Source organism: the organism of the source record quoted next, unplaced genomic scaffold (genome assembly GCF_019419815.1).
Source record: "Pyrus x bretschneideri cultivar Hongxiangsu unplaced genomic scaffold, Pyrus_bretschneideri_v1 Contig11, whole genome shotgun sequence".
NCBI lineage: Eukaryota > Viridiplantae > Streptophyta > Magnoliopsida > Rosales > Rosaceae > Pyrus > Pyrus x bretschneideri.
This window is the reverse complement of record NW_025999402.1, coordinates 3,332,806-3,403,756: the sequence shown is the minus strand read 5'-3', so window position 1 is coordinate 3,403,756 and position 70,951 is coordinate 3,332,806. Positions and strand designations below refer to the sequence as shown.

Below are 70,951 nucleotides of genomic sequence, written 5' to 3'. Positions count from 1 at the left end.
GATCCTAGTAGCCACCCGAGCCCATTAAACTTTATAGGGCCTTGCCTGACGCACGACACCCATGCCCACCATGTTTGGATCATGGTTTTTCGAACCCAATGGTAATTTTTGGCATTCTAATTTTTTTTGCTTCTACGATCGACCCCGAATGGTCTCAATCTATTGAATTAATTAAAGTGACTAGGAGTCCACTATACTGACAATTAATCCGAAATTATTGGCATGAAGCTCACTTTTTGGCATTAACGATTCAATAAATTATTTTGTCTCTTTGAATCGTTGACCATCTTTTGTAGTCCCATAGCACTCACACTTAGGTTCCTAAAGCAATCCACAAATCCACTACACTTTATTGTATATGGTATTATGTGTTCTTGCAGGTACCCCTATATGTATGAACTAAAACGTTCATAACTAAATCGAATTTGTAGTTTCGAATTTAGTGCCTTTGAAACCTGAAGTTTTCATTCAAAATTTACCACATGAAACCTGTAGCTTTCATGCATAAATTAAACCAATACATGTCTATAGAACCTCAAATATTCTACAATCTATGTATATGGCTTTCCATATGACTAACCACGTTTTGTTGTACTCTCTGTTTAGGGTCATGTCGAACTTGAACAAGTTCGATTTCACCGCTCTGGAAGTCTCCGGAAGAAATTACCTGAAGTGGGTTCAAGACGTGAAGCTTCATCTTACTGAAAAAGTCTTAGAGCTACCATTGAGGAACCAATTGACGATGCACCTGTCGACAAAGCTCAGAAAGCTACTGCTATGATCTTCATTCGAAGACACATCCATGATGCACTGTAGACTGAGTACCTCATAAAGGAGGATCCACGTACCCTCTGGCTCACCTTGGCAGATCGCTTTGATCATTAGAAAGACATTTTCTTGCCTGAAGTAAGTCACGATTGGCAGCATTTACGCTTCCAAGACTTTACGTCCGTGAATGAATACAAATATGAAGTTTGTAGAATCTGATCACTGCTTAAGTTCTGTAACAAGGACTTAACCAAATAGGATCTCTTGGAGAAGACTTATTCGACCTTCAATACCCTCAATATTGTCCTGTAGCAACAATATAGGGCACATAAGTTCACCAAATTTTTAGATTTGATATATCTTCTACTTCTTACTGAAAAGCAGAACCAGCTTTTGATGAATAATCATCAAGCTCGACCTACCAGCTTGAACACTGTGCCTAAAGCGCATGCGACAACTTTTAGCAGCCATAACCGACAGAGATCCTGTCGTGGCCATGGGAAAAGGCGAAGCCTCACCACGGGCCCAAGGTCCACCACACAGAGGCCCATCCAAGGGAGGAAATTTGGCCCAGAAACCCCAACCCCTTGCCCCGAAGGCCCCAAACTTCAAGAACAAAGAAAAATATACCGTTCAATCGGATTCCATTGAATTGGACATGTGTTACCGTTGTGGAACAAGAGATCATTGGTCACGTGTATGTCGAGCTACCCTCAAAGCCATTGCCAAGTATCATTCCCGTCGTGAGTCCAACTTTGTGCATGTAGAAATCCCCGAAGTGGCTACTACAACTCTGGGGGTTTCAAATTTTCAGGAGGTATCCGTTCCTATGGAAGAATAAATTTTAGACATGTTTTTAAGGTGTTTAACCCCTAGTGGCCGAACCCCCACCTAAATTTTCTAGGCTTGTGTTTTAATTTTGAACAATTTTAATATGGATATTATTTCTTTAATTGATTAATTGAATGAATGGAATTATATTTATGCATGTGACCGATTCAATTAATCTATTTCTAGGTATGACTAATGGGGAAGTTAGTTGTCTGGCTGATAGTGCAACTACACACACACCATATTGCATAAGAAATAGTATTTTACTAACTTCGTACCTAAGAATGCACCTCTGACAACCCTCTCAGACCCATCCAACCTGATATAAAGATACAGAAAGACCCGTATAATGTTGTCCAATGGTACTGAATTAACCATTAAGAGGCACCATATTCTCCACGTTCTGGAAAAACGTTGCTGATTTTAAAGATATTCGAGATAATCAATATCATGTTGAAACCACTGAAAATAATGGTTCTAAATTTCTTTGTATCACTTTTTACTAATATGGTCGGAAGCGTCTTCACGAGAAGCTAGAACATCTCCCGAGTAGGTTGTACATAACAACCATTTGAGCCGTAGAGACACACTATGTGGCCGGCCCTAGTGCTGGGTTCCAGAACACTTTGTTGCTTTGGCATGATCGAATGGGACACCTCGGACGAGATATGATGCGCTGTATCCTCAAAGCATCTCATAGGCATCACTTTAAATCTTATTCCAGCCATTCGCTTTGCAAAGCATGTTCATTGGGGAAATTAAACATTCAACCCTTAATTACAAAGATTATTCACGACCCTCTTAAATTTCATCAGAGGATTCAATGGGATATTTATGGACCTATCCAACCAACATACGGACCATTTAGATACTTTATGGTGTTGGTTGATGCATTGACATGATGATCACATGTCTGCTTATTGTCCACATGCAATACTGCATTTGCGAAACTTCGAGCACAAATTATTAAGCTTAGGGCTCACCACCCTGATTATCCGATCAAGTCAATTCGACTAGATAATGCTGGAGAGTTTACGTCACAGACCTTTGATGATTATTGCATGTCTATTGGGATTGAAATTGAACATCACGTACCCCATGTTTATACCCAAAACGACTTGGCAGAAATTTTCATAAAGCACCTTTAAACGATATCTCGGACTTTGGTTATGAGAACTAATTTGCTGGTACTTGCCTGGGGCCATGCAATATTACACGTAGCTATGTTAGTCCGCCTAAGGCCCACCGCTACCCAACCTCATTCACAGTTACAGTTGGTTACTGGATACGAGCTTGACGTCTCGCATTTACGTGTGTTTAGGTGCGCAGTCTATGTGCCAATAGCGCCGCCACTATGTACCAAATTGGGTCCTCAGAGAAAAATGGGAATTTATGTCAGTTATGGTTCGGCATCCATTATTTGCTACTTAGAGCCCTTGACAGGATATCTCTTTACCACATGTTTTGCAGATTATCACTTTGATAAGACAATCTTCCCGTTGTAAGGGGGAGATAAGATCATTAACGTTCCTGTAGAATGTCCTGAATTCTCGTGGATTACTCCCACTATGTCTCATTTAGATCCTCACACACCTCAGTTTGAAACTGAAGTGCGACGCATTATAGATCTTCAGAGCATTTCTCAAAGCATGCCGAATGCTTTTACTGATCTAGCAAAGGTGACGAGATCACATATACCCGCTGCAAACGCACTTGTAAGGATAGATATATCGATCGTATGTCGTAAGATTTATGTGATCGACATATATTACAATAATTGGAAAACCGGAATGTGACTTCTTAATGAACATATAAGGGCATAATTCATTGTTCACATATCCATGACTAGTCAAATACTTACTCAAACGGTTATACCACATTCTTCTGGATTGCTTCAAAATGGAGAGTTAACGCCTCAGCCGATTTGAGAGTGTGTTTCGAGGTTTGGAAATATTTGATCCGATCAATGTAAAACCTTCAGGAACTTTCATATAAATTTTCGTATCAAGATCCTTATAAAGATACACAGTTACTACGTTCATCAGCTGCATACTCAGTTTTTTGGAAACTACCAAATTGATAAGGTAGCGAAAAGTAATCACATCGATAATGGGTAAATAAGTTTAGTCATAGTCAATCATGGGGTGTTGTGAGAAGCATTACGCAACAAGATGAGCTTTGTAATTCACAATTTGGTTCTTCTCATTATGCTTCCGAACGAAAACCCACTTGTCGCCAACAAGTTTCACATGTGAAGGAGTAGGAGTTACAGGTCCAAACACCTTACGTTTCGCAAGAGAATCGAGTTCAACTTGGATTGTTTATTTCAAGTTTGACCAATCGGTTCTACATCGACATTCATCAACGGAACGGGGTTCAATGTTATCACTCAGCATAATCTCAGTAGCTACTGCATATGCTAATGCATTGTCGATGATCATCTCATTTCTACACCAAACATCATCTAAGCTAGTATAATAGATCAAAATCTCACGATTTTCGGGAGGTGGATGAGTCTCTTTAAGGACGTTTCCGTAATCTAGAATTTCCTCATGAGTTGGATATAATGAGTAAGTGACAGTCGGATTCACAGTAGGCTCTTCAGGTGCTTGTGCCGTGGGTTTTCTCTTCTAGGGGTGTAAATCCTTGGAACCAAGTGGTTTACCACACTTGTGTGTAGAGGCAGATGATTTGCTAGCCATTAATGTACGTGGATCGGCCAAAGTGGTGTTCTGAGCCTCCAGAAGGGAATTCTGTCGTACATTTGGTACATCCATCTTTACAAGCACATTCGCAGCTAGAATATGTGATCTTGTCACTCGTGCTAGATTGATGAAAACATCTAGAATGCTCTGAGCTATGCTCTAGAAAACTAATATGCACTGCACTTTAGTTTCAGACTCAGCAGTGCAGGGATCTAAATGAGACAAAGTGGGAGTCGTCCACAATAATTTGCATCGTTTATGATGAATGTTGACATTATTATCTCCCCCTTACGACAGGAAAACTGTCTCATAAAAGTGACAATCCGCGAAACGAGCAGTAAACAAATCGTCTGTCAAAGGTTCTAAGTAATGAATAATCGAAGAAGAATCATATTCGAAATAGATTCTCATCCTTCGTTGAGGCCATATTATGTACGTAAGGGCGGCGAAATCGACACATAGACCACATAACCAAAAAAGCGCAGATGCAATATGTCGGGTTCATATTCGATAATCAACTAAATGGTGTTATATGGTTGGGTTGCAATAGGCCTCAAGCAAACCAACATGGTTCCGTGCAATATTGCATGGCCCTAAGCAGCGATTGGGAACTTGGTAGGCATGACCAATGATCGAGCAATCATTTGTAAGCGCTTAATGAATGCCCCTGCCAGGCCGTTCTGGGTGTGAATATGGGGTACTGGATGTTCAACTTCAACCCCAACTGACATGCAATAGTCATAAAAAGTTTTAGATGTGAATTCTCCAGCATTATCCAATCGAATATATTTGATCGAATAATAAGGGTGGTAAGCCGTGAGCTTGATAACCTGAGCCAATAGTTTGGAGAATGCAGCGTTCCTTGTGGACAACAAAGCACACGTGTGACTAACGTGTGGAAGTGTCAACCAAAACCATAAAATATCTAAATGGTCCGCATGGGGTGAATCAGTCCACAAATGTCGCCCTGACTCCTTTATAGAAAAATATGAGGATTTGAACAAATCTTGTCATAAGAAGACTTAATAATAACCTTTCCCATAAAACAGGTTTGACATGCGATTCCTTGAATCGAGCTTAAACTTTGGGTTAGTGGATGCCAGGTCAGTCTAGAGATTTATGAGGCCCGGGGCGACGCCAAAAGATGTGCCTTCACTTTATATAAAAAAAATTATTTGTTTTCACACGTAAAACATCGATAAAATTATACTTAGAAAATCACTTCAAACTTAATAATTTAGAAACACAAAAAAACTAATTTATTTTGTATCGTGAGAAGGAAACAAAAAAACTTCAGGTTTACAAGTAGATAGATATGAGTTTTGTTTTCCATCTAAACTTTTAAAGTGTTTTTGTATAAATCGTGAGGTGTTTTTTTTTCTTATTTACTAACCTTGTCAATATGGGATTAAAAAAATAATGATATTTTTGAGTCCTTAATTGATATGTATTAGTAATAAATGGGTACTAAATTAAACTTTTTGATGACACGTTATATGATTTGCAATTTGGTCAACGCATTACTCTTTGTTGAAGATTAGACTTGAATTGGAACAAATGTTTAAAAATAATAATCTACATAGCCACTAGCTACTAATTAAAAATAAATTAACAACCAAACAAAAATTCGTAAAAATTGAAAGGAATAAACATGCACTTAGCATTTCGAACTCACGACTTCTCATTAATTTTAAACAACAAAAACCATTGATTCTAATTAAACTTCTTGATCATTTAACCAAAATTTATATATTTATACTCTTATGAAAAGAAATTTGTAAAAAATTGAAAGGTAAATAAGCACACATTGTGTTTTGAACCCAAGATTTCCTCATTAATTTCAAACAACAAAACCACCAATTCTAATTAAATTTCTTTATCATTGAACCAATTTTTTTAAATTTATACTGTAATACCCTAAAAAATTTAAATATATGAATTTGATATTCATAATTATGAATATGTGGAGAAAATCGAAAATAAATCGATTTATTGTTATGAATTTCGAATGGGGAAAATGTAAAATTTTGCTTCCGGATTTTATTATTATTATTTATGTCGTAAATGCCTCTAGTTGATTAACATAATTATACGAGGATGTATTTTTATCCTCATATATTTTATTGTATTTCTTGGCATATTTGGATAGAGCTAGATGTAACATCTCACATCGACCAACGAAGAAGGGGTGATGTGCCTTATATGTATATGTCCACCTTCATATAGCACGAGGCATTTTGGGAACTCATTGGCTTCAGATTCCATCGGAACTCTGAAGTTAAGCGAGTTCGGATGAGAGCATTCCCATGATGGGTGATCCACTCGGAAGTTCTCATGTGAGTTCCCAGAAACAAAACCGTGAGGGTGTGGTCGGGGCCCAAAGCGGACAATATCGTGCTATGACGGAGCTGATCTTGGATGTGACACTTGATCTATTGAATGTGTAGGCGTAAACCGTTTGTGAAACGGAGTTATAAAGAAAGTTATAAACGAACGAAGGTAGGGGTAAAATAGTCATTTTGCTAGGAATCTGTAAGGCTCCAGATTTGTGAGAGCCTTATTTTGGTAAAAAGAGGCCACGTGAGTGGCTAAAGAGAAAGGAAAAAAAATAAAAAAGGGAAAAGGAGGAAGGAGGGGGAAAAAGAAGGTGGTGGCGGGAAAGAAAAGAGGAAACAGAGGGAACATGAGGAAAAATAAATAAATAGGGTTTGGCCGAATCGGGAGAATGGAGAAGAAGAAGGGACCAATGAGAGGAGAGAGCCGGGAGGGGAAGGGAAAGAAGAAAGAAGCATGGAATCACCCGCCCATCCCCCTTGTCACCCGACCTGATTGGAAACCATGGAACCCGATGGATCTCCATCCAAATTTCAGCGAACTATGCCGAGACACCACTTGAAAAATACTCCTTAATCTTCCCTCTACCAATTCCACCCTTAAATTCATACAATTTGGCCTTGGATTCGTAGGAATTGCACCGATGATACCATTCTATCACATCCTAGTTCGGCTCCGCTGTAGCACAATATTGTCTGCTTTGGGTTTACCATTCCCTCGCGGTTTTATTTCTGGGAACTTATTGGCTTCGGATTCCATCGAAACTCTGAAGTTAAGCAAGTTTGGGCGAGAGCATTCCTAGGATGGTTAACCCACTAGGAAGTTCTCGTGAGTTCCAAGAAACAAAACCGTGAGGGAATGGTAAGCTCAAAGGGGACGATATCGTGCTACGGCAGAGTCGGACTGGGATGTGATAGAATGGTATCAGAGCCACTTTGCCGTTCGGTACGGATGTGTCGACAAGGACGCCGGGTTCCCCTTAAGTGGGGTGGATTGTGACATCCCACATCGACCAACGGAGAGGGGGCGATGTGCCTTATATGTACATGCTCCTCTCCCTATAGCACGATGCCTTTTGGGAACTCATTGGCTTCGGATTCCATTGGAACTCTGAAGTTAAGCGAGTTTGGGCAAGAGCATTCCTAGGATGGGTGACCCACTGGGAAGTTCTCGTGAGTTCCAAGAAACAAAACCGTGAGGGAATGGTAAGCCCAAAGCGAACAATATCGTGCTATGGCAGAGCCAGACTGGGATGTAACAAATCTTAAAACTAATTCAGCCAATTACCACCACTAATAGGCTCCCCTTAACCCAAGGAACAAAGTCTAAATAGTGGTGGAGGTGTCAAAACACGTACGGAGGTCAAATTAAAGCACACCTAATTTTAGGGTTCCGGTGGTTCGTGGGTAATTTCAGGCATTTCTCGACAAAATTGGTCTTCGGCCTAGGTATAAAAATTTATCCCTTCACTGAGATCTACTTGCCTGTAAAATTTGGTAATTTTTAGAAATAGTTGAATTTTCTAGCGAGTCAGGACGCCTGGCCGCCGCATGGGTCGAGGCCCCACCTTCAATTCCTGGACTAATTTGGATATCTTGATTCCATATGTGACGCCCGATTGATGAAATCATGTCGTATTACTATAGTTTTGATAGAGACTACATCTTAGACATTATATGATTTGACGATCCGACTGTTAGATCGACACCAAACTTAAATATGTAATAGAACATAATATTTGAGGATATTAGGAACTGACGAATTAGGAATCTAGCGTACGGATCTTCCTGGATTGGTTTCCGAAGCTTGTAAAACTAAACGTCGGCTGCCACGTAATTTTAGCGATTGGCAGAAATCCAACCGTTGGGTTATTTTGAAAATTTTAAGATATTGTTCTAGAAAATTAAAGGGACCCTTGGGAAGTTACGGATCAGAAATCTGATAGGCGAATCTTCCGGATTAGATTACTAGGGTTGTGGACCCTACCCTCGACCTTGATTTACAGTTGATTTTTTAGTCAAGTAGGCCAAATCATTATGGCGTGTCATTTATCTTAGAGTGTTGTTGGGATTTCATGGAGCTTAATGTGGTCATCGTGATGACATGTGTCTCGATTTATGTATTACTGGCACCATATTGAGTAATACTGGTTTATTAAATGTGATTTCTATTGAATTGTTATTATTGTGATTAGACTCGTTGACCAATGTGGTTAGAGAATAACATTATGCTTCATTGACTGTTTCTTTGAGATGTTGCATACTGTGAATTGCGGTGTTATGTGAAGCACAATGATTTTTATGATGGATGGATTAGAAATTTTGTTTGTCATGTGGGTTTTTTATGTAGCCCTGTATCTAATAATTTCTTGCTTGTCAAGTCCTAATGATTGATTGGGGTAGTTGGGCCTTTCGACTTGAACGGAATGTGATATAGATGGAGTTGTATTGAAAGGTGAACTACGAATGACTTGATCCCTATTGAGGGTACGTAGGCAGTCTAACAAAAAGTCAGATACAATCATAAAATAAACGAGATTAAATTTTAGTGGGAATTCGTCAAAGAAAGAAATATTAGAATGGTTATTAACAAAAGGTAATAATGACATTTTAGGCCTACCACTAAATATAAATTTCGAATTAATTTGGCGGGACGTTACATATACTCTTATGAAAACATATATAAATATATCACCCTAATAATTATGGTGCCTCCAATTATTTTGGGCCCCAGATGGTTGCTTTGGCAACACTAGGCCTGGGCCGAGGCTGGTGGATGCCCGTGTGACGACTTAAGGATACATCGCATCGCTGTTCATCCAGGGTGTCCTAAACAATCATGCCAAAGTGTGATTTTGTGTGCGGTCCTAGAGGTAGGGCCGACCACATAGTGGCTTTCTATAAGGCGTATAGTCATAGTATACAAACCACTAGGGATACATTCAATCTTATCTAAAATACGATTCTGGCCATATTCGTAGGAAGTTAAAAATTTAACTCCATTTTCGTCATGGTTTCAACATGGTAATTATTATCTCTAGTGTCCTTGAAACTCAACAATGTTCTTCAAAAACATGGAAAATAAAGTGCCCCTCATCACTGGTCAAAATTGTACCATTAGACAACATTATACGTGCCTTACTGTATCATTCGATCAAGTTGGATGGGCCTGAGAGGGTTGTTAGAGGTACATTCTTAGGTATGAAGTTAGTGAAATAGATGCGTTCACGCAAAACGATGTGCATGGTTGCACTATCTTCTAAACAACTAACTTCCCCACTAGTCATACCTAGAATGAAAAATTAATTTAAATCGGTCACATGCGTAAAAGTTCTTAAACAAATATCCATTCAACATAATTTAAGTATTTAGGGATGGTAATTAATTAAAACGTAATATCCAAAAAAAAAATCATCAACAAATAATCCAAACATAAAGGAAAATTGTTCAAAATTTAACCAAAAACACAAGGGGGGGGGGGAGGTTTGGCCACTAGGTGGAATTCGGCCCCAATGTCTAAATTTCAACTAGAAATTAAGTTTACGTCTAAGATTCTAATCTTCCATAGGGGTAACGACCTCTTGAAAGTTAGAAACCTTCATCTTGGTATTCTTCAGTTCGTCGACTTGCACAAAGTTTGATTCAAACTTCTTGCGACGAGAATGATATTCAACTACAACCTTCTAGGAGCTCAGCAAACACTGGACCAATGGTCCTTTGAACCATAGCGATAACACATGTCTGCATTTGTGGTTTCAAGTGTTTTGCCCTTATTCTTGAAGTTTGGGGCCTTGAGAGTGAGGTTAGGGCACTTCTGGGCTTTGTTTCCTCCCTTAGATGAGCCTTGACTTTGTTGACCTTGACAGGGTGGCTTCTGGCTGCCCCTACCATGCCTCTTTTGGCATTTTGGGCGTTGGTTTGTGTTATAGTGTAGCTTCAGGCACAACAATCGCCCTAGTAGGTCGAACTTGATGATTTTTCATCAACAGCTGATTCTACTTTTCAGCAATAAGTAACTGCAGGACAATATTAGTAGCATATAAGGTCGAATAGGTTTTCTCTATGAGATCTTATTCAGTCAAATTCTCGTTACATAACTTGAGAAGTGATTGGATTCGACAAACTTCAGAATTATATTCATTCACAGACTTAAAGTCTTAGAAGCATAAATGTTGCCAGTTATGTCTTGCTTCAGGCAAGAAGATGTCCTTTTTGTGATCAAAACAATCAGCCAAAGTGACCCCTAGTGCTTGTGGATCATCCTTAGCAAGGTACTCAATTTGTAGGGCGTCATAAATATGTCTTTGGATGAAGATCATGGCAATGGCTTTCTCAGCTTCGCCAACCGAGTTGTCCATCTCATCTTCAATGGCGAGACGCAAATTATTTGTAGTGAGGTGGAGCTTCACATCTTGGACCCACTTGAGGTAGTTCCTTCCAAAGACCTCCAAAATGGTAAAATCGAGTTTGTTCAACTTCGACATGTTCCTATCACAAAATAGGTGGTTAGTGTAATGGAGAAAAAATCAATCCATACACGTAGGAGTAGAACATTCAGGTTCTAATAGACATGTATTGGTTTAAATTTGCATGAAAAACTTCGGGTTTTCATGGGTGATGTTTTTAAGGAAAATTTCAGGTTTTCAGACAATGCATGTTTCTAGAAACTTCAGGTTTCGAAATAATTGAACTTCAGGTTTATATGTTCCTGCAAACAAGCACAAATATACATTAAAATATGCAACAAGAAAATCTGCAAATAGAACTTCAGGTCTATAATTCTAATTGAATTAATTATTTGGACTTCGAGCCAAATTTAAAGTGTGGGTGAAAAAATATAAAACCCATAGGGCCTAAAATAATTAGGCAATTAAATTTGGGGTCCAAATTAAGGGGCCAAAACCCATGGGTGGGCTAATCAAATAGAAGCCATGTGGCATAAGGCCTAAATATTGGGCAAGGTTAGGATTGAGCTAGTATGTAGACAGGCCCAACATAACAAAATAGGTGGGCGGCATGCGCAAGCACAAAATAGAAGGGCCTGTGAAGGGCACTGATCAGCTGTGATGTATACACGGGTGCATGGGAGAAACAGCAGGAGCCTAGAAGGGCTCAACTAGTTCTTGGGTTAGGTTATCACTAAAGCCCAAAGAGCTGGTGATGTGGGTCAAGGCTCTAGGCACAAGTAGGCCCAATAACAAAGGTGTTATGCGTATGAACCAAAAGGATCCGAGGCCTGTTAGGGCTCGGGTTGGATCTTCAGGCCACCCCAAAGGCGCTAGGTGACAGGATATGTCGGAGATGGTCGACGGCACTACTTCAGGCGGTGTTCCATGGTTGGTGCAAGCATTTGGTTCATTGGAGAACCAAGATTAGACGACGGAGGTTGAATCGCAACGTCGAAAGGTGAAAACCGAAGAGATTCGAGTGAATCCGAAAAAAAAAAACTCACAAAATTCTTTGGAATTTCGAAGATTGTTGGTGAAAACAATGAGTTTCATCCAAATCACACGACTGCCGGTCGTGTTTCATAAAAAAAATCGACAGGGAGGAGCTGAGCTTCAGGCCTAGAGTTGAGACGAGGACGATGATGCCTAAAAAGCACCAGTTTGGTTCTAGGCTTACAGCCTTGAGTTTCGTGGTTGGGCTAGGTTCGCCAAGCCAACTCAACCTGCTGGCCTGGTGCTAGCAGCTTGCACGACGATGAGGCTCGGAAACCGATGGTTCTTGATACGATGAGGAGGGTTTTTAACAAACCCTAATAATTTTTCGTAATTCCAGATTATGAAATTTAATTCAATTTGCATGCATATTTAATCAAATATTTTAATGCATGGACATATATTTGATGCCATTCATGGCAATATCAAAGTCACACAATTCAACAATTTTGAATATAATGCATACACAATTTATGTAGAATCTAAAATTCAAAAAGCGTAAAGTTGGGTCTTGCATTATAGTGAATGTTCATGTTATCAGGGCTGCAAAATATCGAGATAAAAACCGTTGTTTTGAAAGAACCTGATTGTGTGATGATATGGATAAACTAGTTTGATGCAGAAAACCTTCTCATCAGAATCTTAGGTGCAGCGGTAGCAACATGCTGATAACGTGTTGTGGCCTATGTTTAACTGATAAGGGAAGGGGGCCTGCGGCAAAGAGAAAGATTATGGAAAGATGTGCTTGTGGAATTGTGTAGAGGAATGTGTGTGTTATTCCCCCCTACGTAGTGCCTTTATTTATAGTAATAAAGGAGAGAAAAAATCCTTCATCCCCAAGGAATATTACTCTATATAGGAAAGAATAACTACAATCAAATCTAATCTAGGATTTACACAATCACACTTAAACTAGAAGTTTACAACATAAACTTTTTTGGTTGAGGTGTTATAGTGTACTTCTTAGCCTCATTGACAACATTTTCTTGATTCCACAAAAAAAATATCCTTCTTTTTATTTGACCTGGCTCAAAACGATGTCGTTTTGGCTAGGTCATTAAAAAACAATTTGAAAAAAAAAAGCTCTTCTTCTTCGCAAAGCCATTGTTTCTCTAAAAACCTAAAGCCGCAAAGCCATCAAACCCGCTTGCCCACTGTTGATATTGTTGTTTTACTTCATTGTCCAAAAGTGTTCGATGTTCTGTGAAGAAGGAAGGAAAAAGAAAGAAAGAGAAAAAAAAAAAAAGGGAAGAAAAAAGAAAGAAAAAAAAAGATTGGCTCATGGTAGATGCGATGTCTGATAGGACCAGAAGTTGAAACAGTGCAGAGGGTATGGAGAAAAGAGGAAATGGAATAAAGTAAAACATTTGATTTTCATTCATACCTTACCCAAATGGTGAAATGAAGCTTATATACAACCCTAAAGGGGGAAGTGCTCACGATTGGAATACATCACCACATTCCCTACCGTTGGATGAAACCAACACTTAAAAGGATAAAACAAAATACCATAAAGGATAGACTAACAGCTGCCTAATAATCCAATATCCTAACAATCCTGCCCTTTAAGAAGGAGGCTACCCTCAAGCATTGAAATCCAGAAAGTGTTCGAGAATGGCATCAGCATCCTCCTAAGTAGCATCATGTTTTGGTAAACCCAACGATTTGGTCAGCCAACGTGTGACAACATGGTTCCCGTGCTTAAACATGTCGTGCTGCAGAATTGTTTTCGGTGTCCAAGCCACCAGTCCCTTGTTGACGTAGAAGGAAGTGCGGAGGAAGCAACCATATTAGAGCCTAGCTTAGGCTTGTGGAGAGAAACATGGAAGATGGGATGGATGCGGGAGTCTGGAGGTAGGTCCAAGGTGTAGGCAACCTTCCCAACACAAGCGAGGACTTTGTAGGAGCCATAAAACCTGGGTGCCAACTTGGGGCAGTTGGTGTAGTGGACAGAAGATTGGCGATAAGGTTGGAGGTGGAGGAAGACCCAATCGCAAACGGTGAACTCGCGCTCATGACACTTCTTGTTAGCACAGTGGCGCATGTGATCTTGAATGAGCTGCAAAATTTGACGAATGAGCAATGCAAGGCATCGCAATCACGAAGTGTGATGTCCATGATGTGTATTGGTGAAGACCAAGGCAAGTACGAGGAAACACGTGGTGGGGGGTATTCATAGACGGCTTCAAACGGAGTCATTTGGGTGGCTAAATGGAAAGTTGTATTGTACCACCATTCTGCCCACGACAACCATTCAACCCAAAAAGTGGGTTGATCACCTACAAAGCTACGCAGGTAATGCTTAAAGGTACGGTTCAAGACCTCAGTTTGGCCATCCGATTGGGGGTGGTAAGTCGAGCTATGGCAAAGCTAAGAGTTTTGTAGCTTGAAAAAAGATTCCCAGAAATGGTTGTGGTCACTGACAATTGTCGGGGGTGTGCCGTGGAGGCGGAACACCTCACGGAGAAAAATATCAGCCACATTTGCTGCCGAGTAGGGGTGTTTGATGGTGATAAGTGTGCATAATTAGAGAGTCGATCGACCACCACCAATATCGCATTGCGTCCCTAGGTAAAAGGAAGGCCTTCAAAAAAATCCATAGTCGGTCCAAATTTGAGATGGAATATGAAGTGGCTGAAGCAACCCTAGTGGCTTAATTGATTCATAGTTGGTGCGCTGGCAGGTATCACATGTAGATCCCTTCTTTAAGCCCCGCCAATTAAAATTTCGGCGAACTTGTTTATAAGTGCAAAGGAATCCTGAGTGGCCCGTAGTAGAGGAAGAATGGAATTCCTGTAAAATGCGATGGCGCCGTAAAGAAGAAGCCATGATAAAAATGCCATCTCGGTAATGTAGGAGATCCCCCTCAGAGAAAAAAATAGGAGCACGTCAGCCTAGAGTTTTGTAGGGCTTGGAGAATGGAGAAGAACCTCTAATGATTCATCACCAAGGCATAATGAAGAAGAAATGAGTGACCTTGGAGGAGTTTGATTGCTAGATGATCCCTCCAAGGTGGCCTAAATTTTAGAGAGAAAGGAGAGCTTGTGTTCTCATCCTTTCCCCAAAATTACCATATGTAAATTTTAGGCTATAAAGTCCTTTATATAGTCCCTTCAAATAAGTGACCTAATGGACCAAAAGCCCTATTCTTCTAACATGGCAAGCCTATAGGGTTTATTGGGCTTTCAAGCCCTTTGTTTATTCAAGTTGTCATACAACTTGAGTTAATGGGCTTGACATTCAAATCCCATTGGGCCTTACGGCCCAAAACTAACCCGAGGTCTTTAACGAACTTATTCGTTTGATTAATTAACATATTAATTAATCCTAGCCTTAGATAAATAATTAAACCATTTAATTATTCTTACTCATCTCCGTTGTTTCTTCAAACTCTACCTTACTCGGTGAACGATCCATTAGGTTCCTTTTAGCGAGGCAGTGGGCGATTAAAACTCTTTCTAATCGATTGTGAATTGAAACTTACTTTCAATTCTCCCGTTAGTGATAATACAGTTTTAGGGCTTCCACAAACCATGGTTGACGCCTAGCAGCATGTCATGGTTACCCAAGCTAATCAGAAGAGGTGGAGAACCTATTCAGTTTAAGGATTACAAATGCAATACGGTCTTTCTCTAATACAATACTCTTGACCACATTGTTTGGTTTGATAGTTTATTCATGTCTACTATCCAATGTGAGTCTTGTGCTTATATGATTACCTTGAATGTGATTTGGAACACATTCCTAAATCTCATTCATACTTTGGCCAAAGATTCTTAATCATATCATAGAGTATTCTCCCTCAAACAGTTTGAAGGTTAGAGATCCCTTGTTGCGCATTCACTTGCCTCCATGGCTAAGTGGCTTAACCCCAACGATGCCATGGACACCCTCCTGATGGAGTGACTTTGACATAATCAAAGATTAAGGACCTAACCACAAGACAACTGTGATGCCTCAGGTCAAAAGACTAATTTGCATTATCCCAACCATGAGTTCTCATGTGACATGAATATGAGAACTCTTCGTTGATCGTGTTCAGTGAACTCATTCTCTATTGAGCACCTACGTACTTGTCTTGATGTCACACACATCAATGACTCGAGACTAGTCACTCTCCCTGAGAGAAGACATAGCACGTACTGATCTTAACGGACTGTCAATGCCCAATTGACAATCCTATGATCAGGAACGTTTAGGATGTGTCAACGAAAGAATGGTCTCATGAATCTAACTTCTTTAGATCGCATTCTTCCAATCACATATTCCTTGGACTTATCGTTTAAGCATATAACATTTATATGAGACGGCTCAAACAATAATGTTTGCCCTTAATATTAAACTAGATTAGTTTAACATGTGAAATGTCCATAAAGTATCATCATATGATTGGTTTTAGGGCACATTTCCAACAGAGAGGCCTCCGAATCTTGGGAATATTCGGCTTAAATCTCTGAAATACTATCGAAGATGGGTTGGGAAAGACCCATAAGGGCCAAGCACTCATGTTGCCGAGATAATGCATCTACAGCTGTGTTCGAAGACCCTGAGCGTTATTGAAGTGTGTAGTTGTAGCTCAACAATTTAAGAAGCCATTTATGTTAGGTGTGAGCAGTGATCCGTTGGTTGAGAAAGTACTTCAAGGTTTGGTGGTCGGTTAGAATTTTGTATGAGTGCCCGAGCAAGTAAGGGCGCCACTTTTGTACCCCAAACACAATTGCCATCATCTCTTTATCGTAGATTGATAAGGCTTTATGTTTATTTGCCAAGGACTTGCTCAAGAAATCAATGGGGTCTTGGTTTTAAAGTTATCTTTCTTTAATAGTTCAATCAGTGAGCGAGCGAGTAAATCAAAATTACATACAAATTTGCGGTAATAACCTGCAAGGCCTAAAAATCCCCTTAATCCTTTAAGCGTGTGAGGGTGAGGCTACTCCAAAATGCAATGGCCTTTCTGAGAATCGACCGCCACGCCCTCGGCCAAGATGATGTGCCCAAGGTATGCCACTGTGGTTTGTCCAAAAGAGCATTTTGAATGCTTGACTTTAAAGTTGTGAGTACGCAGGACCTCAAACATTAAGACCAAATGTGTGAGGTGAGTCTGCAAGTTCAGGCTAAAGACGAGAATATCGTCGAAGAAAACCAGGACAAACTACCATAAAAATGGTTTGAAGATAGAATTCATTAAGGCTTGAAAAGTGGAAGGGGCATTGCAGAGCCCAAACGACATCACTAAAAATTCGAATTATCCATCATATGTGTGAAATGCGGTTTTGGGGATGTCAGGCTCATACATCTTGAATTGGTGAAAACCCGATCTAAGGTCCAATTTGGAGAAAACTGTAGCACCGGGAAGTTCATCTAATAGTTTATCGTTGATCGGGATGGGAAAAAGAAACTTGATCGTAATCTGATTAAGGTCGTGGCAGTCCACACAAAATCACCAAGTGCAATTTTCCTTATGGACCAACAAAGCAGAGAAAGAAAAAGGGCTCGAGTTGGGGCGAATAACACTGACGGCGAGTATGTCCTCCACCTATCGTTCAATTTCCGCTTTCTAAGCATGAATGTAATGATATGGGCGAACATTCACTAGGTGGATGCCCAGTAACAGGGTGATACGATGATCAGTTGGCCGCGAAGGGGGAAGACCTGTTGGAGGCGTGAAAAGGTTTGAGTAGGTGTGCAGGAGCGGCTTAATAGGTGGTGGGATGGTCGGGACTCCCTCAAGAGGTGAGGGATCGTGCATTAAGGAGGCAACCAAGGAAACCATGACCCCCCAACGAGGAGACAGATGAGGATGAGGGTGGGTTGGGAGAGATATCAGTTGATCGCAGGCCCACCAAGCGATAGTTATTGCCATTAACTTGGAATTCCATGATTTTGTTTTTGAAGTGCCAGCTAATGTAACCCAAGGATTCTAACCATTCAGCCCCTCAGAACTAATTCGTACCCTAGAACGGACAAAAGTCGCATATCTGAGGAAAAAACATAGTCCTACAATTGAACTGAGACATTGTATGCAAGCTCATTGGTGTAATAGATGTGACCATTAGCAACCGCAGACGGGTTCGATATGAGAACTATCGATGCGGAGGCCAATGTGGGTTGCTATAGTGGGGTTAAGAAAGTTAAGGTCGTCCCCGAAGTCCACAAAAACTTGAATAGATAGAGTCCTAATATGACCCACCAGGCGTATAGCATGTCCAGTAAAAACTGAATAGGGGGTTTGTTGCACCGCCTATCTGGACTGATGCTTCAGACCAGGACTGGCTTAGACTAGCTACTGGACAACGTAGTACGTTTGGTGAGTATGAACTACGCAGATACAAATTTAATATTTGTATTAATATAATTATAATATTTATATGATCTTATCTTTTTCTTCATCTTTTCCTACCATTTTCGTCCCACTCTTTTCCTCTTCTCTCATCGTCCCACCCTCTCCCTCTTTTTTTCCTCTTAGACCTCTCAATTCATGTCTCTTTCTCATTCCTGGTCAAACTCCTTATTGATTCCAGTGTCTATTTATCTATCCTCCCTCCCTCTCTAGCTATGTGTTGTTCGAATGGAACTTCACGGCTCCAATTTTCCCGACGAGTTGCAGGTTTCCCGATGTGTTTTCCGGCCAACCCTCGTTAAATTGGATGAAGTTAGCACCGCCAAAAAATTCATCACCATCCCTAGACCGAGATCTTAGCTTTGAATGCTCGAATCTGTCATGGATTTGAAGAAGCCCAAACAGGCCGAGACTTCCAGGCCATTTTCTTGCCACATTCGACCACATTTTGGCCTCTATTCAGGTAAAATCGTAATCTTGTCACTCCCAGCTTCAATTTGGTATATTTTATATGAAATTTGGTTGTGAAATGGATCTGAAAGGGAGTCGGAAAGTTAATGATTGATCTAGGTGATCGGAGATGATGAGGAATCTGTCGGGAGTGGTCGTTGAGCATGACGAGGACGAGAAAGAGAGGATAGTCTCAGCTAGTCCCATGGTTATTGGGGGGTCTCGCTAAGACCTCTTAGTGAAGGGTTTTGTCCATGCTAGTCCCCTTTAGTCTCATTAATGTTAGTCCCAGCATGGAACAAACATAGTATTAGACTAATAGCTAGTCCAGTCCAGTCCAGTCCAACTTAGTTAGGGCAAACAAACGCCCCCTAAGGGTGATGGGAATGGGGTCCTCCAGTTGAGTTTTATCAGGCGCCAGTAAAAGGTTGTTAGTATGTGTTTCAGAAGCGGCAGAAACGGCGGCGGCGTCTAGAAGTAGCAGACGATGGGTGACACATGTATAATCGGGGTAGTATTTGTCGGGACAATAAAGGCATTGGCCCTAGGCACGACGCTCCTTAACTTCCGCAGGGGAGAGGCGCAATGGTGGCCTCACCGGAAAAGATGGAACTAGTTTGGGAGGTGGAGGTGGAGAAGATGATGATGAGGCTGGTACTGTAAAAGTGGGTCGGGTGAAGAAAGGGTAGAATGGGCCTTAGTGACGTTGGTGCTTGTTGTCGTAAATACGGGAGAGTTCGATGGCACGGGCTAAAGAGCGAGGAGCCTGGGCTAAAATGTGATCCTAAAGTTCCAACTTAAGTCCACCAAGGAAAACCCCTAAGAGTTGGGAGTCAGACCAACATTGGGCCCAATAGGACAAACCAATGAAATCATTGATGTGGGCCTTTAGTGAGCCCTTTTTAGAGACATGGGAAAAAGAACATGTTGAAGTCTAGTTGGTCACCCATCCCAAATCGTTGGAGCAAAAGCTTCAGTAAAGGTGGCCCAAAACCCAGACCCAATGTGCGGCTTGTACTATTTGAACCAAAGGGCAGCATCGACAGTGAAATGAAATGCTACAATTATGACCCGGTTGGTGGCATCACCGTGATAATCCATATATTCCTCCGCTAGAGCCAGCCAACTATACATATCGTCCCCGAAAAATCAAGTGAGCTTGATTTTCATGTATTTCGGGCCGATGAAGGTTAGTGGTGCCCCCGGAAGAAAGGACGGCGGTTAGGGAAGGTGAAACAAAGAGGATGGGAGGTAGGGACGGAGTGTGGTGGTAGAGGTCGAGATGAGAGGGGACGCATGTGGGTAACCTATGACTTGGGGAAGGGAATATGGGAGAGAAGGGGAGTGAGAGCAGTGGGTACCCTATGTCGGAGGTGGACCAACGGAAGGGGGTTGGGAGGTTTGGGGTAGTAGAGTGGATGTTGTGCCCAGGGAATGTGGAAAGAGCCGATCAGAGTCTGGGAAATAGGGGTTGTTGTTGGCGGCTGTTGCTTGGAGACACGGAGCTCTTCCATCAAATGGTTCTGGACGAGACTGATATTAGCCAATGAAGCTTGAATATCCGTCAAGTTCGACTGGAAGGATTCCTGGCAAATGGCTAACAGAGACACCGAATCATGAAACCTATTAAGCTGCTCTAGGTTTTGGTGTTATTGGTACTCTAGTTCCAGGTCAACCTCCGTGATGTCAGCCACTACCACGAAGGCTTTGCTTTTGCCCATAGATGGCAACAACCTGTCGTTGATACCAGATGATAGGAGCAAAGTTTGAAACAGTGTGGAGGGTATGGAGAAAAGAGGAAAAGGAATAAACTAAAACATTTATTTTCATTCATACCTTTCCCAAATGGTGAAATGAAGCTTATATACAACCCTAGAGGGGAAGTGCTCACGATTGGAACACATCACCATATTCCCTACCGTTGGATGAAACCAACACTTACAAGGATAAAATAAAATACCATAAAAGATAGAGCAGCTGCCTAATAATCCAATGTCCTAACATCGTCATTGCACATCCATGGACCTCATCGAAAATTGGCTTAGAGTTCCTGAGGGTGAGACAATCTAACTGATGATGGTGGCACACGGTTTAGTTTTTTATTCTCGATTTCTTTCAAAACGAAATAGAAAGCGACATGCAATAGACGAATTACAAATCTAAGAGCGAAATGAAGCGATCTGGCCGATTGGTGGAGACGACCGATTTCAACAAAATTCGACCAGAAACTCGTCGGAAAACTCAAGAGTTTCACGTTCTGCTTCAAAAGTCGACTCTTTTGCAATGTCTTATTCGAAATTTGTGACTTGCTGTGCAAATCTTCCAACTATGCCTTTTGACACCCAATTTTGCGATTAAATCAGGAACAACCGGTCACCCAGTGATGATTCTGGACCCTTGGATGGGATCTAAAGGCCACAAAATGTTCAGTACAAATACCTAATGGCACCGAAGAAAAGTTGTATATGTCGAAGAAACCCAAAAAGACATCTGACAAATCTGTTCCAAAAACTCCATGAATTTCAGTGTCTTATTAGGCGCAGCCAGGTCTACAGTCACTCTTAGTCTCTGTTATGCCAAATAGGCACATCATCTCCATCTAAAACACATTCACTTTTCTCCCAATCTGCCAAACTATGCACTTTAATAATATAAAGTTTATTTCGCACCATTATAATCTACAGAATCAGATAATGCCCACATTATGGCTGGCTGCTATTGGCTGCTGTTGCTGCTGCAGCTGCTACATATCATGTATCAAGCCTTGTTATATCATTCTCACAAAACAAGTAAATAAATAAAATAAAACACAAGGCAACTTGGATGGATTCCCACACGGTGAAATCTTTACGTATCTTTTAAAAATGAATTTCACATTGATAAGAAGAGAGACTTTGTATGTGTTTATAAATAGTTAGACTATTTCTCATATTGCCAATTAGTTTTATAATGAAACATTTCCATGGTATTAGAGCCTAGTTGTCTCACGTGTGAAGTCAAATGATCACACGCGCTTCACGTCATCCAATTTATGTTGTTCACGTGTTAGACTTGAAAATTCACGTGAAGAGCATAGACGGAGCTTTCTTTTTTCACAAGCTTCATTATGCCATAAATTGTAGGAGTTACAGTGATGGGAATATAAACTGAAATTATTTAAAGTACTAAAATTATAGAAAAATTCAAGTTGCAAGTCTTTTTCTTTATATTCCATTAAAAGGAGCAGCATTAGTATGACCTATATGTTCTTCGCACTTTCTAAATTCATCACAACTTTTCCCCTCACAAAACTTTAGTGAAGGCACTACCCCCAGTGGGCCTTAGCTGCCTCCCTCTATGGTAAGGAGACGTGTTAAGAATGAAATATACGTTGATGAGATGAAAGTTATTGGCATATTACCAATTGGTTTTATGGTGGAACTTCAACTTTCTTCAATATCACCCGTTATTGTTTAAGTTCGTGTTTATGTTTATGTTTATTTTTATGTCAGGAGGAGGCAATTCATAAGTAAGACGAACGAAGTATGCGTCTTTGATTATGCCTTATATTTTCTTTATATAATTTTTCATTATTATTGATTCAAAAGAAAGAAAAAGAATCTCGTATTCTCATAAATTTAATATAACGCATCTCAAATTAATGTTGTTTTGAAAAGAAAAAAAAATCATATTTAAAGTATTGGAAGCCATCATTTCATTTTCGTCACAGGCCATAATTTGTATTAGGACGGCTCTGTGCCAGGCGTTCACCATTTACCATTTACATGGCAGCCAATCTCTAGGTTTGACATGGACTTTTCAAGCATTTTAATCAACGTGAAATCATTTCATGCACAATTGATTTTCAATTTCTAGAGATTCATTGTGTGAATTTGGATAATATTTTTATATTTTTATATTTTATCTAACCTGTTGTCTCTCTCCCATGCTTATAAATTGAACCCCTGGAAAACATATCAGTTTAACCGTCTAGGCTCCAATTTTTAGATGCAGCCCTAAGGTAGGTCACACGGATGATGATGGTCAGCTGCTTGGTATTGGAAGGAACCGAACTTTGAATTTGTTATAATCCTAACTCATTACACTATCCTTCATCAGCATTTTGGCTAACCCTAAAGAGAATCAGAGCTTAGGGCTTTTCTATTTAACTGAATACTAGACTTTTTTTTGGGTCAAGAAATAAAGACAATTTGAAAAAAAAAAAAAAAAAAAAAGAAAAAAAAAAGGGTTTTGAACTCTGGATCTGTAGCTCTGCTCTCACCCTACTCAGACTCACCCATTAGGTTAACCCTAGAAATACAAGAGAATTGCTTTATAAAAAAGAGAAATGAGAAGGTTACTAGGCCAACTTGCAACTCATTAATTTGTAAGAATATGTGGCTATGGCTACTATCATCAATTATTATAAGAATAATTAGGCTGAAGTGATCAGTAATTTAATGTTTGAGAATTGATTTTCACATTCGTTTTTCATCTTTTGCACTTTCTTTATCGTTTCTAACCATTGGATTGAATAAACGGTTGGAGAATCAATGGAATTAGAAGGGGTGCTTAAATCAATCCCCTATTGTTTTCCAGCATGACCAAGGCCAAATATCTTACAACGTTTTAAAACCCCTCTTAAATCATGTTTTCATAATTGATTGTTGTTCTGTTATGAGTTCACACTAGCTTTTTGCAGTAGACAACTCAATCAAACTCCATCATCTTGTAAGTGACAAGAATATATGTTGTCCCTGAGAAGATACCTCACTGATACCGCCCTAAACTCCGCAGACAAGAAATAGGTTTGCGTCCATCTCGTACCTTACAAAAAAACAAATAAAATTTGAAATCCAAAACATGACGATAAGATAATGGCATCTTCAAGGTATCATGCTTTAATCATTCTGTTCCTGCACGTTCAGAAAGATGAAAAGTTGCTACTTTAAATGGTCAAATAAATTGCACCGGCAAAAACCAAGCAAAACGAATAAGTTTCTCATTTCCCATGTTTGGTTTGCATCATTGAATGGTCAAACTCAAAAGCACTTGTAAATTCGGACAAAGTGAAAATGTCTTTCTCCAAACGGTGGAAATTGGAAAATCGATCTTGTAGTCCAAAGTGAAGCATCACCGTTGATGTTACCTGAAACATTTTAGTGCACATGCACCCCCTTGGCTTTTCTGTAAAGTGCTTGTTGGGCATTCCCCCTAATTGTTGTCACCATATGAACCAGACATAACTTTCTGCTTATCAATAGCTCTTTAATGGGTTTCCATGATTAGCTTATTATGCACATATAAGCAATAAAGCAATGCTTAGAGGGTGATATATACAACTTTAACTTTTTAAGAAATATTGGCGTTGGATTGTGAAACAACTAATAAGGTCGACATTCTAGTATACTTTAAGCTCTAGTTTTCCACCCTTGGTTGGATTCGATTCACATTCTAAGATCAAGTTGGGCACAAGAGGCTTCAATCATTGAGTTTGATTCCCATGTTGGGTGAGGCAAAACATTGGTGAAATCTTAGTGTGGTGGTTAATACTTTTATGTCAAACATGCTGCATGTACTGGGTATGTAGCCATGTTCTTGTGTTCTCAATTGCTACAAGTCTACAATGGCATCAACTGGCAGTAAAAATTTCATTTCCTTAATAGAAAACTCCAATTATTCGTAAACGGTTTCGAGTCACAAGTGAAATATAAAAGAGAGATTTGAACTTAGTATTGATCAAAATATAAGATATTTAGAAGAGAAACGCTAATAGATGGAAAAGCTAAAAATTTGACACATGCATTAATTTGTTACTTTTACATCATTAGTGATGAGTGACATTATGACGTTGATGAGTGACATTATGACCAATCCACTATATAATTTCATTGCTCAGAAAGGCACGGTGGGTTAGGGTGAGCCCTCACACCGGGACCAGTGGCATGAACCACGAGCATGGATGGGCCATGGACTTCACGTGAGACAGTGCATCGTACGATGTGATTGGAAGTTTTGGTAGGTGTCATTTAGCCCTTATCAAACCATCTGCTTCATACCTTTTTTGCAATAAAGAGAACAAGCTAATCAATATCATCACAAAAAATGTGTAGATGTGGTGGCCTGCTTTAAGTTTCAAAGGAAACCAACCTGTAGTGACCTCTTTTCTCTCCCAGTCGACATGCATGGTGTACCAACATTGTTGTTACGAAATCCACCTCCAAACGAAGTGGCCGCATATGGTTTTTTTATTTTTTCCCGAAAAACTATTTCACTCAATTTGAGTTTCTATCTTAAAATTAATGAAAATAGGAGGGAAGTATTTATATCGTTATAAGCTTAATATATGGACAACATTATATTAGATAATGTGGAAGTACGTGAATCGTTAGATTCACATGTAAATAACATACTTTGATACCCTATTAGAATGTGAGCATCCATCTCAAAATCTCACTTCACAATAAAAGAGAGACACCCAATATTATTTAAACTATTAGGCAAGCTATTCACGAGTGAATCCAACAGCTATTCACATGTAAGCCCAAAGGCAATCTTAGTACATGGATAAAAAAAATACGTGTAGGATTCATACTGTCAACAAAGATAGAGATTTTTTAATCTACATCTTTTTTAAGAAGAAGAATAAGCACGATATTCTATTCATAGAATAAAGACATTACAAATACATATTCATGAAGAATTCAACCCAAAAAAAGTCCTTGCAAACTTGATTTGAAATTTACAATAAAACATGATCAATTGCAAAACAAAGAGTAGATTTCAAACACTTCGCTGAAAACCTAGCTCCTTAGCTGGGAAGCACAATATTAAAGAGATCAGTTGAATTGATAAATACCGTATTACGTCGAGATCGTGTAACAACAATAACTCTCAAATCATATTAGGACAAGTTGATGCAAACATGCCTACTACATCACCTAATCACCGCCCCATGAGCCTAAAACATAAAGGGATAGTAGATCCATCAAATCAAACAGTTTCGCTGCTTCACAACCTATTGACATCCCGAAGATATCCGTAGCACCATACGGGCTGAAGTCTTAGTATCGTACTCGCTAAACCTGAAATGATGATTTGACATATTTCGCCCCTTGTGGCTCCTTATCCATTTCGAAGATGACAACTGTAACCAAGTTCTTATATTAATTGTGTGTGTCAGCCAAAAAGTGGCGACCATCCCAACTATTTCTACCCCAAAATCAAAAGTAGGAAAAATTGAGAGAGAGGGAGAGAAATTAACGGCAACCCCAAAACGACCAGGTTTTTTTTCTCTCCAGACGGCTAGGTTTTTTTTCTCTCAGGCGGCTAAGTTTTTTTTTTTTTAACTTTTCCTCTAATCCATCTATTTTTTTTCTTATTTAAAACTCAAACCTACTCTACTTTTTTGTCTATCTCAAGACTATAATATTGCTCGTGGCTTGAAAGTAGAAACAACCATTTTCCAAAAATGGTGGAGCATGTATAATATAAATATAGGGTGGTGTTACATATATTAAACTTGTGGATCAAATAATATGGTAGATTGTACATCATATAAAATTTCACTAGAATTATTATCAAATTTCAACTTGAATTAAAGTACAAATTTAATTAGTAACACATCAATAATGCTCATATATGCTAATAATTAGTGCAATGTGAAGAGAAATCCACTTAGACATGTCTAACAACAACATCGTTGTGCAATCTATGCTAGAATAATCGCCCTGCTCATTACATATATTAAACATTTGAAACCCTTTACAACATGACAAAAATTAATGCAATTAAAACAATTTATAACTCCACATTTTAATTTTTCGTCAAAACCACAAGGTTAATCCCACTCCAACATTGTTGTCTTGAAAAATAACTATGAGGTACATTTATTAATAGAAAATTAAAAAAATACAACATTTCGTGACAAGAACCCTATCATGCAATGAATGAAACCATGAAAAATAAACAAGTACACTAAGTGCCTCAATAAATCCACACCAGTAAAAAACAAAGAAAATCCACGGAAGGCGGTAGCTTGGAAAACCATATCATTTCGATATTAATATAAAGGGATGAAAGTAGGAGCCTACCAAACATGATCAAGAGATGCCATGATTTGCTAGAACATCAACATCTTTATTAATATATAATTCCACATTAAATTTCACGTGTCCTTTGAAAAAACAATACAAAAAGTTAAAAACTAGGTAATTAGCTTGAAACTTTCTATTACACCTCTAATTTTTTAAGGCAGGAGAACAAGAGCCCCAGCAGTTTTGAACTGTTAACTCTTTTTAATATCGTTGAGTGAAATAATGCCTACCTATAAAAATAAAATAAACATATTACGAGAATTCTTTATGAATTATAAAAGTATTTAAATAGAAATAGTTTAATTTCTTATATGCCATCTCTATCACATAACTATACATAAACTTATAAACAAATAAAATTGAAAGGGACTCTGTGGAAATATTGGGCCTTCGGGGGGACATCAGATTTGGAAGGCCAAGGTATGGCCTGGCTGATATCATCTCGACTATGTCACATTTTCTTAATGTTTTCTAGCCAATGTTTCCCACGTGATGAAAAACCTTAAGCCCTCCACCGAAATGTCGGCCAAAGACTATCTAATAACGGACTTTGTATTATATTTGTAATCTCTCTACTAATTAATGAAATCTTCTTTGTCAATTAAAAAATGATAAAAAGATAACTTAGTCTTCTATCACATAAAAAAAATTATGAGCAATAATGTAATTTCACAGGTTCAAATTTTACTATTTTTTATTGAAATCTCATCTACAGCTGATGTTAAAATACCTCTAACATTATTAAACAAAAAAAAAAAAAAAAAAAAAACCAAAAACAAAAACCTCCCACTCCCCCCATGTTCTCTCTCTCTCTCCCTCCCTCTCTCCTTCTCATTTTCTAAAAAAATGTGTTCATACACACAAAGTGTGTAGGCAAATATTAGTTATAATTAAGGTAACACTGCAGGCAGTGATGCTTGCAGCTTCCTTAACAAATTAAAGTGATCGAGTCATTGAGGTTGATGCCGTCATAAGCCTAACGATGGTTGTGTTTCAGCCGAAATTGCATATATCACGAAAGCTTAATTGTGTGCCAAGCGCACAACCACTAATATTACAATTACATATTTAGGTTAATTATTCAAAAACCATAAGCATGACATCTATATCTTGATATATGGAGGTGAAAAGCTTAATTCGGACATGTTTAATAATTGCTTCGGTATTTCGTTTTTTGTGTACATGTTTTGTGGCTTAAGATATGATGAAAGTGTATATGGAAAGAAGGGTGATGCCGAACTCTTTTACCTTTAAATCTTCACAAAAAGGAAAAAAAAAAAAAAAGTGTCACATCCCTGTCCGGGCCCCCACCACATCCCGGGCTCGACTCCATCGTAGCACGATATTGTCCGTTTTGGGTCCCGACCACGCTCTCACGGTTTTGTTCGCTTAACTTCGGAGTTCCTACGGAACCCGAAATCAATGAGCTCCCAAAAGGCCTCGTGCTAGGTAGGGATGGGAAGATACATATAAGGCTTACAGAATCCACTCCCCTGAGCGATGCGAGATATTACAACAAGAGTATGTGAAATCAAAAACCAAAAATGAAATTGTTATCAAGGAAGCTCTTAACCTATATAATTGGAGTAAATGATGAGATTGTGTGGATAAATTATCAGTTAAGACCAAGCCAGGATTTAAGGATTTAAGGTTTGTTGCGAGTTGAAGACCAAGGCAACTATAAACTTCTTCCTTATAGTGGTGATGTGTTATGTGGAGGGATTTTAGTTAATTATTTGATCCAAAGTAGGCTAACATATCTATCTAAGAAAAAGGAACTGAGGACAACTAAGATTTTTTTTTTTTTTGTTTCATTATGAATACATCACATCCCACATCCAACCATAAAATTTAGGTTTGAGTATTATGTGACATCTCACATCGTCCAGGGAGTGATCCTTATATGTATATTCCCATCCCTACCTAGCACGAGGCCTTTTGGGAGCTCACTGGCTTCGGGTTCCATCGGAACTCCGAAGTTAAGCGAGAAGGGGGCTAGAGTAATCCCATGATGGGTGACCCACTAGGAAGTTGCTCGTGAGTTTCCAAAAACAAAACCGTGAGGGAATGGTAAGCCCAAAGCAGACAATATCATGCTACGGTGGTGGAGCGGGCTCGGGAAGTGATTCGCCCCGGGCTGGGATGTGACAATTTGGCATCAGAGCCTAATCCTGGTCGCGTGTGTGCAGACGAGGACGTCGGGCCCTAAGGGGGGTGGATTGTGACATCCCACATCGTCCAGGAGAGTGATCCTTATATGTATATTCTCATCCTTACCTAGCACGAGGCCTTTTGGGAGCTTACTGGCTTCGGGTTCCATTGGAACTTTGAAGTTAAGCGAGAAGGGGGCTAGAGCAATCCCATGATGGGTGACCCACTGGGAAGTTGCTTGTGAGTTTCCAAAAACAAAACCGTGAGGGAATGGAAAGCCCAAAACAGACAATATCATGCTACGGTGGTGGAGCGGGCTCGGGAAGTGATCCGTCCTGGGCCGGGATGTGACAATTAGGAGAGGTTTCTAGTGCAAATCTTAAACTTTTAATATTTTCTTTCAACCTAAAACCAAATATTTAGATTTTACGCTTTAGATATTAAAAAGAATAGAGAATAAAGAGGAAGAAGATATCTCTTTTTTCGTTTGAGGGAAAACCCAATATTAATATTAATATTTCTATGTATTTTAATTTTGGAGAGCAGTGAAGTTTCGATGACATTTCTCATCTCATTTGTAACGAAATATAAATGCACATGAGTTGTATAACTTTCTATACACGTGCAAGACAGTCCGTGTAATCTATCAAAAATAATCCAGGAAGGATGCATTACAGTTCATGTACAGTGGCGGATTCAAGAAATATTATTAGGGTTTCACAAGAATAACGCGCGCAGCGTGCAAAATTTTTTAAACAAATATAGCATGCATATCGTCATTTCATCGAGTCTTAATAAGCCTGAAGTCATTTGCAAAGGCATATTGCACACCTGTTAATGCCTCAGTCGCATGGGTAACTACCATGTTCCAAAGCTGCTCCCATATGAATGCGTAACAAAAGAACACGCTTATCTTGAACACACTAACAAATTGATTGATATCATTGCATCCCATTAATATGTTTGTCCAACAATGATGATGCTCTGTTCATTCTCTAAAATTACCATTTTATTTACTTTGCATTTTTGGATAGTCTTTTACTTGGTTCTTTTTTTTTCCTACAATTGTAATCACAACCAACAAATACACCGAAGATAAATTATATTAAGACTAGACTATAAAGAGGCAGCACCTCTCTAATGCATTTTATCAAGCAATTGGAGGCCATATATGAAAGGCAACTCCAACCTTCAAAAGGGCAGTACCCAAGTCATCCATGAAGATTCATGGGAGTTCAGAGGGTCAGCTGACTCCCCTTCCCCCTAAGTCAGTCCGCCTTTGCTTATGTATATATACTTTAGAATTACGTAGATAATATATTATACAAAAAGTTAATGGGAGATATAAAAAATTATATACATATATATCTTAGCAACGTGAGAGGAAGGAAAAAGGAAAAGGAATTTGGATAACTACATGCCTTGTCTACTTTTTTTTATCTAGGGCACCATATTGATCCACAACTTAGTATTTATCAGTATATGGAGGATATTCATTTGATATTAGCTAAGATTAGCTAGTAGAATACAAGTAGTTGAGAAGTAAAAGAAAGAAGAAGGAAATGTAAGTAAAGAACAATAATTCTGAAAAATTACTTTCAAATTTAGCCAAGAAAGGTGTGACAGAGAGAAGATGAGACTATCTTATAGTTAGAGATAAATGAGGTTTTGAATTAACCTAAACATAAAATATTACTAATACATCAGTTGGAACCTTGCGATTTGGTTCGATGATTTAGATTTTAGAGTGGACCTAAACAACTTAATAAAGCACAATAATAAACAAAAGATTTTACAGAGGTATCAACTTTCATAAAAAATAGTCTCATCAACTACAAAGCACAATAATAAACGAAATTTTTACATAGGTTAATCGTTTAGTTTACAACTCAACCCATGTTCATTCATATTGCGTTATTCAAGTGGTAAATTGCATATACAACTTAATGGATAATGTGCATGCACATATCAATTAAACTATTCAACTAACTAGTTGAACACAGAGGAAAGAAAGAAATGTAGAATTTGCAGAGGGAAATGATAATTACACGTCTCTTCTTTTTTTTTTTTTTACATTCATTTATATCTAGCCATTAAATTGAAGAAATCAACAAGAACAACATAGATGATTAAACATAACTGTGTAAAGACTGAGAACAAATATTGGACCACGAATAAAAAGGGGTAAAGTAAAGTCTAAGCGCATATGACACGAAAAGGAAATCCGATTTCAGTAAGACCTAATCTTAATCATAGTTCAGATTCAAGATATAGTGTAGTTATAATTTTTTTAGAGGCATTTAGATATGGGTCAAAAAAATCAACATGCTATTAGATTAAGTCTAGTATTACCTTTTCTTCACTTTTATATTTTTTTTACATTTTTTAATATTAGAGATAATTAAAATCCTCTAATTTCATGCATCTTTTTGTTTGTATTTTTGAATTTTGAATATTTGAAAATTACTTTATTTTTAATCTACTTATTAAAAAAAATTAATCTACTTATTATATTTTAACAAAAAAAAAAAGCAAGTGGCCCTTTATTAAAATGGTGGAAAGGAGTTGAGCCGTTACATGACGGCGTGGATTCTAATTCCGTTGGTGACTAATCATATAGTAACAAAATTTATCGTTTGACAAAAAAAAAAAAATTAATATACTAACATATATAAACCCACTTGCAGAACATACCTAATTCAAGAAACAAATAAATAAATGAATAATATACCTATAAACGAGATATAAAACCTAACTAAAAGGTACAAAAATATAATATATATACTTACAAGTAAGACACATTAATATGTGTACAAGTTGATTATCAAAAAGGAAGAAGAAGAAGAAATTACCTATATGAATGGTGTTTAGAAGAGGAGGAAGAAGAAGAAAAATAAATAACAAGAAATAATTAAAAATAATAATTAGGAAGAGATTTAAATCCTATAGTAAATTATATCATTAAAAAAAATAATTATTGATAATAAAATAATAAACTAAAAAAATGGGACCTATTTTAATAAAATAGAATATTTCTAATATTATTTTATATCAAGTTTTCTCCCCTTTTTTTTATTGGAAAAAGACATCTCAGCACAAATCAATAAATGTATTGTGATATATTTCAATCATAGTGGTACACAAAGATAAAAGGCAGATGGAGCGACACAAGCTCAGCCACAAGTAGTCATGCAGTGTAGGCAGGCCATGTCAGCCAGCCCAAGCTAGGACATGCTGTCTTGCTAGCTGCCAATTCTCAAAAGTGAAAGTATGGTTTCAGGTTCAAGCACATAAGAAATGGACCCTCCAAGCAGCTTTAATTTGATTTCTCTCCTTTTCTTCTCCTTTTCTTCTCCACTTAATTGTATTTTTGTTTGAAATTTTATTTTTAATTGATATGCATATCAAATTATTCATAAGTATTATTTTCTTTTAAAATTATGGTGATGAGAAAATCAAGTTGCTCACGGCGCCGAAACCATGGCTAGTTCCCCCACCCTCACCCTCCTTCAACTACTTTATATAAACCTACCGTCTCCTCCTCTTACAGTCTCACTCTTGCATTGCAGATTTAAACTTATCTGACTAGACGCATAACCACAATGAGTTGCTTGCAGTCTTGGCCTGAGCCTATCGTGAGAGTCCAGTCCTTAGCAGAAAGCGGCATAACCGCTATCCCCGATCTCTACATCAAACCACCATCCAAACGACCATCACCGCCAAACACCAACAACCACCGTGATGCTGACGTCAACATCCCGATCATTGACCTCCAAAACCTTTTGAGCGACAACCGGTGCCTCCGCGAGGCAACGATGCGTTCAATCTCGAGCGCCTGCAGGGAGTGGGGTTTTTTTCAGGTGGTAAACCACGGGGTGAGCCACGAGCTGATGAAGCGGGCGAGGGACACATGGCGCGAGTTCTTCAGCCTGCCTCTGGAGGTGAAGCAGGAGTACTCCAACAAGCCGAGTACGTACGAAGGGTACGGAAGTCGGCTGGGAGTTGAGAAGGGGGCTATTCTGGATTGGAGTGATTATTACTTTCTTCATTACATGCCTCCTCAGATCAGAAACCACAACAGATGGCCAGCTCTCCCAACTTCATGCAGGTACTTTTCATCTTTCATTTTCTGACATGAAAGTATTTCATCATTGAAAACGTGCTTGTTATGACTTTTCTTTTTCTAATTATATAATGCCTAAATAAAATCGGTCTGTTTTGCTTGGTAGGTGGCTTTTTAGACACGTAAATTATGTTATCAGATATTGTGAAAGAAGCCTTGTATGCGCTTTGTTTTGTTAGAGTATTCTTTTTGTGTGTAAAAGTCTCATTAGTCGTGACGGCTTATTATTTATTTTCGTATTATTAAGCATATTTGAATTAGCAGTATGTAAGTTATGCTTTCTTTTGATTAGGTTTATAAATTGTGTATGGCACAACTCTTTTTGTGTAACCATTAACCAAACGTAACATGTTACTATATATATAAATAGAAATTGATAATACTTTTTTCTCAAAGTGTGGTAAATCTCTTATGTGAACATATCTATATATTTGATATCAATATCTTACCAAATATTTGATGTTGAATATGAAAAATAATGTAAAGAGAAAAATTTGGTTTTATTAGATACATAACTTCATATTTCCAAATTTTAGGTATACCGATATTTCTCACCTAATGATATGAGTCTTTTTTATAGAAAAATATGTTAGTCATGCATCCACTAAAATTTCCTTTCTAACTTATAAAAATAAAAAATCCTTACTAAAATGAACTGACTAAAGTCGTGAATCAAATTTTTCACAAAAACATATCTATGGTATTACCTTGTGGCATTTTCGCCTTTTCCATGAAGGTCATACCTAAGCACATGGTTCGAACTACAACACGCAAATTGCATTTTTTGATTTATAAGAATCTTTATTTGGTACACATGAAATAAGGAAAATACGTATCGATTGATTCTAACTAATGATGACACATGCGTATACGCTACTAACCTTTGCATTCTTTATAAATTCATAAACGTATGCTAAAAAACTTAAACAATCTAAATATTTGCAAATATATATATGTGTGTGTGTGTGTGTGTAATAAGTATGTGATTGTTGTTGTACTAAAATAATTAGTAATGTAATTTGCCATAGAATTCGCCAATTAATAGAAGTATTTTGTACTTTTTAGAGAATTACTAGGAAAATTGCATGTGACAAGTCAAATTACTAATTTAACTTTCAATGTGATATTTGTAAATCCACTCCATGCTATAATGTTTAGCTTCTGTTGTAGGAAATTGATTGAAGAATACAGCGAAGAAACAATTAAACTGTGTGGGATTCTGATGAAGGTGTTGTCTCTAAACCTTGGCCTTGGGGAAGACCAACTTCTCGATGCTTTCGGAGGAGAAGAGAATATTGGGGCATGTTTACGGGTCAATTTCTACCCAAAATGCCCTCAACCAGATCTAACCCTTGGTCTCTCAGAACACTCTGACCCAGGTGGCCTGACCCTTCTCTTACCTGATGAAAATGTTGCTGGACTTCAAGTTCGTAAAGGTGAAAATTGGGTGACTGTGAAGCCTGTTCCTAATGCCTTCATCGTAAACATCGGAGATCAAACTCAGGTGCTGAGCAATGCAATTTACAAAAGTGTAGAACATAGAGTGATTGTGAATTCAGTTGAAGACAGAGTTTCACTGGCCTTGTTTTACAACCCAAAAAGTGATTTGATGATTGAACCTGCCAAAGCTCTTGTCACAAATGATCGCCCTGCCCTTTACTCGCCTATGACATTTGATGAGTATCGGCTTTATATTAGGATGAAGGGGCCTTGTGGAAAGGCGCAAGTTGAATCTTTAAAATCCTATGAATAGTATTAGTTTCCGTATTAGAACACAACATATTATAAATGGTGGTAGTCGCTGCACTGGAATAATCTTGTAATTTGTTACAGACTTCACTAATTAATAAAGCTATTCTATATTTTCCAAAGAATTACGTGGAACTATTGCATGGGATAAGTCAAGTACTAGACTTTCAATGTGATATTTGTAAATTCACCTATATTTATTAATGTTATACTTCCCTCAAGCATTAGCTTCTCACTAGAGATGCACAATCAGCTACTCCGGCATGAATCTGGCACAAATCCGGTCTGGTTAAAGTCGGCGCGGCAATGGCCTGACTCGCCAAAAAATGTCCAAATTAAAATATAATTGACAGGTCGGAAGTTGATCAGTACAAGAATGGATTAACAAAACCACACCTTCTTCCACAGCTGGAACTCTCTCTAAGTAGTGGTGTTTTCCTTTCTTCTAAATCCTAATCACCCTCAATGATCTTACTTCTGCTTTGAACTACTTTTCCCAACTGATCAGGAATTTCATCACTCAAAAACAGAAAATCTAATCCCTAAATCGTTCAAGTCCCCTTCACCTCCATTGTTGATCTAATTCTTGCTTTTTGGTATCTAATTACGGATTTTAAGGAGAAACTCACATTTTTACAATTCCATGTGTTAGTAAACACAAAGAATGCTAAAAATTGAAATGATTCTCATATCCATATTTTCAGGCGTTGCATAGAATTTGGTCATGGAGGCCTCTGTTTTCCTATAATGAACGTATTTTAATGAAGATTGGACAATGCAATATTTAAAATCCAAAAATATATATCTTGTTTGAGTGAATATTACTGAAATTTTTAATAGATTAAATTTGAGTTGACTGTTATTGTATGCTATCGGTCCTGAAATTAGTATTTTTCATGCGAGATCATATGACACTGGCCTCACTTCAAGTTCTGCAACGAGTTAAGGTACAAAATTAACAAAAATTATGCATGATGTGGAAATATCCCATTGCAAATCACTTATTTCTATTTGTAGTTATTTGCAATATTAGTTGAAGGGATGACGATTACCCTTTCTCTTCAATATACCTAATTAAGTGTACGTTCTCTCTTTGCCGACTCAAACTCACGAGTCCGAAGACTTGGTAATTCGTATAGTGGTCCAATTCTTTTGATAAAATAAGCACAAGTTTCATGTTGTTTGAACTCGATTAGTCGGCCCCTATAATATACTTGTATACTTGAAACAAACAAGATATCATCATATATGAAATGTTCAATGAAGATGTGTCTGCATGCCTTTGGTGCCAAGGCTTAGTTGTGGAGTTTTAGTTCCGTACGCACTGATTGTAGAACTGTAAATGTGGTTTTTAGGTGGACTCCACTTTAAAAAGTGGCCATGCATTTGCACATTGGATAATGTCAAACAACACCTTTAAGGAAAAAGACAAAATTAGAGTATTGATCAATACATAAGAGCATCTCTAACAGAAGTTCTAAAATTTTGTTATACTAGCTAGTAAACAGTTTAATTTTTCATTCCTAAAAACACTTTATATTTTCACAAATTTTAAATATTTTATTATTAACAATTCAAACCCACAACTCAATTTCTAAAGCACCCTTCTAAAATTATGTGGTTATTTAATCTTTAAATTGTAATAATATCAAGCAATGATTTTTTTGGGTAATTCCATCAAAATTTATTGTTTCTTACTTGGCCATTTAAACGCTTATTTTGGATGAAAGTTCTATCAATGCTAATAAAAAAGATCATGGCTTCACATTGAGACAAATTCAGAGGATCAGTAGTCAAAGATTTTTAGTTTATAGATAAAAACTTCAATAAAGCCAAAGTCAAAGGTCATTGCTCCAATTTTCTCCTGACAAATTTGCAATGAGTCTGTAAATACTCTAATATCGAGTGAACATATAATAATGGTAGGATGAAGAATCGAAATAGGACTTAAGGAAATTTAAATAAAGATAAGATCAAAATTAGTGTGATTGTAAATGAAGTGTAAAGTACAAACATTAACAAGACAATTCTCAAAGAAGGCTGAAAGTAAGAGAGAAAATGAAGTGTAAGCAAGCACAAAAGCGTTGACAAGACAATGCTCAAGGAAATCCAAACGTAAGAGAGAGTGCAACTGTTTCATGCACGTTTATTTTATGTTAAATTGTGAAGTTTGATTTTTACAAAAGGGGTTTTGACTCGCTCACTAAATATCCCACTTTCAAAGGCACCATCATTGACCATTCACTCATCGATCATTACAGGCATGCAGGTGTTGGCCAACAAAGTTATACACGATGGGAAACGCACTCGTTCCCATTAAGGATCATGCATTGTATATTTAGAAGTAGGAAAGATGATGTTCAAGTTTACTACTTACTAATAATGTATAGATATTTCCTCTATACGTTTATATATTGACCAGTCGACACACTCTTTGCATTATGATTATATTCATTTCTTCCTTTTTGAATGGAGTCCACCATGAATGCATTAACAAGATAGGGCTATCCTAATGACATCTCTACATGAATATGAGGAGGTCTGAAATTAGGAAGAGAAATATTGAGTATGAAATAAATTAGGGATCGGTAACAAATTGAAAAACCAACCAAATCAAATTGTTTGGGTTGATTTGATTTTTTTTATTTCTTATTTTTTTGGTCGATTCGGTTTATAAACTCGATTAAACAGGAAGAATCAATTTAGTATGTGATTTTGATTTTGACAAACTGTGAGTTAACTGAACCAAACCGTTGATAGTAAAAGATATAAAATAATACACACACATATAGGGTTAAGACTTAAGACTAAGAGTTGAGGCTGGTGTGTTACGATCTAGGGATTGGTCATTGCAATTTCTTTTTTAGCAGAATTTTCAGCAATTATTATTGGTATACAGTTTGCATATTAGAAGGTTGGCATTGTCTTTAGTAAAAAAATGACTCTTCCTGTGTTATTTTTGCTCTCCAATCGATTGTTTTTTAATCCTCTTTAGACTCTTTGTGCGCAATGGTCTATTTGTTTGGACCACAATTGGAAGATGACTTTCTACGTCTCTCACATATATCGCAAAGGAAACCTTGTTGCAAACAATTTTACTGACATGGAATTGTCTTCTCCAACATTGGTATGGTATGATTCCCTTCATTTGGCGGTTCATGCTACTTTGCTTTTCGAACTATATTGGCTTTCCTGACTTCTGCTTCTTCAATTAATGTGCATCTTAGCATATAGTTTTGTCTCACTTTCTTGTTTTCTTTTTATCCTTGTGATGTTGCTCGATCTGTTATGCAGGTTTAGACCTTTAGGTTCAACTTTAGAGGGGTTAGGATTTCATGTCCCCCCTCCCCCCTTTCTCTTCTTTCTATCTTTGTTGTTTTCGTTTCTAGAGAGGTAAGTAGGGCTAGGCACGGGCCGAGCCCAAATTTGGAGGGACCGAACTAGACCTGTATGAAAATGCAACGAGGCGGGTCAGGGCAAGTAATGGGATTTCAAATTTTGGAACCAAACCTAACCCAGCCCGTTTGAAAGGGGCCGATTCGGGCCGGGTCCACAGGTCCAATTACAATTTTTTTTAGGTCGGCACAGAAGGGACAAACTGAAGGTCATGTTTCCTAGGCACAAAAAGGAAAATACCAAAGTCATCTTCCCCAATGACAAGACCGTCACTGCAACCAAACAACCAGATTCAAAGATCGATGAATATTCTTCAAAAATTAGAAATTGCATACAAAATTTCAAAACATGGCCTGTTGTATAAGAACTCGTCCTCAAGCCGTAATATGGCAGGCTGAATAACCTTAGGATTCGCAACGTCGATGGACTTATTGTCGGCCATGGCTGTCCAGTCTTCAATCGTGGCGATAAGGCCGTCGATCGAGTTAAGAGCGATCAGATTGGGTGGTCAGCAGCCGAGTTGAGCCTATTGTTTTCTCCGATCTGGAGCTTTGCAATCTTCGTGTTCTTTGATGGTGAGGTGATTTCGTGAGTCATGACTCTAGTGGTTGCTGTGATGTCGATGCAATTGAGGGGTGGGAGGGAGAAGAGAACAAGAATGGAGAAAGAACATGGGGTAATCTGGGAGTGGGGGAAGGGGACTGAACGAGTAAAGCAATTGTTATGGTAGAAAGGGTTGGTTCGAAGCCCCAGGATTCTAAAATTGTGGAACTACCCCACCTAGCTTTGTCACTACCAAATTTGGCCCCGTCCTGACCCGCGGGTCCTGTACCCGTTTGTCCAGCCCAAGAGGTAAGGTTTATGTCCCCCTTTTTTTCATGTATTTTTTTTATTATTAATTTTCTTGTATTATGATGGATTAAGTTTATGTCCTTCTAGTTAAGTGTAATTTTTTTTTTTTTTTGTTATCAACAAAATTCCTCTTGTGCTTTCGAGGTTTTCTATATAAAAAAATAATAATAATAATTCGTCATCAAACTGTTAATTTATTATATAAAGGAGCAATTGTTTTGTGAAGACCAATTTTACAAAAAGGCCCAACTTGACCCAGAATTCCTCTCTCTTCTTTTTTGTACACGGGAGGGGAGCATCTACATTGATTAGGTTTTGTGCGGCCCAACTCGTTAGGTACTACTTTTTCGAGTTTTCAATCTTCATTTTTTAACAAACAATATTATCTACGCTAAGAATGAAAGAGTGGACTAATTATTTGTAGCCTTCACTTTCCTAAAGCTCCTCTACATTAGCAGCTTCTCCATGGACTCTCCAGGAGAAGTTTCCAGTGTCAAGCCTCAAAGCACGCCACTTGACATAATGCAGCTTCTCCATGGACTCTCCAGGAGAAGTTTCCAGTGTCAAGCCTCTATGCTTTTAGGAACCTCATCTTGTGCCACCAATGTTAATAATATATTTTGAAACATAAATTTTTAATTCACCCATATTATAACAAGTGAATTAGTTAATTGTAAGTGTTTATTTACTTTTTTTCGGCCCAAAAAGTTAGACCCAGAAAACCAAAACCTGATTAGAAATTGTTATTTGCCTCACAAGACTTGGAAATATCTGGGCTAATTGAAGCCTGTTTCAATGCCTTCGTCCTGAACATTAGAGATCAAATCCAAGTAATTAGGAACATCATTACCATGAGTGTGGACCATAGAGATAAGAGCGGTTGTAAACTCGTTCGTTTTATAAACAGGTACTTTACGTGTTATAAAATAAGTGGAGGGACACAGAATAATATATCATTTTCTTCACTTATATTATAACATGTAATGTACCGTTTAAATACTCGGTATTTAAAATCTCTCCTCACCACATACAAAAGAAGAATAATTCCTCTTGTATGGTCAATCCAAACAAAAGAATACAATACCATTGTAGTATAGTGTGAGTTTATTTCAGAAACAAAACCAGCCTAAATCCCATATCGAATATTTATATTTATACATGTAGTCATCCATTTGGCAATAGAGAAAGTGGTGCCAAGATCATGCTGATGATCTTATTAGGAAACATCTTCAACTACAAAACTATACTATGATGGATATTTTGATTGCTTCCACAAACTTCCAAGCAAAGCAAAATGGAAGCAACAAAATCAAAATATCACCTTTATCGTAGCAAACTGTATATATATTAACACATGGCACTCATCAAAATTTATTTATAGAAAGCAGCTGGGCACTGCTAAAGGAGATGAGCAGGCTGCAAAGTTCCAAGGAAAGCTGATGTGGTCCTCCTCATGAGGTAGAAGCAAGCTGTGGCTTTGAGCAGTATACAACTCTGAGTTAAGTGCAAACTGGACATTAGGGTCATTTTGATGATGGTGCAGCCTGAGCTTCTTCAGAGTTTGGAATTGTTCTGCAGATGACTGTGTTTCGCTTCTGTCAGGCTCCGATTCGGATGCAAAGTCCTTTGCATTTGATTCTGAGTCGTCACAGAGAGAAGGGAGCGATGTCCGCGACAAGGGTGCTTTTCTAGGTTTTGTGATCACGATAGGACGGTTCTTGTTTGTGTTATGGCGTTCTGCTGAATATCTTTCAAGAAACCTTCCTTGGGATTCAAGTTTATGTTTCAGGTTCTTTTGCACCTTCAAAATAAACCCACAACAAAAGAACCATTATTAGTTTATTTTGGTATTCATGTGACAGAAATTCTAGGCTCTATTTCCCACAAATATATCGACACAATAGATGACGTAACAGTATGAATTTAATGAAGAACGAACATTTGTTCCATAGCAAACAATTTATACGGAGGTAAAGATTTTTACATAATTATAATTGGATATTATCTATGTACCTCATGTTGATCACTGAGTCTCCTGTGTAACTGTATCTGCATAATTTTGAAGGCTTCATTGAGCTGAGCTGCACTAGAAGTTGTTTAGAAAAACACAGCAGTTACAAAGTAAGTTAGTACTAAGCCAGTAATTAATTGATACAAACAGCATAATAACTATCATTTTAATTCAAAACCTAGGGAGAGTGGACATGATTACTCACGATGTTGTACCAAAATTAGGCAGCATTTCCGTAATGTTTTTTCTCTGAAGCTTGCCTTCTGTGCAAATTAAACAATGGTACCACAAGATAAGTAAGCATTAAGGTTTAGATATCATCATATGTACCAAAATTTATAAGGGAAATTAAAATTCAACTCACTGCTCGTCGACTCTGGAATGAACTTTGAGATTCTGTACTTCTGAAAATCATCACATGAAAAGAAAAATAAAACAATCAGATACTTTATCCTAGAAAAATTATTGAAAATTAAACACAGTATGTCAAGATCGGACGTGACAAAGGGAAAGAGAGAGAACCTGCAAATGGCTTTTGATGTGGTAGATGGTCAGTCCGGAAACACTCATAGCTTTCAAGATACCCTTTGGTGTTGCCCCTATAAAACCAAACAGATTATAAACCTAAATAATACGCACCAGCTACAGGCTATAGCAACAGCACAAGCCAGGCACATCGCATCAAATAACCGGGGAACTCTTGTAACCTCGTATGTATACGCATTTCGTTCTCTCTCACATCACGTCACCTCTCGTATCATGTGACATAAAGAGAGGGGCTAAAACATAGGTTACACTCAACGTGTTTCTCGAGTAACTGGGACAATATTCACGTCACGTTAAACTAATAAACTTCATGAACCAAGATTAATTAGACTTACGATCAGGGCCACCAAGCTTAGTAACTGCCTCCACAAACCTATCATGCAGCTCTTGCGTCCACCGCAGGCGATCCTTGTTTGCCGCAGAGCTCTCTGATCGTCTCGAACCCATCTCAAAATCCGATGAAGATCAGCAGCTGCTCCCGAGCTCTGCGGAGAGGAGGAACACGATTATAATAGAAGGATCAACATGTACGAGAAGCAGCAGTTGGAGACAAAACAAATGACGATGTGAACTAAGTGGGGAGTGCTGGATTTGGATATATGCCTTACGCTGTCTCCAACTGTCGGATTAAACGAAGAAAACGCAGCAGAGTCCACAACATTTCATGCTTCAATGTCTTGCGTCTTAAAACTTTGTAAGTCAAATTTTTCGACTTGGTTTCATTGGTTGCAATGTTCTGTCCGAAGTTAAACGTACCTTGGTCAAATCCCAAACCTTAATCACTAGGAAAATAATAGAGCAGCTTGATAGAAATTGTATACGCCCTGCTGTCATATTATATTTTTTTTAAATAAAATTAACATTGCACATATTGGTTTTGTACGCGTAATAGAGTTGTGTAATGATTGATAAAGGTAAAATTGCGAATAAACATGTCGACATTCCCAAGCAAGTCAACCCCAACCGATTAGAAATACTATGTTGCAACTTTTGAACAGGTCGTGCACTTTACATGTAATAAGTATTTATTGGACAAATAATGGTATTGGGAGAGAAATTTTTCCAGGTTCCGGACACATATGACACCTGGTGTTCCAACAAATGAAAACTACACACGTGGCTCTTCATTTGTTCAATTAAATTGCATTCTTGAAAAACCAAAGAGACAAGGAAGTCTGTCAAACTTCCATTGCCGTTAATAACATTTAAACGAACCCCGATGGCCTTTCCTGCCCTCATACGGATAAATCAATCTGCTGCAGTTTATCAACAATTGCTTCAGATTTAGTTTCGGACGGTTTCTTTGAGTTGTACTGTCATTTTCCTTGGTTGGGTTATTTTGGCCCTTTTATGAAATTACATAAAAAAAAATAAAAAAAAAAACCTCGTTTTACAGACAGATCAGTGCAAATAGGCCGCCATGCATGCCTTGTCAAGCCAAATCATTCAATACTCCTTGTTTGAGTTCATGAAAATCAGATTTTGAAAACCAGAAGAAGAAAAATAAAAACCCATAAATACCCATAAAAGAATAAGAAATTACTCAATGAAGCTTCGGAGAACTGAGAAATTAACGATGGAGGAGGAGGAGGCCATCGCACGTTGCAGCAATCTGGATGATGGAGGAGGCCATCGCACATCGCAGCAATTTGGATGATTTGACAAGTGTTTATTAGACAGATGGCCAAATATATCCAAAAATAGATCGAAACTCATAGGGTGTGTATGGTCTAGTTCGGCCGGTTTCACCCTCAAATTAGAACCTGAACCGGAAATATCAATAGTTCAGTTGGGTCAAGTTTTCTTAAATTTATCACTAAAACTGTATGGCTCAGTTCACACCTATTCCGGTTCAATTCATGCAGATTTATGGTTCTAACCAATATATATATATATATATATATATATTGAATCTTCTATTTCCAATACCAAATACATATTTTAACCACGAATTCAAGCAAATTTGAGTTCACACAACTAGATCTACAAGATTTGTGACCGGAAGATAAAAAGTGTACATCTAAATATAAATCAAAAGATAGGAAGCCTCTTATCAAACCAAAGTGTACATAATGCATAATATACTAGAAAAGAATGAAGGGAAATAAAAGAGGGGGAGAGAAGTGAAGAAAAGCGGTTCGATCCGGTTCCATCGATTCTTGGTATTTTCAAACTGAAACAAGTACCGGTTTGAGACAGTCCGGTTCGGTTTTTGTCACAGTTTTGACTTTTTTGATTAACACAGTTTTTAATCTTTTTTTGTCACGGTTTGATTTGATTTTCCGGTTCGACGGTTTTTATGCCCACCCCTCAAAACTCAATAAAACAGTACATATGACATCAAAGATCTAGGAACTAGATTGATTAGGAGACAGGTAGTCGATCCCTTCCTCATCTCGAACTCCCGACTTTCTCCATTCATGACTTTCTCTTATTTCAACTAACAATAAAAACTTGTACCCTGCACCAAGAATACCACATGTACATGCGTATCTGAAGAGTAAATTTCAGATTTGCCAAACCTGGTATCACCTAAGGTTGAAAGATTGGAACAATAACACTAACAAGAAGCAAATATAATTCATAAAATTTGTCATAATTAATAACTGGAAGGTGATATAAAAGCCGAAGCAACGTTTGATAGGGAAGAAGAAAAAAAAAGCATCTATTATGAACAAACATCACAACAACAAATGCAGTACATTAAACAGTGACATTTCCTATACTACTTTGTCAGCCACGGAGACGACGCTATCTGCCCTTTTCTCGTCCGACGGTTTGGGTTGACGGTTGAGTGTCCACTACTGCCTGCCCCTTTTCAAGCTGCAAGACGGGCATTTGTATTGCTTGATGTTCTCGGCCTTAGCAGGTGTTATCTTAACACATTTTCCATGGAACCATTTCTCGCAGATGTCACAGCCGATCCAAAATTCATCTGCATTGTAATTTCCGCCACAGCTACCGCAGAGAGTTTCGCTATGTTCATCCTCCTCCTCCTCGAAGCTCTCGTCAGGTAGCTTAGGAGTGCTTTTCACTAGTCCATCACCAGATCTCTATAGAGAAGACGAACAAGTTAATGGCCACTACGTAACAAACAAATATTCCAAATTCCTATATCAGCAGTACTGAAAAGCAAGCAAATTATAAGACATGACATCTTTTAAGTACACCAACATCAGCGATTTTCTGTAATAAAAAGATTTTTTTTTTTTCCTTTTCTTTTTTCTTGAAATAACAAAAGAATCTTACTGTACATCGTAGCAAAAAGCTTCTGAACTAGGTAAGAACCTTACACAAGAACGGGTATTCTAAGATTCTAAGAGGGAAAACAAAAGAACAAGAAATGATTCATCTAACCTTTGTGCTGCCTCGAGATTTGCTTCCACTATCCACGCTGGGCTTTTCTTTGACGGGTTTCCGTTCCGTAACAACTTCAAAGACAGTAGGCAGATCATTGATCAAGCTAAATAGGCGTTTCCTGTCATACAGAACCAACTCATGATGGATAAAGCCATAGAGAACTCAACCAAAGGGGCATGGTGCATAAAAACTTGCTACAATGGAATTCCTCTATACCAAACAATGGAAGATATTAAAAAATGAGCCATATAATAAATTTATCGTTGGTGCTTTGGTGCAAATTGCAGAAAAGGGGATCAAGTGCTAAAACTTCTTCAATGACCATAAGGGACCTTTTTAGGTTCATTTCACGTTGATATTATAGTCAAGCGGGACATTGGAGAATTCACTGTTAAACTAAAGGATTTCTATCAATCAACATATGATTTCAGTTTATCACTACTATCATCAATGGAGACAACTAACACTAAACCAATTGATCCACTCATGTTGCTATTTTGCATCTGCTAAAAAACTAATTTCAACTCGGCATCTAGAGTTCAGACATCCTACACACATGCATCAACAACACAGAACAAGGAACACCACCAAGTATCTATACCCCATATATGGAGCAACAACAAAAAAATCTCAGGTACCTCTCATTGCGGTTCAGACGTGCTCCAAAATAAAAGGCCACAGAGAGCAGCCAAGAATCACTGTGAACAGCAACCAGAGAAAGCCAGTCCCTGCGGTTCATGCCATCTCTTGCAAAATTGATCCCAAGTGCTGGCTCAGGAAGCTCCGGTGGGACTTCTTCTGCTGGAAGCGTCACCTCCCAGGTTTCATTCGGGTGCCCATACAGACACAAGTTCTCCTTTTCTAAACCAACCAGAGTTATTAGAACCAAGGAAAACCATGAATTGGGTCAACAAAGAATCTGTGAATTGGTTTCAGCTAACTAAAGTGAATTTAAATACAGGTAAGGTCAAAAGGAGTTGCAGTTTTAACAATCAATCCAATTAATTACCACACAATTACAGTAAATTAAGATTTAGCAGAATCGAAATAACAGGCAAAGTAAACAAATTACTTTCCCTAGATTCTTCCATATTCTTAGTCTCTAGGAAACATATACAAATCCTTTTTACAAAATACATTAAGCATTTAATTAACTTAAAAAACATTCACAAATTCATACAAAATTACAAAAGCTAGAGCCCTAAAATACAATTAAAATTTCACAAAGCAAGCAAATTGTAATTAGAAGTCTGATCTACAATTAGGCATTTACCTGGATCACAGAGTCCGTAAAATTCATCGACACCTGCGAGAAAACAAAACCACCGCAAAGGTCAGAGATATCCAAAACCGAAAGAAAATTAAGAGAGAGAAAGAGAGGGGCGAGGGAGAGAAAGAAAGATTGGAGTACCGGAAGTTAAAGCACGGACGACGGCCTTTCTCCGAGCACTGTAATCCTTGAAGATCTCCTCCACCGTACGGGGACTCGAGGCCATCTCCATGGGATCTAAAAACGCAGTGTTTTGGGGAAGAAATTGGGAATTTAGTATTAGGGTTTGAGTGCAGGGGAAGAGTTCGAATTAGAGAGAGGGAAGGAGGAGAGCATGAAGAGAGATCGGAGGAGGAGAGAGATGCATGTAAACGTGATGTGAGAGAGAGAGAGAGAGAGAGAGAGAGAGAGAGAGAGCGGGGGTGTATTTAGGTCGCGGATACTTGATAAATCCACTCCCCCCTTCGAGTTCTATAGAGAATCCAAACTACTGAGAAATTTTAATTCAGCAAGGACGTATATTGTATCAATTTCACATGGACGCCTCTATACTAGTTCTTATTTACAATTTAACCCCAAATTCTTTTGGTTTTTTTTGTATGGGTGATTTTTGGGGTATTTGTTAACCGGTTTGGTTCGGTTTAGACTTCAAAATTAGTAAAGCACAAACAAGCCAAGCCAATTTATTAGGGACTACTGATTTGGTTGGTTATGCTCCTTTGATAATTACATGGACCTTCATTAGGTAAAATGAACGATTTTTTAAAATGTGTTTTACCATTACAGACGAAGATAGTTTGGAGAAAGAGATGTCGAAATGTTTGAATTTAATTTGTTGTATTAAACTATTAATTGCTTGATATCAATGGGGGACCTAAAATATAAATGTAAATGGTAACTCTACCAAGGAAATTTCAAGTGTCAAAAATCAAAAAATTATTATTATTGATTTGGCTCAATTTAAGCAGTTTTTAAACAAGGCAAACCGAAATGGACCAAATTAATTGCGGTCTGATTCGATTTAGTCCAAGATTACACTTTCTTACTTTAAGATCAAACCAAAGTGATTGGACTGGTTTGATTTGGTTGGTTTGAATGATTTGGTCTTTTTTCCCCACCTCCAATGGGTAGCAACTGTGTTAAATCGGCTAATCTGGTGAATCAAGGTCATGTCGAAAATTGAAGAAGAATTTATATATAATGGCGACGTCAAGGTGATGAAGTCCCAAACCAATCATTGGACACAATGTAGTAAAGTTAAGAACAAGACAACACGTTAAGATGCACAGGGGGGAAATTCCTTTGCATTTCAATTCATCGACGTACTCCACCAGAAGAAACTCCCGATTCTTTTCGCAAGTCGTGCACGAAGATACGAGGAACCTTCGTATAGAATGGTTAGGACAATTTCATCTGCAAGAGATGGTAATGTCGAATGTGATGAGTGCAATGCTGGAAAACCAAGCTGAGCTGATGAAACTATTTAAGTCTAACCGGAAAGAAAACCGGCAGCTCCAGCAGTTGGCTTGAGCTCCGGTAAGGACCGTCATTGTTTTGATAGTTTTTCAGTGGCCGTTTGCTCTATAGGTGGATGAGGAAACTGCATCAACTGAATCTGCATCGCATTTCGGCGTTTCTTCAATTGCATCAATTTCTTGTTCATGCATCAAGTTTTCATCAGAATATATTTAGATTGACGAGGAAAGTAAACACACTGAAAATATACATAGAACGGATTTATTGTCGTTGCTGATAGAGCAGCAATCTACTTAGTACACAACAAACACAACAAACACCTTTGTAAACCTAGGAAAGCTAACACTAGCTCGGAAGATAATACGGACTTGTACGAGTCAATGACCTGCGTTCACGAAGATGGCAGCAACATTCTGATGCCGGATTTCTGCTCTGAGGTGAGCTTCGGGATCTTGACGCTAAACTTGACGATCAAGTTCCCCTTCTTGGATTGTTCCTTCTGGATAGGCATCCCTTCCCCTCTAACCACTTCTTCATGGGCCTGGCAGATAATGGAATCGATAGAGACTCTCAGATTTCGCCCGTCTAGGGCTGTCAGCTGCGCGGTGTGACCCGCCAGAGCCTCCGCGAGAGAGACCGTCTGAGTGACAATCAGATTGTCCCCGTCCCTCTTGAAAACACTGTGAGGCTTCTCATCGACGATGAAGACAATGTCTGCTGGTATCACACCTCGCTGTGTGTCGTGCCCTTTATCTTGGAAAGTGATCTTTGTGCCCTTTTTCCATCCCGGCTTGATCTCGATTGTCAGAACTTCTTCCACCGTGCTTTTTCTTCTGCACCGAATAAAAACGAGCATTTTAATTTACTTCAAATTTTCTTTGACTTGGAACCTTGCAACCAAGTTGATGGTGCTAATGTATCGATTTGTACTAATAATTGGTTTCAAAAATATTTTCAAAACATTTTCATCGAAGCGACAATCATTTTAAAAGCACTTTCGAACGAGCCTTAGGCTTCTAGCAAAAAATTAAACAAAACAAAATATTCATAAAAAAAGGGGGAACAAGCGCTTACCCGCTAGCACCAAGAACATCCCTGAAGATCTTCAGCTTCTTGGTGGCGCCATTGTACAGCTCCTCCAAAGTACAAGGCAACGTCCTTTCAATGGCCGCTGCTTTCCTCGGCCCATTTCCAGGTCCCAAGTCCGCGAATCCAAACGACTGGAATACATCTTCCCTCGTCGGTCTACCTTCGAAAAACGTCGAGAATATCTCTTCCGGTTGCCGGGTCTCCTTGACCCGAGACCCCCCGGTTCCTGCCCCGAAAAAGTCCGTGAAGTTCAAGCGGGTCGACCCGGGCGAATCAGGAGGCGTCGCTGCCTCTCTCTTCAGACCCTCCTCGCCGTGCTGATCGTACACCGCTCGCTTTATGGGATCACTCAGAACCTGCCCATTTACCCATCAAATTAACAACAAATTTCAGTTAGCAACTTCAGTTAAAATAAACTAAACGTAATATTGCAGCAGCTCCCGCCCATTCTGCATGCTAAAAACTAAAAGCGCTTTTTGATTCATGAAGAAACACCACTTCCAGGTGCTTGAAATTTTCTATGGGCTTTACTTAAAACACTACTAACAAAAAAGCGCTTATAAATAAAATTGTTTTCTACATAAATAGTCTCGGAAGTGACGATCTTTATATTTATAAGCGGTTACGAACAGAAGTGTTACTGTAAAAAATAGTCCCAACCGAGACCATCTACGCCGCCAACAAATTAGAGCAGTCTAAAATATCGCTTACGATAGAAAACAAAAATCGGAATGATCACATACCTCGTAGGCATCGTTGATTAGGTTGAGCTTGGCCTCGGCGGCTTTCCTCAAGTCGTCACCTCTGGCGTTTCGCTGAACTTGAAGAAGCTTATAGTAATCGACGGCCATTCCTCCCTCTCTTGTTTTATCTGCTCACTCAAAACCGTCGGATCTTCTGTTGATGTAAACTCTCTGCGTTGTTGTGCGTTAAACTACCGGTGCTACCATGTTTATATAGCGAGCTCAATTATTGATCGCACCAAGGAAACAAAGCAGAGTCACAATGATGGATGGAATCTGCAAAAGCAGAGGGGCAAAGGGTAATTTCGCGGGACTTCCGAGACAAGGTACTAGTACAGTGGCTTGACTTCTGTAGCAGAAGACTTGTTAACCGAAAAATATTTCAATGTGTCGGAAACACAATTCGTTACATTGTGTGGTTGAAAATTTTCTTTTCATGTATCCAACTATTTGTGTCCTCATGGTTGGTGTACACGGAACATGACTTGTTACACTGTGGTTGGAAATTTTCTTTTCACGTATCTAATTGTTTGTATCATTATACTTGATGTACAAAGCTGTGTTTCGATATATTGGAAAATCTCTCATTTAGTTGAGCAGCTGACACGTGGTGTAGCTTTCAGATAAGTTGGGACTGTTTGTTCTTGTTTATGAACTTCTTCCTCGATGGGTTTCGGAGCAGAGGAAAAACAACTTCGTCGAAGGTTCGCTTTTGCTTTGGATAAGAGAGGAAAAGTTAGTATATAATAAAACCTTTTGCCTTTGGTGATATTGGATCATGACAGAAAGTGTGATTAGCTTTTGTTTTACGAAGTATTTTCAATCACCACCATAAATTACGGTATATATTCATCATGCTCCTCGTCATCTAGTTAAATGAAAAAACACGTGAGACGTATAATACGCTGTATGATAAACATAGAATATAATTTATAGTAGTAAGCAAAAATGCTCTATTGTTTATGGTTATTTGGCGGGATTGAAGGATAATTGGAAATTTAGGCGAAAATTTTATTCTAGACTACTTCAAGTCTTCAACCATGCAACATGTCCGACCATTCAATATCTAACAAGTTTCTCAATATCTAACAAGTTTCTCTGCAAGCATAAGTAGAAGTCTAAATTGAGAGTAAATGGTGATAATAATATTAAAAAAAATAATAAATAAATAAATAAAAATAAAAAATATTCTTGGTTATAAACCTCCACACATGATCAAGCTGCCTGACCAAAACGAGACACAAACATTTGGTTTGACAAAGCGAGGTTTTGCAATATTCCACAAAGTGCACAACAAAGTTCCTGGAACACTTTAAAATCCACTGTGCTATTTATTCATGTTAAACAGAAGGGGGCAGATTCTATCCAGCATTTCTACATAACCAACAAAAAGATTGGACAACGAAAGAGGAATGTGGAAATCAACATAACCTCCTAGTCAAATGCTGTGATCAAACATCGAACCCTCATTCGACAAGGCATCAATTTCCAAACCCAAAAACAAAAAGCGCTAAGAAAGCAAACAAATGCAAAACTTTCACAAGTTCGGCGGGCTGGAAGGGAGAAGGGAGAGCTACCATTGGCCTTTACTAAGATGTTAATAACCGTTTCATGTTGGTTTTTTGGTCCGAGGTAAGCTTGGTCGGGAACTTGATGTTGAACTTGATTCTCAAGTTTCCCTTTTTGGAAGGCTCCTTGGGAATAGGCATCCCCTCCCCTTTAACCACTTCTTCATAGGTGGGACTGATGATATTGGTGATGGAGACTGTAAGATTTCTGCCGTCGAGTGTTGTCAGCTGTGCCATGTAACCTGTCAGAGCTTCCGCAAGAGAGATCTTCTGAGTGATTGTAAGATCATTCCCGTCCCTCTTGAAAAGGGTGTGAGGCTTCTCATCAATGATAAATACAAGGTCTGCTGGTATGATTCCTCTCTGTTCATTCCCTTTCTCCGGGAAAGTGATTTTCGTGCCCTTTTTCCACCCTGGCTTGATCTCAATTGTTAGAATTTCCTCCACTGTGGTAGTTCTCCTGTAAACAAAGAAAGGAAACAAGAATAAATAGCATATGGATCCAACACAGACTTGTTAATGTACATCATTTTTCAATACTTTTACCTCTAGTCAATTAAATTGATCCAAAAGGTGCCAATTTGACACCTGGATGATAAACAATAACATTACTAAGGACAAGAACAGCATGCTAAAGCCACAGTACCTCCCAAAGAGTCTTTCCGACGTCAACACGTATTAGATTAAGCAAATATTCATCCTTCCAATCAGCAAATTAATCTAACCACAACCATAATTCATGTATCAATCAGCAAAACTATGATTCCCACAAAACCAAAGAGATATTTCTGTCACCCCAATGCTAAAGTCTAAACATACTAGTACACCTAGCTAGTAGACACGGATAGAATACATAATCATAGTACACAATATAGGGAACAATGCAAAACTTGACCACATAAGCAGACACAAGAATCCATCATTAATAAAGCAGGAATAAGCATGCACAGTACATGAAAGCATTATGATAAACAATGTCTTATAGTTATTTGGACATCTTGGATTCCCTATCTGCTGCCAGATATCCAAATATAGAAAGTTTCTTGTCGTACTCTGCGTCATTTTGGATGACTGTCTTGACTGTGAGACAATAAAAGACACCAAATACATAAATATGAGGAAATATACATCCATAAGTGTTATGAGGTTTACTATTCCACGGTAAAAAATTCCCAAGATTATTCGATAGTGCTTTCCAACAGTTTTGTAATCTCAATTAACTGGAATTAAGTAACAACTAACAACTAAGAAATAATCATAAATTAATGTGATTTGGCATTAGGTCAAACTACTTCAAGCATATGAAAGGATCCAAAGAAGGAAGTAATATCTCGTCGTGGGTTTCAAAAATGAGTTATAAGTGACAGGTAAAGTTGTCTGAGATGATTATCAAGATATAGTGGAGATTAGATTATATAAACTTGAAACAGAAACAGTAAGGTTAAGGCTTAGTCCAGTCAGTTCATCTTTAGTTTATTTCTTCATCAGCACTGGCTATCAGGTAAACCATTACTCAACAAGAAACATCTACACAAAGCTCCTATATATAGCCAGATTCCTAAGTAGATGTATCCAAATTTTCTAGTTATCGTGTATTGGGAGACCAAGAATCACCTTGGAGGAAATTATAAGGTTAGTACTGGAAATAACCATAATCCAGATTTAGTACATTAGGTAGCACTATTAACTAAATTTTGTTAATGAGATCAATAAAAAAGATGCACATCCGGTGATATAACAAGCTCTTGCAACCACTAATACATACTGATGTTTTGTGCAATTTGTCGACAAGAACTTTCCTGCTCCATTAATGATACTTTAAATCAAATGAGAAGTGATCTCATGCGGGAAACAAGACAACAATATAAGTTAAAAACTTCAAACAACCCCAAGTTCGAGATAAGACCCTCAAGCAAACAAGTACCCAGATCAGTAGTCATATCATCATCCTTGTATACTTCAAAAATAAATGCTTTTATCCCCACCTTTCCTGCCTCTGGATAGTAAACAAAGTATGACACTGCAATACTTTTCACAAGCAGGGATCATATGTTCGCAAGCAAGGATCGTACTTTCGCAAGCAAGGATAGTAAACAAAGTACGATGCAATACTTACATTAAGAATAACACAAACTAACAGAGATCTGACCTAGAATTCTACATACCCAAACAAAAAAAAGCCACCTGAAAGATGTGAGAAGACATAGTAACAGGTACCAGTCACTTAACTATAAACAGTAGCAAAGGTAATATGAAGCATATTAACAACTAACAGACAATGGCATTGCTAAGACAGATATGTAGGGAGATGATTTGTACAATCAAACAATGCTCACAGAGAACGAAAAATCTTACCCACTAGCATCAGGAACATCCCTAGAAATCTTCATCTTTTTGGTGGTGCCCTTATACAAATCCTCCAAAGTACAAGGCAATGTCCTCTCTATTGGTGCAGCTTTCCGCGGGGCAGCTGCAGAAGGCTCTGCTCCGCCTCTAAACTGCGCAAATATGTCTTCCCCAAACATACTCCTCGGAAACGGGTTCCCGCCAGCCCTCGACCCGCCTGCCCTTGACCCACCCATGTCCGGCATCCCCCCAAAACTCGAAACCCCAAAAAACTCGGAGAAAATATCGTCAGGGCTCCGGGTGTTGAACCGGAACGTCGTCGGACCACCCTCATGCCCTTGTCCGCCGGACCAGGACGAATCGGGCGGCGGTACCCCTCCCTTCAACCCCTCCTCCCCGTACTGATCGTATACTGCTCGCTTTTGGGGATCACTCAAAACCTAACCAATCAATTCAAAAATTGGGAACAAATCTCAGCCTAAAATTTGGGGAATTTTGGGAAATATCGAAATCGAATTGAGAGAGATTAACATTAACGTACATCGTAGGCTTCGGAGATTTGCTTAAATTTGGCCTCGGCGGCTTTCTTGTTGTTAGGGTTTTTATCGGGGTGCCACTTCATGGCGAGCTTCCGATACGCTTTCTTCAAGTCATCGTCTTTGGCGCTTCGTTCTACCTGCAGAACCTTGTAGTAGTCGACCCCCATGCTTCTCTCTCCTCTGTTTCTCTCTCCTCCCTCTGTGCTCCTCTCTGGTACAAAAGCCTGGGAAGATTTCTTCTCGAAAACGCTGCGTTTTGGTGCTAAACCTGGCCTGTTCTGGCCGGAGTTCCGAAAAGGAACTGGGGTGTAACGTGAGTGACGAATCGTCTCGACAACCACCGTTTTATAAAATGGGCTGATGCGGGCCGTCAGATAGCAGATCTTATTATCTTGGACTTTTTTATTTCTTAAACTATAAGGCCCAACTACGTTTTTTTTTAACCTGAAGTAAAGTTGTATTTTAGTCGGGCGATAGAGTTAGTACGCTAAATAATTAGTTGGGAAGGAGAAGGAAAATTGGTAGGCATCGAATCCACAATAGAGAGCATAAGTATAATTGTATTCCGTCAATGTGATGAAATTAAGTTGTTTGATTGTATGAAAATATAACAACTAATTTATAAAAAAATTTTATAAAACCTATGATTTGTTGGTTATTTTCATGCAAAACATTTTACAAAGTAGAAGTTGTATTAAAACAAAACATTCAAAGTACCATGTTTAATGGATTTCAACATCTAATACTAAATTGTTTAGTGATTAGTTATGTGGCCATACTCCATCGAATTTTACTGATCTAAACTGTTTATTTTTCAAGTTACACCTCATATAGCATCTTTGCAAAATATTAACCAAATTAAATATATTTAATACATCTAATTGAGTTCAAAGAAATGGACGAACACTTTCTTCTGAGAAAACATTGAAATTTCTTCGTGGTAATTAAATAAGCAAATGACTTGGGATTAAATTGAATTTTTGCAAAAATAATCTTTGAATCGAGACTTACAAAATCGATTGAATTTGACGTGGAATGAATCCCACAATTAATCTCCATTTTTAAAATAAAATATGAATCTCTTCCTTTAAATAATAGAGTGACATATAACTCCCAAATATATTTTGTTTGCTTTGATGGTAGATTTTCTCATGAGTCATTGAGTCATGACCAAACTTCTTCACCAAACCCAAAACTCCTATAGGCTATAACCACGCCATTACCAGCTGCAAATTTACGCTACGTCCAACCACCCAATAACTAACCTTAACAGAATGGTTCAGGATTAGAGATGAATTACAGATTCGTATTTTATACTGCACGTTTTGGGTTCGATTTCTAACACTGGTGAACCGCGCGATAATAGTCAAAGAAAGACTGAAATGTCTATATAAGTCTTCTCAACCGCTAAAAAGATAAATGACGAAGTTATCAGGTGATTATCTTAAAAAAATAATAATAATAAATAAGTAAACCCACCCAATAACTCTGTCCCATAAAAGGGAAAAAATTATTAAAATTGGTCAAAATTTGGAAAAAATAAATATACCAAGCACAAGCAGACATAGTTTTTCGAGTTAAAAAGGAAAAGGTCCATCACCACCGTCCCATATTTTAATTTTTTCCAAAAAGTGACGAATCATATCACGTTACCATGATTGCCTCTCTGAGCTAGAATCGCGTTCAGTCACCGATCGGAGTTCGGCTGCTGCTATGGCGCCGATGGGACAGCCTGCCGCCGCCGCCGAAGTGTACGTGCCTATGACCCTTCAAGTATGGCGAGGTCTCGTGAACTGGGTGGGCTTCTTCTTCCAGATTATTCTTCAGATCCTCAGAGGCGCGCCTTGCCTTCCTCACCTGCTGTCCTGCATTTCTTCCTCTTCTCCGCCTACTTTCAGGCCTCTGCCCGTCGCCGAAGTCCCTCTCAACGACTTGTACGTCCTCCGCCCACGTCGAAAACGGCGTCGTTGATGGTCGCCCCGTCGAAAAGCTCACGGTGCGCTTCTTCTTTCTTCATCTCCTGGTTTTATTATCGCAGTTGTTAATTTTTACTGTTGGAAGTTAATTTCGTTGCATTATTATTTTCTGGGGTAATACAACTGAAATTTATGATCGGATGCAGTTATTTATGCGAAATAACAATCTGGGTTATTTGCTTAATCAATAAAACTATCTGGGTTAATTGCAAAAACTGGGATTTTTTGCTTCAAGTGAAATGAATCACCATGGTGTTCTTAATTTTTTTTCCTTTCAAAGTTTTACGGATAGAATTTAATTCGATTTAGTTAATTAAGCTTAAAAATGTTGGAACTTTTAGGCTTGTTTAGTAATTCTGTGAGTTGTTAAAGCTGAAGTTTATACGTCACGCAAAAATTTGATTACACTTTGTTCAGATGACATGAATATGCTAGCTTTTCTAGTGATGGGATTTAATTACTAATTGTATTTTGTAATGTAGGTAGTTCTTGATTTGGATGAGACTCTAGTATGTGCTTATGAAACATGTAGCGTGCCTGCGGTTGTTCGTGCTCAAGCAACGGAAGCTGGGCTGAAGTGGTTTGAAATAGAATGTCTATCTTCAGGGAAGGTATGTAGACCGCCCGTTCTCTGCAACTTTCATGCTGAAATTTGTTTGCCGTCTGATAGTGTGTTTAATATGATAATTCTTTGGGTTGAAGGAGTCTGATGGTAAACCAAAGGTCAATTATGTGACAGTGTTTGAACGTCCTGGTTTGCGAGAGTTCTTGAAGCGAGTTTGTGAGTTTGCTGATCTTGTGCTATTCACTGCTGGTCTTGAAGGTTTGTTGGTATCCCCGTCTTCACAATCTTTTTTTTATTCTATTTAGTTGTTTATTTATTTCGGATTTGTTATTTGATGACTCCATACAGATTATGCTAGACCACTTGTTGACAGAATTGATGTGGAGAATCTGTTTAAGCTTCGTCTTTATCGGCCTTCTACAGTTAGCACGTAAGTTTGTGATTTCCTTTATGTAACACCTCTTCATGTAAAGCATGCCCGGTGCAAATTCATAATAAGTGCTGACCCATTGTGCGATATATCAACATACACACGGACACGCACACATATGAAAACATAAATATAGCCGAATTTTGTACTCAAAGCTGTCACATGTGAACTAGTGCCAGTCTGCAAAGGAAAAGCCTTTGTGATTTATTTTTAAGGACTCTTTCCAATTTTAGTCATAAGTCTAAGCAATGGAATTTGTTATACTGTGTGCAAGGAATGATGTTTGAACTTGTGTAAACCATAGGGAATTTCGGGAGCATGTGAAAGATCTATCATGTTTGTCAAAAGATTTCTCTCGAATCGTCATTGTTGACAACAACCCATTCAGTTTTTTGCTGCAACCGTTGAATGGAATTCCATGCGTTCCATTTTCTGCTGGACAGCCATACGATGATCAGGTAATTCACTAATTCGCATTTTGTGTAAAGAGTTTATTAGTTATCTGAAGTATGCTCTGATTACAACCTTCTTTGCCTTTCATTCCGTCATGTCGATTGTATAGCTTTTGGAGGTCCTGCATCCTCTCCTCAAGCAGCTCTCCTTGCAAAAAGATGTGAGACCTATGCTTCATGAGAGATTCCACATGCCTGAATGGTTTCAAATGCATGGATTCCCTGTTTCTGGTTGAGAATATGGATGGTAATTAGGTTACCTAATGGATAGCTGCAATGTCTCGGGGCAGCCGACCAGATAGTTGTCCAGTGGAAGCATTTCTTGAGGGGTATTCTGCCCCCGTAAATTAGTATTCCGCAGGTGCCGGCAAAATCGAATTCGTTATATTGCTTCCAAGGCCAACAATTTTGACCTGGGAACATATTACGAAGGCTGTCTCATGGTAGGATTAACTCCAATTCTTTTGTAATTAGACGAGATTTCAAATAGGGTGTAATGCGTTCGGAAACTTCTGGGAAATTTTTTGGTTTATTCTTTCACAGTGTAATGTTATCATATCATCTCTGAATTTAATCGTTTTGTTTTCACGAGGCTTTAAGACATATGCTGGACCATAAACTGCGACTGAACGGAGTATATATGCTTCGATACAAACTTTTAGGGCCTGTTTTTGGACTGCTCTACTGCTCAGTGAAACTTGAAAAGTACTTCAAGGTCATGGAACCGCTTTCTGGAGAAGCACTTGTACTTCTAGGAAAAGCACTTCTTAGCAAAAGTACTCATTATATAGCTTGTTTGTACCGGAACTACAAGGTTCACCGAAGAGGAAAAAACAATCGCGAGAATGACGGAAGCAGCAAAGTTTTGATCATAATTGAATTGAATGTTGCCTACCATGCATCTCTCTTATTGTAACTTTTCTAAGAATGCGGTAAATCGGTTTTACATGGCTATGCGGTCCGTACTTATTACGGCATTCCCCATTTGATAATAACACGATGACACTCCACATGAATCTTCAACTAGCACTAGATGACTCCTTTGATTTCTCTGTGACTGCGTCCTTTTCCGAGTTGCTTGCATCGCCGGCCTGGGACTGACTTGTTTGTGCCTCGGCCTGGGACTGACTGGTTTGTATATCGGCCTGAGTCTGACTTGTCTGTGCCTCGGCCTGAGATTGACTTGTTTGTGCCGACGAATCTGAAACAATTCCCAAAACTACCAATATTGACCTGAAAAAAGAAAATCCAAATATCAGAGCTGATCTTCCCCGTTCTAGAGATCTTAATGTCAAATGAGACAAAAGCGACATTTCATTCACCTTGGAAGGGAAGATCGGATGTCCGGTTGACATGGCATGAGCAACCAACGGTGCTTTCAGAGCTGCAAGTTCTCTTCAGTGCGTTTTCTAGCTGTGCTGAAGGTAGCTGAGACAAAAATTATATACCATCAGCTCATACAGATGTGAAGAACGCTTGTTTCAAAGTCCAAAAATATATTTTAGACTAAGCAATTTCATCACATATTAACATAGATTTTCTTCCCTCGAGTGAACGAAATAGTCCAATGAGTATGCAGTTTATTATCCATTCAATCACAGAGTCGGGCTTCTAGTGCAAAAGGTAGTGATAAAAGATTGCAAGGATAAAGAAGCAACATGTTAGCAGCAAAGACACACCTGAAGCAGCACAGCAAATGACTGAGGTTTTGTCAAGGACGAACACTTCAAGAATCCCACCCACAACTTCGGGTATTTCCATATCTACAACATGTCATCAGTCACATAAACTACACTACACATTATAAATGAAAAGAAACAAGATTAAGAAACTGACTTACCTGCTTGCTCACAAGTCGAGAGAGGATCTCCATTATAAAATCTGCCTATGTTGTTTATTGACAAAAACTCGACAAGTCAGCAACACATCCAAAGTTTGAACGTGAAAAGTATAGTGAATTGTTCTTTTAATTTTAATGGTAAGCAATCACAGCCTTCACAGGTGGTAAACAATTAACCTAATAGGATATCTAGTAGATTTGCAAGTGGGCTTCCATAACTATCGAACATAAATGTAGGATGTGTACATAAATTTCGAAGATCTGATAAGCTACAATAATATTTACATTGAATGCTACACATACAAATATCTGCACATGGTCATAAAACTAAACTGAACCTGATAAGAACAAGTGGGGGCATACAAATGTAATTTCATAATGTTGACTAAGAAGAACTGTTGTTTGTTTAGATCTACTTCGGTTCATCGCTTTGACAGATTTGATTACAGTGTGACAGTAGTACAGAAGTTATAGTTTCTTATCCCCAAAAGCAAAATCAGCAGTACTACTCAAACTCGTAGTTTATTTATTAGTAAATAATTAATAGACAATTTTTTTTTTTCCAAAAAGTTCTGATGATGACATTTCAGTGTCAAACCAATTAGATTTTACGAGGGGCGAGATGAATAGGATTGAAAGAATTTCTCAGCAGCATATGCTTTCCCTAGAATTGTTGTGATTCAACTTGCCTAGACACTCCTTGTGTCAAGGAGTGATTCCTACCTAGCATCACACTAGCGTGATGCTGGTAATTTCTATTCATTTATTGTAATAATTCCAAGCTGTTCCTTGAATTTTCCTATTTTTCCTCAATTCTCAACAATTTACAGCATGCATCTCACATATTAAACAAACATCAGTAATCGTGGTCCAAAAAAGTACTAAATGCATGTATTTTCCTTCTTGTCCTACATCAGTTTAAAGATTTCTTCAGATCTTACCAGTGCAGGAAAGGCAACTATGGCTTGCAATACCGCAAGCATGAACAGTAAAGGAAGAGGAATCTGCTCAACCTGCAAATAAGAAGCTTGGTCATCTTTACGTTCCGCTTGAAAGCATTGTAAAAGAAAGATAAGGAAGTATCCAATTGTACAAACCAACTGATTCAAAACTTTGGCATAACTTGTTGGGTGAATATCTGCCTCTGCTCAAAGCAGGCATTGCATGCATCTGTGACCTGCTCATAAGAAAAAAAAACATTATCCAGCCATTCATTATTGCCACTCAAAGAGATTTTCAATCAAGAAAAAAAAAAAATGACATGCCTTCTTTAGTGGAATTCCATCTTTGTCGGGATCAATTCCGTGGATAGCAATCAAGATTTCAGCTGGAGCCAGAAGATGACCTGATTGGGATGATCCCTGTGCAAGGCGGATTAAAGGTCAAGCAACGAATAATAGTACTTCACAAGCATATTAATAGCAAAACTTACTTATGAAATCATGTAAAGGATTAAAAACTGTACGTAGAGAAACATGTGCGAAAAAATGAAAAGAAAGAAAGCATCATGAACACGGCAAAGAATGATGAATAAAAATTGTAACAAAGGAACCTTGAAATATCTGATAGCATGCAAAAATGACAAGGATCATTGAATGATTATGGCATTATCTTCAGATATTTTCATGACCCATACAAAACAAGCCAGAAGAGAAAAAATGCGAACAGTCTTACACTTAGAATGCGTATATTGCCAAGTTCTAACAAGGAAACATAGATACCTGTAGTGTGCAAGCTAGTGCTGCTTGGAACTTATCCAGTTGAAGATTCACAAGCGGAAATATAAGCATAACCTAACAAAAAGTAGCTACCTAAATCATTAACACCTAAATAAAAGAGCATCAACTGAATTAAAATCAATATGTAACTTTTATAGTCTAAAGAATCAACTGTAAGTAACTAAGAACTGGAAAGGATTCATCCATAATATACCAAGTACAAGATAACAAATTAAGTTCAAAGTACTAAGATCTGCTATTATAGCAGTTATTTGGATTGTGGATGGAGAGAAATAAGGTTCTGCGGTGATGAGTAAGTTAATTTCCTACGGGAGAGAAGCATGTTATTGGCATCTTTATGGGCATCAACGCCAAAGCATTTTATAGTATATTCCTTTAATTTAATGATCTTGATTGACAAGAGCTAAGATTTATGAATAAATTTGTAATCGCTTTCTTGTAGCTTCAGCATTATTTCTATCATAGACAGAAACCTTGTTCATCTTGTCCACTACATCATTTATCTTTTCCAATAAAATTAATTATATTTCTTATCAATATTAACCCAAGTAGAAAAAGCTACACCATTTCAAAATTGCACAAAATGTTGTTGATGGAATTGTGTAGCACTCCCAATTATAACAGAAAGGCATGTAACAAGTAACACAAACACACACATCACGTAGTAGTGCTATTATGAGAAGACATTGAAACGGATGGAACCTCATCTTTCAGCAGAAAGGGTAATATTGGAATAAGAATCTCTACATCCTGTAATCGTTCATACCCAACAATATATATATAAGCTAGATTTCCGAGGAAAAAAAACCATATATAAGCTAATAGTGTCATGTATTTTCAACTGTCATACAGAAATGATAAATGTACCTTCAGTTTTGAATCATATAGCTTTCTAACAGTAAAAATCAGTTCTTGAGAGGAAACTATTCCATCTGTCAGGGTATGTAAAACCTGATTCCATTAAACAGAAGAGAGGATTACAGATGTTATTTGTTAATCAATGGTACTGACAAAACTGTAATGTTGATAATTACAAACCTGGATCAGGAGGTTCTCGCTTCCAGTTGGAGGATCAGAAATAATTTCAAGAAGATTAGGTGACGATCCCACAGTACGTACAAGTATTGGAATTTGGCGATGTACCGCCTGCATTGCACCATACAACTGTTGAAAATTTTCCTCATGGGGATGGAATAGCAAGCCCTATGCTAATTTATACATCAATATACAATTAAAAATAACTAAACCTGCTTGACGGCCTTTGATGCGCTTCCATAAACAACAAATATTTGGCGAAAAAGGGAATGCTTCTGCCATGCGCTTCCATATTAACTAATAGACATTGAACAACTCAGCATTTGATAATAAGATAAAGTAACACCTTTGTACAAAGAGCAAAATACAATGATAAACACTGCTGGGCCTCGGCAATTGAAACGGATGACATGCTTTGAGAACTGCATGATTGATGATTATCAGAGGAGATATCTTTACTGTTACCACTCACCTGATGGAGGTTCATTGGAATGTTTTTCTGAATCAGAATCCTGAGGGAAAACCACTTAAATGTTAACTCTCTGATATATATCAATAATATAAAACATATTTGAGTTAAACCCCATATCGACAATGCAAAGATTAGAACCTTCTGTAATTTATTTTTCGATCCTTCAGCATCTATCTTTTCAGTTGCATCAACACTTTTCAGAGAAAGCAACATTTCAATAGCAAAATCTTCTATTCATTGGGCAATAGATGACAAAGGATAAAGCTTGTTTGCAACCCGTTAGACAAGGCAACCCATAATGGAAACAAATTTAGAACCACACACTTAACTCGTTGATCAAATAGCAAGTTGCGAGTAAGTACCAGACGTAAAGCCTTCATGCGCACTTCCTCCAGATTATGAACTGCACTCTTCCAGAGGAAAAAGAGAACAACAAAGTCAGACGAAATAAAGGAAAAAAGAAAATTTCTTCAACACATAAAGGTATAGAGGAATTTCAGAAACGGGAGTAACATAGAGATAAAAATACAAAAGAACCTGTAAAGCAATTTTTAAGCATAGATCTCGGAGATGAGGTCTTAGTAAAATCAGGCTCCAGGACAATGCTAAGACCTTGAGTCACTCGATCCCCACCTTGTGTTTCCTTCTCAGTTTTGCCGCAGTTTCCAGGTGAGCACATGCACTCCAATAATTTCAAAACTGAATCTGGTAAATAAGGAACCTCACCAAGCAATCTGCTTAGTGATTTTTCAGATGGTGGAAAAGAATCTGTAAGTGTTTCCACCTGCAAAGAAATGAAAGATATTATAAAAAGTTCTTCGACATTTGTAAAGCAAAAAGATGGTTAATATTGAGATAAAAGCACACCGCAGTTGAAAGGAACATTTCATATACAGAAGTAGCGGTTGTCGAAGAAAAGAAATCGCGTTCCTCTTCGGCCTCTCCAAATAACCTGTATAGGACACGTAATGTCAACTCGTGTCCCTGAAGAGATCCCAGTCACTTTCAGTTAGTACATAATATATATGCAAGAGAATCACAAGAACTCATAGTTAACAGCCATTATCCTTTTTTTTAACTACTAATATCTATTAAAAAATATCTGAATGAGTATTTGCAAAAGAATTGAATTTCAGCCCAGTATCTATAAAATACAGTAGTTTATTACAAATGGTACTATCTCCAAGAACATGAGATATTTGCAATCACATCTGGTAAGGTTAACAGGTATGTAGTTCTTAAAATTTCTACATCTAAACACATAACTGAAATGGCCGCGCTCCAAATTCCAATACATCTATTCAAAGGTTGGGTAAATTACATTTTACCACCTTGGGTTTGAGTGCAATTGCAACCTCATACAACATCTTTAAAACATTTCACTCCCGTACACAAACTTTTTTTTTGTTGCAATTTCATACATCCGTTAGTTTGACCGTTAAGTGATGACGTGGCAAATGCATGACCCACATATTTGATGACATAGCATATAAAAAATAATTGGTTATCAAAAAACAATTTAAACAAAAAATTAAATTAAAACAAAATAAAAAAGGGCCCACCCCTCTTCTCCCACCCGAGACCGTTAACTATTACCACTTATATGAAGATGACGGGGAAAAAGGAATAAGGGGAATTATTAACTCCACTCCTCAAACAATAAAAAAAAAACTTCAAACTTCCATTAAACAGATCATCCTTTTCTACGCAGCAACTGTATATGTGCTGCTCACATATAACCACCCATTGTGGTCCAAAAGACTCAAACAGAGTTTTCAATTCTAATAAACGAAAAGTGCATTCTTGTAAATATCAAATTAACATGATAGAGTGAAAAAATTACAAATATATCATACAATCATCAAATCCCGTTCACATACCTCATTATTCGTATAATCTGCCAAGATGTGCTTGTCCAGCAGTTTCCATGGGTCTAAATCCAAAGGGAACTACAAAGATAAATCAAATATTGATTCTGTAAAAAACCACAGCACTAAAAAGGTTTTCATCGAAATTAAGAAAATGACATCATCAAGTTAGCCTCCACTAAGAATGCCTAGTTTCAGCCCCTAACCCTAACACCAAAAAGAAATAAAGAAAAAAACTAAAAGGGGCTTAAGAATAAAATAAATAAATATCTGAACAACAATAACTAGAATTGAAACAAGGAACCACAATCACAGCCGGTGCAAATTACAGTTAGCCATTTAGAAGAAGCTTGAATTACTACCTCAACTCCTAAACTTATAAGGAGAGAACATTGTATTTGGGAACCTCCAGCAACGGCTATGTGCTTATGTGCCTCGATGATGCGAGTAAAAGCCAATTGCTGCAACCGATCCTTCTCTTCATCAGAAAGGATAACAACCGGCGCCGACATCTTGGGCACGACAAGATGATAGGACAATCCAACTGAAGTTGCTGTCGAAGAAAGCAGGCTGACATCTGCAACAGCTGAACGTGGACTGAGCTCCTCAGACTTATCCGTTGACAGTGATGGAGGTATATTAAGTGGAGTCTTTTGATCCATACTGGTAACTTGCTCTTGGCTTGCATTTTCTACCTTAAGACTGGTACATTGCTCTAGGCTTGCATCTTCTACATCCATTAAGGCTGATGAGGATGTAACGATAGGTTCTGATCCACTATTACAAGCAGAAGAATCCAGTCCAGGTATTTCACTCTCAAGATATTCCATATCATGATCAGATGGAATTGATGGGCAACTATGCTCCGTTTCAGATGAAGCTGGTAAACCCATAGGTAAGATAGCAGTATCATCTCCAACAACATAATCCATGCCGGTAGATGCAACACTGCTCTCAACTACAGGCTGCTACATGTTCTTTCTCCCTTTCAGATTTCTGCAATTACCATAAACATTTCAACTCTAGAAAAATAAAGGAAAAAAAAGGGGTGAAAACCAAAATGAGAGTAGAAAACTGTACCACTATATCATTGACACTGACTCACGAGCATCTAGGAGTGCAGCTATTGGAGGGAAAGTGCTTGTAAGTGAAAGAACATCAGCAATAAATGATGGTGGATATTTAACTTGAGAATCACTGCCGACTATACCCATGTTCATCAGAAATTGATCTCCTTCAGTTCCAATAAGATTGGGTGGAAGGTTGCACATATTAGCCATCACTACCTCTACTAACAAGTCAGCAGAGATACTTGACATAAGAATTTCTGAAGAACCAACAGCTTTTTCACCTTGAGCAACCAGCGCACCAAACATAGCAACAAGTTGCTGTACAGGTCCACTTTCACCATCTCCTCTAGAAGTGGTAGTTCCACTTGAAGAAACATCATCTTGAGACACAGAAACATTCCTATCTAACTCTTTAGCCGAATCCCCAAAGACACTAGATGTCGATTTGGCACGCTTTCCTGATACATTTTCATCCACTGCAAGATCACTACTATCAAGTGCTCCTAACCGTTTCTTCCCGAAACTACTTTGCACATCATTAGATATGTTAATAGTGCGCTTCTCTTCCTGCAAAACATAAAGCTCATGCTCAAGAAGCTTCAAGATACATGACGCCCATGGCCCAATGTGTACTTGTGCAAGAGCATCCATTTTTTTTTCACCTCTACATATCTAATATAATATGAAATAGGAAAAAAGGTGAAGGAATACCTTAGTAACTAGAGAATCATCTAGCCCGTCTTCCACACTTCGATTAATCTTGCATTCTTGCTGGGTGGCTAGCTCTACCAGCCCTCCAGCTTGCATCTTTCTCATCGCACCAACCAAACGATCCCGCCACTGCAGAATGCAAACTCCATTATTCAGATTCTTTATACTAAAGTAAATCACACAAAGTAGAAACAAGGTTACAGCAATTGAAGAAAAAAAACTGTATTGTATTGCAACAGATAATGAGAATAATGAAACTATTCCTTTTACAAGAAATCAATGTTTCAAAGCTATTAATGTTTTCAAAGCTATCAGTATTTCCAAAGGTATCAATGTTTTCAAAGCTGAAGACAGGCAACGAAATTCGTGGAATTATTCAAGCATGAAAAAAATCCTCCAAGTGGGTTTCTAATTATATTCTTTCAACCTTTACTGAAAGAGTTTGTCTGACAATTCTTTTGGGTTGGAAATCTTTTGGGTAATCACTAATCGACATACACTGTCATTGATCAATTGCTAGACTAAATAAGATGGTGATAGAAGTTTTCCCCACTTTCGTTATAAAATGTTGAACATACACGTGCAAACTGTTCATATAAATCTTTTGAGTAAGGCCCCGTTTGTTACACATCCTTAAGACGGGCTGGCTTAACTAGGATTACAGTCCTATGTTTGGTATGGTCAAGGACTACAATAATGAGACTAACATGGATTAAGAGAGGCTTTGCGCCTCACTAAACCCAATAATCTAATCATGAGCAAAGCTCGGTATTATAAAGTACTAGCTAGAAAGGAGGCCAATGACCTCACCCCTTCCCTTTCCCCGCGGGCATCTTCCTCCTCTTCTCTCTCTTTTCTCCCTTCATCCCTCTCTCTCTCTCTCTCTCTCCCCGCGTTTCTCTCCATTCTCTCCCTTTGAACCGACAACAAACGTCTTGGCTCCTAACCTGAATCAACCTTGCGCAGGCCTCCAGCTGTAGACAGGTTGGACTGATCGGAGAAAGAAATTTTGGAGAGGTAGAGATCTGGGTGGACAATTTTGGAGAAGATGATTTTAGTTGGGTGTTACCGTGTTACAATAGACTTTGGTTATGGTTGATTGAACAAAGGAAACAAATTAAACAGAAATTGTCGCAGATTGAGACGCTGCAGCGTGCCACAGTAGTTGTTCTGGTATAGTTCTTATCTTTGGAAGCTCTGCACTTCCACCCAAATACCATCAAGAATTTCAACTTAGATGAACCTCAAGAGCATCCAGATCGTCTCTCTATATCTCTCGCGGATACGGAATCTCCCAACCCAAATCAACCGCCACCAACCCACCACCGCAAATACCTACAGAGGGTGATGGAGAAGACAAATGTCAAACCAAATCTACCAGATAGGTTTCCAAACTAGAAGCCGAACGAATATCTAGTACTAACACAGTCTCTGAAATGGCATAGGACAATTGGTTTCCAAAGATCGAGCTGCTACTCCACCGGAACGGATCATACAAAGGGAAAATTCTATGGGGTCTTTCTAGAATCAATTGTTGGACAGCGTCCACTCAATAACAATACCATGACAGACACATTTCACGTTTTGTAGAAAGTTCTTCAATTGTAACAACATCCTTACTGAAAGAGAGAGCACCTATCATTTGTCAAAACAATTACTCCTTTGCACACCGGAGACCAATGCTCTTCAGAGCCACATGTTATCAACCATTTTTGAGCAATTATTCATTAACTTTCACTGCCTTACTCATAATTAACTGGCACCACAGGTATATCAAGGACAATTTATATAATAAAAGCCTTACGGTTTTTAGTATAGAATCATATAAAACAACAAACCAGTGCAGCACCCTGGTGCATACACTTTAAGCAGGTGAGAAAGGCATTTTTTAAGGCATGACGTGGCCCAGAAACATGTACCCCGTTAATGAGAGTGCTTGAGGGATCAAATCCAAGTAATACAGGCAAAACACGACCAAAGAATGCAGGCCTCTTCTTTGCAATTGCTGAAAGACTGGCAAGACCCGTCAAATAAAATAAAGAATAGAAAAACTTGCAGTAAATGTAAACAAGCAGACACAAATGGTTACAATTGTACCCAAAAAAAATATAAGGAAGCTCCTACCCTGGAGGACTCAGAATAAATACTATATTTATGATTTAATATTTTTACAAAAGAATATATCGGTCATCACAATCTACTCTCGTTCCAAGATATTTTGTCCTCAATAACCCTACTAGTGCCACTATTATCTTCACCCTATATATGATCCTAAAACAGTCCTCTAGTACATAACAATCAACCACTTAAACAGTCCTCTAGTACATAACAATCAACCACCTAACTCCTTAATAATTTGACATTTACCCAAAACGTAGCTCATCACGCCACTCAAAGAACAATTGTTTATAAATTTAAACATCATCATTTGGGGTAACTGTTTGATATCAGGAGACATAGTTATCACTTATCAACACCCATAACCTAGGTTCATACATATGCTTACGTTTAAACTTTTTTCTTACCAAACCCAGTGACAAAAGAGAGGAAACAAAAAGAAAATTCCCTTATAACATGCACTTGCTCCTTTTATTTAGATGCAGTGTTTGTAAAGTGAGAACATTTTTTACACCTTTTACTTTTCAGGTGATGTTAGAGAGAATCTTTTTAGACCATGTTTTGTAGATTACATGGTGTAGCAGTTGATGGTTGGTCTAAATCATTAAAAAAGAAATCCAATCATCAACCACCACATCATGTGGCTTACAAAATAATGGTCTAAAACGATGGTCTCCCTAGCATTTCCCTTACTTTTCTCATGGAGAACAGCTCCTCTGGAGCTCCAGATATGGTTTACAAATTTTTAATCTTCAAAACTAATTTTAAATTACAGAGGGTCGTCTACACCTTATCAGCATTAAAATTTAGGATACAAGGTCTGTATGGAGTAATGCATAACAGTGGTAGAAAATTGAATATGGCCCAAGAAAATCAAGATACCTGTTAATAAGCACAACGATCACTAAGCTACCAAGAGATTTCACAGTTGGGAACCTGAGTTGATCAAGCAATAGACCCAAACTTTTACTAGCCTCAATTGACAAATCTCCAACATTGAGTAGGGAATGACCACCACGAAGCCAGGATACATTAAAATCCACCAAGTCCCCTACAAAGCGGACAAGCATCCTTCATAAGCAAAAACAAGCCAGTTCAGTTATGAGCATAAATAACAGAGTCAAATTTAATTACCTTCATGATCAGGGGGCGCCGGGGAGCCATTAGGGTCAGGAGTATAAAGAAGAATGACTGACTCAACAAATTTCAGTGCTCGCATTACTCCGCCGCTTCCCGGCTGTTAAGCATGATACAGTGAATTAGATATCAATGAAAATCCGATCATCTTATCATCAAAAGAATGCTTCCATACCCGAAAAGCTATAGAGTATATTTCATCCTTCAACTTTAACACCCATGCCCAAGCCAACTCAAGCAAACTGTCCAATTCACTAGTATGTAGACCCTGAAAGGTCAACCGGGAATCAGAATGTCGATTTTTACAAACTCAACTTGGATTTACATAGTCAATACTTAACCATAAAAAGTAACCCGAATTCCGAATAGTAGCACCAAAACCTCCATTAGTAAGGCATTACACAACGTTTCAAGTTCAACCAAAAGAATTACCTGAATCGAAACCTTTTCGAGAACGCAATGAAATAAATGAATCCCGGTAGTGATCGCCTGTCGAGCAACTGCCAGTGTTCCATCACTCAAAACATTAATTAAAGAGCGTACAATTTCTGGCAACAATTCAACATGCATCAATCCAATTTCGCCAAGCATTCTACATTCCAAAAACAAAAGCGAAATTTCTCAATTAATTACGATACGGTTAATTTAAAGAGAAGAATAATTAAACTAGTACAAACTAGGGTTTTACAAAACAGCACTCGGTGGCGAATTTGCGAACCGGTCGGACTGAAGCTCGAAGAAGCGAGGGAGGAGTTCGGAAAGCAAATCAGGGTCCTGTTACCAAATCGTGCTTCGATTGGCGCAACCGGTCGAGCTTCGACGGAATGTCGGAGGCGAATATGGCGGAGTCCATGAGACAAGCCAGCCTTTCGTGGGAATTGGCGGTCATCGTCATGCCCACCATTGCAGAAACGAAACCCTAATTTGTTTTGCTCTCACAGTCGATACAGTGAGATGGTTCGGACATAGGGTTGAAGGGGGCGAAGAGAGATTTGAAACTTCGGGGAGAGAGGGTGGTGGGGGAGGGAAAAGGGTGGGAAGTTTGAAAGTGGAGAATCCAAATTCGCGGTTCCTGACCACGGACGGGGAAAATTTTTGAATTTCATAATTCAGTGAAACTCGAGTTGCAAACGTGGATTATGTTGGTTGGTTAGGTCAATATGCCACATTTTGTATTTAAGTTTGAATTCTTATTCTTGCAACTTATAACTCGTTTGGATGTAATTTTAAAATAGCTAAAAGTATTTTTGATGAAAATGTTTTTAAAACTTTTTTTTTAGTAAAGACGTAAATCCTGAAAAAACACTTAAAAGTGTTTTCTAAAAGAAGCACTAGTTACATTTTCTCTAAAAACAATTTTAGTAATTTTAAAAGCA

At 38.2% G+C, this 70,951-nt stretch overlaps 7 protein-coding genes across 7 annotated transcripts; 2 read left to right on the top strand and 5 right to left on the bottom strand.

Annotated features, from left to right (window-relative positions):
• The first annotated feature begins 32,407 nt into the window (after window positions 1-32,407).
• LOC103966324 (jasmonate-induced oxygenase 1) lies at window positions 32,408-35,091 on the top strand. Its single transcript, XM_009379477.3, has 3 exons — window positions 32,408-32,577; window positions 32,664-33,202; window positions 34,388-35,091. The coding sequence occupies exons 2-3, from the start codon at window positions 32,697-32,699 to the stop codon at window positions 34,968-34,970; spliced, it is 1,089 nt and encodes a 362-aa protein (XP_009377752.2). The 5' UTR covers window positions 32,408-32,577; window positions 32,664-32,696; the 3' UTR covers window positions 34,971-35,091.
• A 5,194-nt stretch (window positions 35,092-40,285) lies between these two features.
• On the bottom strand, window positions 40,286-42,400 carry LOC125471784 (myb family transcription factor PHL7-like). The gene is made up of 6 exons (XM_048572537.1): window positions 42,107-42,400; window positions 41,748-41,824; window positions 41,590-41,629; window positions 41,431-41,488; window positions 41,228-41,300; window positions 40,286-41,015 (listed from the first exon to the last, which is right to left on the bottom strand). The coding sequence occupies exons 1-6, from the start codon at window positions 42,216-42,218 to the stop codon at window positions 40,590-40,592; spliced, it is 786 nt and encodes a 261-aa protein (XP_048428494.1). The 5' UTR covers window positions 42,219-42,400; the 3' UTR covers window positions 40,286-40,589.
• A 1,932-nt stretch (window positions 42,401-44,332) lies between these two features.
• LOC103966325 (PHD finger protein ALFIN-LIKE 1) lies at window positions 44,333-46,808 on the bottom strand. Its single transcript, XM_009379478.3, has 5 exons — window positions 46,543-46,808; window positions 46,405-46,437; window positions 45,770-45,992; window positions 45,129-45,249; window positions 44,333-44,824 (listed from the first exon to the last, which is right to left on the bottom strand). The coding sequence occupies exons 1-5, from the start codon at window positions 46,631-46,633 to the stop codon at window positions 44,573-44,575; spliced, it is 720 nt and encodes a 239-aa protein (XP_009377753.2). The 5' UTR covers window positions 46,634-46,808; the 3' UTR covers window positions 44,333-44,572.
• Window positions 46,809-48,122: 1,314 nt separating this feature from the next.
• LOC103966326 (dnaJ homolog subfamily B member 4) lies at window positions 48,123-49,937 on the bottom strand. Its single transcript, XM_009379480.3, has 3 exons — window positions 49,710-49,937; window positions 48,952-49,322; window positions 48,123-48,710 (listed from the first exon to the last, which is right to left on the bottom strand). Exons 1-3 carry the CDS (start codon window positions 49,815-49,817, stop codon window positions 48,269-48,271), a joined length of 921 nt encoding a protein of 306 aa, XP_009377755.1. The 5' UTR covers window positions 49,818-49,937; the 3' UTR covers window positions 48,123-48,268.
• Window positions 49,938-51,008: 1,071 nt separating this feature from the next.
• On the bottom strand, window positions 51,009-54,493 carry LOC103966327 (dnaJ homolog subfamily B member 4). The gene is made up of 3 exons (XM_009379482.3): window positions 54,165-54,493; window positions 53,633-54,063; window positions 51,009-51,737 (listed from the first exon to the last, which is right to left on the bottom strand). The coding sequence occupies exons 1-3, from the start codon at window positions 54,327-54,329 to the stop codon at window positions 51,299-51,301; spliced, it is 1,035 nt and encodes a 344-aa protein (XP_009377757.1). The 5' UTR covers window positions 54,330-54,493; the 3' UTR covers window positions 51,009-51,298.
• Window positions 54,494-55,748: 1,255 nt separating this feature from the next.
• Window positions 55,749-58,173, top strand: LOC103966328 (carboxy-terminal domain RNA polymerase II polypeptide A small phosphatase 1). Its single transcript, XM_009379483.3, is given in 7 exon segments — window positions 55,749-56,091; window positions 56,093-56,158; window positions 56,621-56,749; window positions 56,841-56,961; window positions 57,052-57,133; window positions 57,438-57,591; window positions 57,696-58,173. Coding segments are annotated over 7 exon segments (894 nt in total). The 5' UTR covers window positions 55,749-55,875; the 3' UTR covers window positions 57,822-58,173.
• Window positions 58,174-58,438: 265 nt separating this feature from the next.
• Window positions 58,439-70,653, bottom strand: LOC125473883. The gene is given in 27 exon segments (XM_048577292.1): window positions 58,439-58,818; window positions 58,908-59,348; window positions 59,426-59,470; window positions 60,367-60,438; window positions 60,523-60,545; window positions 60,548-60,602; window positions 60,691-60,786; window positions 61,147-61,218; window positions 61,867-61,914; window positions 62,032-62,115; window positions 62,203-62,310; window positions 62,412-62,492; window positions 62,672-62,711; window positions 62,909-63,081; window positions 63,209-63,268; window positions 63,270-63,455; window positions 63,539-63,655; window positions 64,552-64,620; window positions 64,902-65,490; window positions 65,623-66,176; window positions 66,321-66,449; window positions 68,159-68,333; window positions 69,321-69,489; window positions 69,573-69,675; window positions 69,751-69,843; window positions 70,008-70,167; window positions 70,294-70,653. Coding segments are annotated over 25 exon segments (3,402 nt in total). The 5' UTR covers window position 70,167; window positions 70,294-70,653; the 3' UTR covers window positions 58,439-58,818; window positions 58,908-59,246.
• Between the last annotated feature and the right edge of the window lie 298 nt (window positions 70,654-70,951).

Excerpts from the sequence above, each read along its gene's own strand:
- LOC103966324 (XM_009379477.3), top strand. The coding sequence starts at position 32,697 with ATGAGTTGCTTGCAGTCTTGGCCTGAGCCTATCGTGAGAGTCCAGTCC. Across the intron at positions 33,203-34,387 it reads GCTCTCCCAACTTCATGCAG|GAAATTGATTGAAGAATACA; the intron begins GTACTTTTCATC and ends CTTCTGTTGTAG.
- LOC125471784 (XM_048572537.1), bottom strand. The coding sequence starts at position 42,218 with ATGGGTTCGAGACGATCAGAGAGCTCTGCGGCAAACAAGGATCGCCTG. Across the intron at positions 41,489-41,589 it reads CATTCCAGAGTCGACGAGCA|AAGGCAAGCTTCAGAGAAAA; the intron begins GTGAGTTGAATT and ends TAATTTGCACAG. Across the intron at positions 41,016-41,227 it reads GACTCAGTGATCAACATGAG|GTGCAAAAGAACCTGAAACA; the intron begins GTACATAGATAA and ends TTTATTTTGAAG.
- LOC103966325 (XM_009379478.3), bottom strand. The coding sequence starts at position 46,633 with ATGGAGATGGCCTCGAGTCCCCGTACGGTGGAGGAGATCTTCAAGGAT. Across the intron at positions 45,993-46,404 it reads TTACGGACTCTGTGATCCAG|AAAAGGAGAACTTGTGTCTG; the intron begins GTAAATGCCTAA and ends TGGTTGGTTTAG. Across the intron at positions 44,825-45,128 it reads AATCTCGAGGCAGCACAAAG|AGATCTGGTGATGGACTAGT; the intron begins GTTAGATGAATC and ends TCTTCTCTATAG.
- LOC103966326 (XM_009379480.3), bottom strand. The coding sequence starts at position 49,817 with ATGGCCGTCGATTACTATAAGCTTCTTCAAGTTCAGCGAAACGCCAGA. Across the intron at positions 49,323-49,709 it reads TAATCAACGATGCCTACGAG|GTTCTGAGTGATCCCATAAA; the intron begins GTATGTGATCAT and ends GTAAATGGGCAG. Across the intron at positions 48,711-48,951 it reads GATGTTCTTGGTGCTAGCGG|AAGAAAAAGCACGGTGGAAG; the intron begins GTAAGCGCTTGT and ends TATTCGGTGCAG.
- LOC103966327 (XM_009379482.3), bottom strand. The coding sequence starts at position 54,329 with ATGGGGGTCGACTACTACAAGGTTCTGCAGGTAGAACGAAGCGCCAAA. Across the intron at positions 54,064-54,164 it reads AAATCTCCGAAGCCTACGAT|GTTTTGAGTGATCCCCAAAA; the intron begins GTACGTTAATGT and ends TTGATTGGTTAG. Across the intron at positions 51,738-53,632 it reads GATGTTCCTGATGCTAGTGG|GAGAACTACCACAGTGGAGG; the intron begins GTAAGATTTTTC and ends CTTTGTTTACAG.